Source organism: Paroedura picta, chromosome 8 (genome assembly GCF_049243985.1).
Source record: "Paroedura picta isolate Pp20150507F chromosome 8, Ppicta_v3.0, whole genome shotgun sequence".
In the NCBI taxonomy this organism is placed as follows: Eukaryota; Metazoa; Chordata; class Lepidosauria; order Squamata; family Gekkonidae; genus Paroedura; species Paroedura picta.
In genome coordinates, this window is record NC_135376.1 from 16310413 (window position 1) to 16382501 (window position 72089).

The 72089-nt window shown below is 44.0% G+C and overlaps 1 long non-coding RNA gene across 2 annotated transcripts; it reads right to left on the reverse strand.

Moving 5' to 3' along the window:
- Positions 1 to 37104: 37104 nt before the first annotated feature.
- LOC143842579 (uncharacterized) lies at positions 37105 to 60553 on the reverse strand. 2 transcript variants are annotated; one of them, XR_013233192.1, is made up of 5 exons: positions 60194 to 60553; positions 47147 to 47261; positions 46147 to 46184; positions 40459 to 40580; positions 37105 to 38620 (listed from the first exon to the last, which is right to left on the reverse strand). It is a non-coding gene; the product is annotated as an uncharacterized LOC143842579 (long non-coding RNA). The 2 variants fall into 2 exon arrangements; XR_013233191.1 differs by lacking the exon at positions 60194 to 60553 and adding an exon at positions 54070 to 54175.
- Positions 60554 to 72089: the final 11536 nt, after the last annotated feature.

Sequence of the window (72089 nt, forward strand, 5' to 3'; positions counted from 1 at the left end):
ACTCTTCAGCCTGTATTCCTAAAAAAACAGTGAGGCTACTTGTCTTTACTCTGACCATTTCCGCATGGAGAGGTAAAACGCAAGTGGCTTCCTGCTTGCAAACACGGGATGGTAAATCTCGCGTTTGCAGCCCTCCTCATGGGAGACCCCTCCCATGTTTTCCCTCTGCCCTGTCATGGCTTTTGCCTCCTGATGAAGCTGCAAGGGAAAGTATGCAACCTTCTCCCCACTGCCTCCTTGGCTTGTCAATCACAGCAAGCCACCAATCACAACACGACGGGACAACACTGCAGAGACTACCACTTCTTTCCCGCTCCATACAGGCTTGTCCTTGGTTGCTCACTGGTTGTTCACCAATGGGATGCACAGTTTAGGGTTGTAAATCCAGTTTTGGCAGTTCCCTTAATCGTGATTTAAAAATGGCCAAAACTCCTTGGCAGCCTTGGCATGCAGGCTACGCCATGTGGAGGGGTATCTAAAAGCCACCAACTTTAGAAGGCTGTCCAGGGCAGATTAAAGCTGTAGTATGGCATGTAGTTACTAGGGAATGATTTCCCATTGAACAAAGTGGAACTTAATTTAAAGAAAGGGATGCATTAATTTTCACATTTTTGTCTTTCTCTCTATTTGTTTATATCTTTGCTGTTGGCTTGTCTTCTCTTTATATGCTTCTTGTTTTGTAAAATTCTGTTGCATGGTTTTGATACAATTTTTTTTACAGTATTTATACAAATAATGTCTGTTGTTTATACAGGTAATACGCAGATATTTTATACTGCTGACTGACTGTCATATCATGTCCTCTATCAGAACAATGTGACTTAAAGAAGTAGAAATACAGTCCCAAATGAATAAATTATGGATTCAATTCATGCAATAGATAAATTCCACCAAAATGGGGGGTTTTTGAGGGCAGAACAGCAGAAACAACCAATTTATTGTTCTAAGGCGCAGGGAAGGCATAAGGGCATAAAGTTGTGATGAGACAGAATAGATTTATCTTTTGTTAATGTTCCCCTTTCATACAAAAAGCTCTTCCATTCAAGCGGAAAACTTTCATAGTAGAGAGCATCCAGGATCCATGTAGTACACTTCTTTTTTATTACTTGCAGTGAGTGCTAACATGAAGCTTTTAAATATAACACCTTCTGTCCGTAATCTGATCAGTACAATTCCATGTACCACTTCCGGAGTCTTCCACCACATTCTCTTGCACAGGCGGCTGAGACCTAAGGCTTTTGTTGTTGCTGGTCTTGTTCTCTATTTAGATTATAGTGAGGTTGTGCTTTTTTTTCATTGGCCCTCAGGTCACAGCTGACTTATGGCGACCCTCACAAGGTTTTCAAGGCAAGGGACAGTCATAGGTGATTTTCTGTTACCTACCACAGTGTTGCAACCCTGGTCTTCCTTGGTGGTCTCTCATCCAAATACTAACCAAGGATGACCCTGAGAACTGATGAAATCAGGCTAGTTTGAGCCATCTTGGTCAGGACAGGTTATGATATATTGTATGTACCTATTTTCTTTGGTGCTGCTGATTATTGATGACATTTTTGATGCACTGTTGTCCTAATAAAATTATTTATAGGAGGAACACCAAAAGCAGTAATGGGTTTAAACTTCAAGTACAACAATATAGGCTAGATATGAGGAAAAAAATTTCACAGTCAGAGTAGTTCAGCAGTGGAATAGGCTGCCTAAGGAGGTGGTGAGCTCCCCCTCACTGGCAGTCTTCAAGCAAAGGTTGGATACACACTTTTCTTGGATGCTTTAGGATGCTTTGGGCTGATCCTGCGTTGAGCAGGGGGTTGGACTAGATGGCCTGTATGGCCCCTTCCAACTCTATGGTTCTATGATTCTATGATTTTGTTATGAATACAGCAATCTCATTGCAAATGTCTTTTGAACACTGCCTGTTGAACCTTTCCCCTACAACTTAACCCAATGGATGCTGGGGTTTACTGTGGATGGCTGAGGTAGGGTATTGTGCCTTCAATGGAAAATAGTGCACTTATCCTATTAAAAGCAAATGGACTTCTGTGGATTTGGATGGGCTTCTTAAGCTAGTGCATTCATCCGACATACACTCTGTCCAGATGGCAATGATCACCACACTATCATTCATCTGGAGGTCACATTAGAGGTCAGTATAGATAGTTATGATGAATCAATCTTGTAGCGGTCTTTCTGCCATCCGATCTTTGGTCACTCCTGCTCTTCCCTGCGCATCCCTGTTCTCTCCAATAGATCTGCCAATAGCAATTATGCGGGAATGGCTTGTTATTTTCTGACCTTTCAAAAGGCCATATCACTTGAATTATTTGTTTCTGCTGTGTATGCTCAGATGTTGTTTTGCAGGGGTAAGAACGTAGACCTATTCTTGGTTTGGCAATTCATTTTTCCCCCCTCTCCCTAAATCAAGGCTCATCAGGAAAATATTGACATTTTCACTTCAGCGAGGATTATTAAATGTTACTCGAAGAGGCCATTCCATAACTTACTCATTCTAAAAGCTGTAGACTAAACCTCAGTCCATGTGTTTATGAAAAGAACCCCACAACATCACTCAGGTAAAGAATATTTATTCCACTGCATAATACTGATGAGGTTATTTAAAAAAATAACAAATTACAAACTGTGGTGTGGCCTACTGGATGGTGGGTCGATATGGATTCTGGGCAGCCCAGGTACAAATCCTCACTCTACCACTGAAGCTTGCTCAGCAACCTTGGGCCAAGCATATTGTCTCATATTTATATCAGATGTGGGAGCTGGCGCTTAATTGTTTATATGTTCTTAAAGTAAAACAAAAAAAAATCCCCCTCCCCCGTGCAGTTTCTGGCCAAAATTACAGGCAGTATCGAATGGGGGGGGGGGGCTGTATGGTGCTTGGAAACTTTACAGACAATTGCTTGTGGAGGGATTTCAGCCAAAGAAGCATCACTTATTCGTTGCTTTTGCCGGTTTAAGGGGAAAAAAATGGCGATCGCGACGCCAGAAGCTCGTGTGCGAGAGCTTAGGGAGGGACATGCTTGCTACCACTATACTGAGAACGCACATGTCATTTTTGGATGTGTTGCAGGTTGTTCTCAAGAGTCTAGCAGTTTTTTAAGGGGGAAATCGACTTTTGTGGATTCCCCAAAAAGTGCTACAATGAAGCGATTTTTGCAGGAGTGTTGCAGGCGTGTTGCAGATTGTGTACGACATCGTGAATAACAAAAATAAATACCGTCACACAATGGTAACACTTCAGCAACATTAACGCTGTGCGGAATGGCCCTGAATGTTTCCAATGATCCATGCTCATGACACGCCATCTTGCCATGCATCATGCCTACCACCTGGGATGTGATAAACAGGAGCCAGCACACCTATAAATCATGCAGTCCCTGCAATGCAAAATGCAGGTCTGAAATTATTGACAAAAATATAAGTAGATTATTTAAAAGAAACAAAATGGGGGATCTTTGCTTATCCTGATAGATCAGGGACGTCGCATTTGGCCCACTCCTGCATTCAGACAATGACCATGAAACATTCTACGGTTGTAAAGTGTAATAGCTATGATACATAATCCAGTTCTATAGGCTGATTTACAACGCAAAATTGAATAGATAAGGCAAGAATGAGCATTTCCCCTTCAATGCACCATTTCAGGTCATTTCTGACAAAGTGTGAATTCCTCTTCCCTTCCCCTGTACCTCTCAGCCTCTGGAGTAAAAATACTGACATTGATGTCCATATGTTAATCCAATTCTTTGGCTTGTCATGCTCATGTTCTAACTCCATGCAATTTCAAAAGCAGACAAACGCCTCAGAGGGAAAGAATTATATGACAATAACGACAAGCGACACCAACGGTTTGACCCACAAGCGTGCACAAGGCATTTACTACGGGAACCCTAGGGCTAGTTCTCCCCCTCACTCTCTCAGGGACAGGCCCTTTGCAATTCAAAGCCTCTGTAAAGATGTTAAGATGTTACATTTCTTGCTTGCTTGCTTGCTTGTTTGATTGAGAAATGACAGCACAAAGAGACTATTAGAAGCATTCGTTTGAGAAACCTCTCTCTTCTGAATGTTGGGGTGTCAATGGTATTATACGTGGCTTACGTGCTGCGGAAAGGAGTGGGAGTTGACAAACGTTTCCTCTCCCTGGTCTTGTACATATGCATCTTCCAACAAAACAAGGAGCTTACTTGAGACGATTCTTCCCACAGTAAGCATCTCCCTATGGTCTTGAGCATCTTCACAGGGATGGCTTTGGGAGAGGAACAGTAGAAAGCATCAAGAATCTTCCACGTTGAACTCAATCCATTTGTGATTATCTACCAATTTATGACAATCCCAGCAAGGAACTTCTAGGCAAGTGAGGAGCAGAGGTGATTAATCATTGCCTTCTTCTGCAGAGTCAACCTTGGTGGTCTCCCATACAATTACTGACCCTGCTTAGCTTCCAAGATGTGGTGAGATTGGTGCATACAATGCTGCCTTCCTTCCCCTCCATTTGTGATTTTTGAATCGAGTTCATTGTTGCCCATGCATTAATTCACTGGACAAATTTATGATCAAACCAAGACAAGTACCTTTTCATGATGTTTCCCTATGGGATGATTTAATTACTTGATAATACTTAAGGTCACTTACTTCTGGCTTCAGGGCAGTTTTATGAATATCTCTGTAGGGCTGATTCTGCATGGTGGCAGCTGCACCAGGCCGCCGGCAGTGCAGTGCTGTGAAGGTTTATGCTCTGCAGCTTCCTGTGTCCCCACAGAGGACACATTTCAGTGGGACGCCTGGTGTCCCTCTGAAATGTGTCTGCTAGGAAACACAGCAGTGGCAGATAGGTTCTGCCATGTTGTTCTGTATTAAGAAATTCTGTTACATGCAATCCAACCTTCCTGCAAAATAAAATAAAAAATGCCCTGGTATGCCCCGTTCTGCAGCAAAGCGCCACGAAGCCAACTGGGGCATTTTTGCCCCCTCTGGACAACTGTAGGATGGGGCCCCTTGGCTCCTGCAGCAGCCTAAGGTAACACAGATGCTCCCATGTTCCTTTAGCTCGGGGCAAATGAAGGCCTGATCTGCAGCAGGCCTGAGAGGGAGCCTGCCCGGCGGCTGCATCATGTGAAAGCAGGGGTTAGCCCCACTTCCATACAAGCACGCTCTCGGCCTTTTCCGCCATGCAGAATTGGCCTCGGCTGCTAAAAGACGTCCACTGGTTATTTGGCTTGTTTTATTATTGATAGCCCTTCCGTTGTTGTCTGGATGCTTTTATTATATTGTTTTTACTTTGCGAGCCACCTTTGGCAGGTCTCCCAATTTGGTAGCATATATATCTCACATATTGTCCTTTCCATTCCCTATCATAGTAACACATAGGAGCCAAATCTGATCAACTTTAAAGCCTTTGAACAGTGAAGGATCAGCTCAGACAGTAGTGACTAGTTCTGCTCTGCTAACTTGCAATGAGATGCTCCCTGTCACTCATGTATCTGCCCTCGTCTCATTTATCTTTCAGGAAGCTGATGCTGAAAGGTTGGTCAATACTTTTTAGCCCAACCAACATGGCTAATCCTCAGGGTGTCTTCTGTCCCCTTCTGCCTCTGCCTTTTCTGCTCTGCGGAAAAGCCACTGGTACAGTGAACAGGATAGCTTTCAATGGCTGCATTTAGTTGCTTGAAGTTTATTGCGTGGCCTGTGGATCTAGAACATTTTTATTCTGCTCTTTCTCAGAGTTGCTCGGGACACTGTCTATGAGCCTCCTTTCCCCCATTTCATCTTTACAACAACTCTACAAGGCAGGTTATACTGAGTGATAGATCCAAGGTCATGTGGGGGAGTTTTCAAAGAGTTGAACGTGGTTCTCCCCAATTCTAGGCGAAAATGCTAACTGTTAAACTACCCGGGCAATTGGATTGCAGGTATGTGGTTGGGCTTAAGGATGACACACCTTCAATTTTGGCAAACAGGCCAGAGCTTCTATTCAATAACAACAGAAACAACAACAAGGTGTTGTCCCACAAGGAGAACAGGAGCATAACTAATTTACTCAAAGCCATCCAACCTTCAAATTACCTTAGTAGCGGCCTGGGTAGCCTGTCCCAGACCCCTGCTGGGCCATGGGATCCCTTGCTGCAGGGTGTTTCAGCAAAGATGAACCTGAAATGCTTTAGGAGGCATGGACCTCCCTCAGCCCACTCCAGGCCACCTGACTCTGCGAGTGATTTGGGCCTCCCCAGCCAGGTCTGCATCCCACACAGTCACTGCCTCTTCCAGCTTGGTGCAGTGGTTAGGAGTGCAGACTTCTAATCTGGTGAGCTGGGTTGGATTCCGCACTCCCCCACATGCAGCCAGCTGGGTGACCTTGGGCTCGCCACAGCGCTGAGAAAGCTGTTCTGACTGAGCAGTAATCTCAGGGCTCTCTCAGCCTCACCCACCCCACAGGGTGTCTGTTGTGGGGAGAGGAAAGGGAAGGTGAATGTAAGTCTTTCTGAGATTTCTTCGGGTAAGAAAAATGGTCTATAAGAACCAACTCCTCATCTTCTTCTTCCTGAGGCCCCCAAACTGGGAGTATTAACTCTCCTTCCCTGGTTAGGGTCCATTCCTTTGTCCTCCGCCAGCCATGAGAATTTGTATGTTGTTGTTATGTGCGAAGTCGTGTCCGACCCATCGTGACCCCATGGACAATGATCCTCCAGGCCTTCCTGTCCTCTACCATTCCCCGGAGTCCATTTAAGTTTGCACCTACTGCTTCAGTGACTCCATCCAGCCACCTCATTCTCTGTCATCCCCTTCTTCTTTGGCCCTCGATCGCTCCCAGCATTAGGCTCTTCTCCAGGGAGTCCTTCTTTCTCATGAGGTGGCCAAAGTATTTGAGTTTCATCTTCAGGATCTGGCCTTCTAAAGAGAAAGCAGGGCTGATCTCCTCTAGGACTGACCGGTTTGTTCGCCTTGCAGTCCAAGGGACTCGCAAGAGTCTTCTCCAGCACCATTTGTATATAACAGTACAAACCCAGATCCTGAAACACAGAATGAACCCAATGACAGTACAACTCCAAATACCCCTTTCATTACAGGGTGGGAGGGTGGAAAAAAGCCTGCTCTGTTGGCTGGGGAGAAGAGGCCAGCCACTGAGCATGTGATGCCTTATAAAGACGCCAATACCCAATGCTTCTCCCTTCCCTTCTGACAAGGCACTTTTGTGCTGTGCCTGCCCAGCCCGTCCCTGGGCACTCCATTTTAGAGCACCATCCTTCCCGCCCTGCATGCTGCTTCATCAGTGGCAGCCGTGTGAATTCACAGCTGCTCTTTTGTCAGCAATGTATCGTTATGGCAAAACAGAACACACAGGTATCTCATGCTTCCTCTCCTCCAAAATCACAGTTTCCTCATATGAGACTTGTGCAGACCCCCAGTGCAATTACCACAGAGCATTCTTCCATTGGGTGTAAGAATGTTACATTTCAGATGAGAAACCAATGAAAAGTAACAGGAAGCACCGTGTAGATGGTCTCCTCTACCCCAATGTCATGTCTGTAGTTACTCTCAGTCACAGTATTTTTAGAATGGTCGTCCCTGCTGGTATTAATCAAGGTCTCTGTTCACTGAATACAGCAGTGCCTATAATTGTAAAATATGTGCGGAATCTTTTAAGGGAAATTGTATGCCATCCAACAAATCTAGATCTAGAGAACCCCAGTTTGTCTCATCAGTGACTGGTGCTGTCAATCTTAGCTTGGGAAAACAGGAGACATTTCCTTCAGGAACATGCATAATAGGCACAGAGAGCATGATACTGCATAGTTTTCTAGGCACATCAATTACTTGGGCTTGGTAAATCATTTGTGTGCTGACAATTCAAATCCGCAGCCTAGCAAGGATACCTCCGCTTTCTTACTAGCACATGAAATAAACTCTGCCAGACGAAAAAATGGAGCAAGGTTGAAACACTCAAAGCATACATTACTCGAGGAAGCCAAGAAATAACAATGAGTGAACAGCTGCAGAAGAGATGCAAAACAGGGGCCATTGGCCCGGAAGCATTCGTCACAACTGAGGGTGGGAAGATCTTCTCTGCCAACACTTTCCATAAATGTTTCCAGTAGATAGAGCCCTGAAACTAGTGCAAATTGTTGCTGTTTGTGTGTTGACTGGTACATGTATCATGTTGCATCTAGAATAGCTTCAGGGGTTGCCCGATTGTTTCAAGGTTCAATTCAGGGTGCAGGTTGTGCTGTATGAAGCTCATCCTGATGTGTGACCTTCAGAGTTGAAGAACTGCCTTCCCTTGTACAGACCCACAGTCACTCGCTTCTGTCTTCTGGGCAGCTTTTGTGGACACAGCAGATCTGGACCTTCTCATCTGGGCATATTGGCTATGGCTCAGTAATCTGTAATGGCCAGCCTGAACAGATTCAAAAAGCTTCCACTGAATGTGCTTCCAAAGATCACCATGCTCTCTGGGATATCTTTTGCAGTGTTAGTTAGTTTCACTGCTTGTTAAGTATAGTCATGTTTTTTTTTTACTAATCAGTTTTACTGATTTTTTCCATGAATATTTTTTGCATAGATATATTATGTGAGCATTTTGTGGTGCAGAGTGGTAAGGCAGCAGACGTGCTGTCTGAAGCTCTGCCCATGAGGCTGGGAGCCCAGTCCCAGCAGCCAGATCAAGGTTGACTCAGCCTTCCATCCTTCCAAGGTCGGTCAAATGAGTACCCAGCTTGCTGGGAGCGTAAGCGGTAATGACTGGGGAAGGCACTGGCAAACCACCCTGTATTGAGTCTGCCAAGAAAACGCTAGAGGGCGTCACCCCAAGGGTCAGACATGACCTGGTGCTTGCACAGGGGATACCTTTATCTTTACCTATATTATGTGAGGATGTGAATTTGTGGGGACAAGGAAGGTGTCCCAAGTGGCATTTCACACACTTCCAATACTGAGACCAAGTAGGGAAGAAGGACAGGCAATATCCAAGGCTGACCAGTAGGACTACCCCAGCTCATCTCCAGACTACAGAGGTAAATTCACCTGGAGGAACTGGATGCTTTGTAGGGTGGAATCTATGACATTGTACCCCGCTAAAATCCCAGTCCTCTCCAGGTTCCATTCCCAAATCCCCAGGAGTTTCCCAACCTGGATCGGGCAACCCTACCACACCACTCCCACCCACCCAGTGGCCAAGGAGAGACCTGGCAACCTTACCCAACTGCAAACTATGCAGAAGGAGATGCTCCTATGAATACTGTTGTGAATGTTTTGCCCATTCCAAAACGCTCCTTTAATCTTTGTCATCCCTCTGCTCTCTGTAAGGATCCGGTTCATGAGCAAGAGCTTATTTCTGCTTGATATTTTCAGTTTGGGGCCTTTCACACTTTCCTCTCATTTATCTCTGACAAGTGAAGCACTTATGAGTCGAAACCTCTTGCTCCCTTGCAAGAAGGTCTCATTTCCAAATCAAAAGGCTACATTTAACACACCAATGCAATCCATCCCAGAAAGCGAGACTGTTCCCATTCATAAATTGCTAGTAGAAGCCCACAGTCTAAGCCCTTTGTTACTCATTGGTAATTCTCTCCTTTACAGTGAAGGTCACCTTCCCTCCCCACATACACATTCCCCTCCCCCCCCCATGTTGTCTACCGAAGTCCTTGCATTTCCTGGTATTACATTAACCCTGTGTCTTAAAGTAGGGGGCTGGGGGAACCAGTCATATGTCTTGTTGATCCTTTGGTACAAATCAAACCTTCAAATTGTCAAGCTGTCACAGTCATTTTGAAAAACTGAGAGATTGTTATTTTTTTCCTCATGTACCTGTGCAAGTCACTGTGCTTTGTAGTCTTCTGATGCTGATATTTCCAGTGTTACCATATTGACTCAGCAACGCCTGGACAGATCACAAAAATTCATTTTGTGAAATATATTGGCAATCGAAGGAGGCTCTTTCTTTTTTCACTTGAAAAGATTTTTCAATGGGAGTAACTCAATCTTGTAGGATCTGACAGTTTTCCTGCAAAGTATTTTCTGTGTAGAGTTCCAACCTTGCTTTTAAGAAAAAAATCGCTAGTGATCTCATGTTAGTATATGTTTCATGTTTAGTGCTTTTTAAAGGAAAAGGTCAGTGACCCAACGTTGGGGAAACTCCCATTGAACTTCTGAACTGAGTTACACTCTTCTGAGTTATTTTCTTCAATGAGCTTAGAAGACACATAACAAGAGGAAGGTCAGATCAGTAGTTCATCTGGTCCGGTGCCCTGTTGACCAATAGGCTTACCATCTATGAGGACATTTTGGTGGTTGGGCCTGGGAAGGCTGGGGTTTCAGGAGGGGAGGATCCTCTGTGGGGGTATCATGCCAGAGAATCCATGTTCCAAGGGAGTGATTTTCTCAAGCAGAGCTGGTCTCTGCAACCTGGACACCAGATGTAATATGGGGAGATCCCCAGCTACCACCTGGAGACTGAAAACCTTAGCTCATCAATACGTTGTCCTAGAGGTCCAACAAAAGGACACACAGGTCAAAACCATCCTCTGATGTTGACTCCTGGCAACAGAGATTTAATGCTCCTGGATTCCCATTACTTACCATGACTAGTAATCAATGCTAGCCCAATCCTCCCTGAGTGTGTCTAATTCCCTTTTGAAGCCACGTATGCCAGGGGCCATCACTATGTTCACTAGCAGTGAGTTCTTTGAGTAAAGAGTTTCATTTTGGCCATCCTGAATTTATTACCCATCACCTTCATTGGAGGCTCCCATGTTCTTGTACATTCTGTTTAGAATGACTCTGTTAACTGTTTATCAGACTTCTGTGGGCTGGAGTGGTTGTACTAAGAAAACAAAATGTTGCAAGACCATCTGAAACCCTGGGATACAGTTGAATATAAAATGAACCTCCCTCCATTTCCCATAAGCCTGGCCCAATAATAAAGGCCTAAGTCTGGTTCATAGAAAGGAAGCCATGTCATAACTTGGTGGGATATTGAAGATGAGCTCTAAATACATCAGTCGGGTAGGAACAGCTGCCCCCCCCCACCCAGGGCCTGTAAACTGCTGTCATCCCTGCCATTGGCCCAGGAGGCCTGCCTAGCATAAGTCCTGCTAGCCCTGCCCAGGCAAGCCCAATTTCATCAGATGTCAAAAGCTAAAGCAGGACTACCCTGACTAGTATTTGGATGACAGACATTAAAGGATTCGGGTGGTAGTTCCTCCAATGGACACTAGGGATCTGGATGCCAAGGCAAGAACTGGTAAGCCACCTCTGAATGTCCCTTATCTGGTTGCCAGTCTCTTAGCTCACTACACGTGCCATACAATAAATAAATAAATAAATACTGCCAACATGGGCCCCAACAGCTTCCCTGAATCCAGGAAATGAAGGGACAGGAAGGTCAATCCTAGACTCCATTTAAAGAGTGGAAACATTATATAACAGAAATAAAGTTGTGGTCCTTAGATATATGTAAAAATAGGTGTCACCACAAATCTGTCCATTAAACCAGTGGTCCCCAACCCTCAATCCAGAGACCAGTACTGGTCCGTAGATCCATTGGTTCCGGGCCGCAGTTCCTCCTCGTCCTCCTCCCCAGCTGCTGCCTTGGGGGCTGCCTTGCTACTGTGCCACCAGCTCACCTTTGGTGCTCTCTAGCGGCCGCTATGGCTGGGGCTACCCCTCAGCTTGGCACTGCACAGCTGCTGCTGGCAGCGCCCCCCAGAGGGCGGTGGGAAGTCAGGTGGTGGCAGGAAAGCAAGTGGAGCAGGGCTCATATGGTGGTGACAGCCCGCGGCAAAAGACTCCCCCCCAGGCCTCAGTAAAATTGGCAAGCGTTGACCACTGCATTAAACCATAGTCCTTTCTTTTCTTTTGGATCATGTTGGTTTATGCCCATGTATTAAACATGGAAACTTTAGATTTCCAGTTGATTCAATGCACACTGTTGTCACCATTGCAATACTTTGTTTTGAATTCAAGGTAACCATGTACTACTGTGTTCTTGAAATATCCCAGGAAGTATTGTTAGATCATACTGTGTACTAGAGCCTCTTGTGGCGCAGAGTGGTAAGGCAGCAGACATGCAGTCTTAAAGCTCTGCCCATGAGGCTGGGAGTTCAATCCCAGCAGTCGGCTCAAGGTTGACTCAGCCTTCCATCCTTCCGAGGTCGGTAAAATGAGGGCGGTAAACGGTAATGACTGGGGAAGGCACTGGCAAACCACCCCGTATCGAGTCTGCCATGAAAACGCTAGAGGGCGTCACCCCAAGGGTCAGACATGACTCGGTGCTTGCACAGGAGATACCTTTACCTTTTACTGTGTACTATAAAAGGACATGGAATCTCTCTCCAGAAGATCAAAAACAGACACCCTTGTCACATTTTCATGCTTGTTTGGGGACTGGCATTGGTTTTATAATAGGATGACTTTTGATCTCAACCTTTTGGACCAGCTGGGTGAGCAGGAAAAAGGCCAGCAAAAGCTCCCGAAATGACAGCCAAGGATGACTTCAGTGCACCGATTATTGTTGCCAGCCATGACACTGTCATCCAGTGCAGAATTGCTCCAAGCTCACTGAGATCAGTAGGACAAACAAATTTAAGTCCAATGGCACCTTTAAGACCAACAGATTTTTATTCAAGTTGCGAGCTTTCGTGTGCAGGCTCACATCCTCAGACGATGGAACATGGATCATAAGAGTAAAGATATAAGGAGAAAGTGTACATGTACATAAAAGCTCATGCCTTGAATAAATCTTTGTTGGCCTTAAAGTATTGGACTCAATACTTGAGTCCAAAGCATTGGACTCAAGTATTGTTGTGCTACTTCAGACCAACACGGCTACCCACTTGAATGAGATCAGTAGGTTTAGACTGGAGTAATACTGCATAAGGAAGCACTGCAGGCTGTATATGTGATCAGATGACTGTTATGAGTTCAGAATCTGTCTCCTGGTAAAATCAGAATGCATACACTCCTGTCAGAAATGGAGAAAGGGGTGATATTTCCCATATTTGCTATTTATTCTGGGGTGCCTCGTCTCTTAGCACTTTTTACAAAATAGCGGTCCTTTTGGTTTAGGTTGAAGCTGCTTGAATAACATTCTGTGCTATTCGCTTTTGCGACATTGTGTTTCCTAGCAACCTCATATTGGGTAGCTTAAAACAAAAAATAAGGGCATAATGGAGGCAATCTAAATTTGGATCTAGTACTCTACAGTTCTTTCTGTCTTTATTTGTTCTCCTGAAACAGTCCTTATTCTTATCATGACAAAATATTGAAAGGCCATTAATTTAGGCATTGTAATCCAGGAATATGGGGTTATCAAGCGCTAAGAGGCCTGAAGCCCTACCCACAAAACTTTACTTGTCTTGGAGGAAGTCATCTAACATCCTCAGATATTTGGTCCTAAGAAAGAACGTTTTAGATTGGGATTGAGCAGGATTCTCTTACAGTTCTTTGCTTAGCAGACTGCTTAAGGCACATAACACATCAGAAATCTATCTGCTTGTGTGTGCTAGTAAAAAAAATCAAATAACAAACGGATCCTCGTTATCTTTGCAAACTGATATGAGTCTTCACTTGTACGGAACTCTGTTTTAGAGTTGAAATAGCATTGTATTCAAGTCCAAGTAACTAGGATAGATAGAGATGCAGGAAACATGTCCTGCCTTCATAGTGCCAAGATGGGAAAAGTCTGGCAGAATGTGGAAAGTGTTACGGCGAAAGGAAGGAAGTTTCCCTAAGAGTAGTAACCTACATATCCAAGGGATAGCAGCAGAGCAGTAAAAGGGAGGCTAGCAGTGTCCAGGCTTCTCTCTCTCTCTCTGACTCTCTTATAGTGATGGAGTGGACTTTAAGGACATGGTTAGAGCCTTCTAATTGATCATTCCGTTACTGGAAATTGTCTTTAGCTCCATAGCTCAATCCTTTAAAGATGGAGGTCCTGTGGCTAGGTAGGAAGGGCCCTTGCGAGGAAGCGCGCCTGCCTACCCTGGATGGCGTGCAGCTCTCCACGGCTCATTCCGCCAGGAACCTAGGCGTGATTCTGGACGCCTCCCTCACAATGGAGGCCCAGATCACAAAGGTAGCGCGGCTGGCATTTTACCATCTCCGCCAAGCCAAACTACTAGCGCCCTACCTGGCCCCGGAACACCTAGCCACAGTGATCCATGCGACGGTCACCTCTAGACTAGACTTTTGTAACTCGCTCTACGCAGGCCTGCCCTTAGCCCTGACCCGGAAACTACAACTAGTTCAAAATGCAGCAGCCAGGATCCTCACGGCAACACCGTGGAGGTCCCATATCCGGCCTATTCTCCATCAGCTGCAATGGCTACCACTTGAATTCCGGATCAGACTAAAGGTTCTGGTAATTACCTTCAAGGCCATACGCGGTCAGGGCCCAGTGTACCTGAGGGACCGCCTCCCCGCCTATGCCCCCAAAAGAGCTCTACGCTCTTCTGCCTCCAATCAGCTAAGGATCCCTGGCCCTAAAGAAGTCCGTCTGGTCTCGACCAGGGCCAGAGCATTCTCTGTTCTGGCCCCTACCTGGTGGAATGAACTCCCAGAAGAGATCAGGGCCCTGACGGAGCATAAACAGTTCCGCAGGGCCTGCAAGAAGGAACTCCTCCATCAGGCATTTGGCCGAGACCAGACGTAATCTACAGCGACCAAGGGCCCCTGCTCCCCCCCACCCCCCCTCAGAATTCAATCAATAAACCACCCCCCTCAGAATCCCATCAACAAGCCCTGGACCTGTTTGTATCACAACTGTTTACTGTTATACTGTGTTGTGTTTGGTTGCAATTGTTGGTTATTGATGTATATGTTTTACAGACTGTTTTATGTAAGGTTCTTTGTTATAATGTAAACCGCCCTGAGCCTCTGGGGAGGGCGGTATAGAAATATGATTAATAATAATAAAATAATAATAATAGTGAAGACCATAGTGAAGATCTCTCTTTCTGTATTAAGAAATGCTGTTTGTTAGATATAACCTTTCACCTACCATGGAACATAGTTTGTAGAAGATAGACGTGCCTTCCAGATATGCTAAGAAATTATGTTTTGATTAAGATTCTAGGTCACTATGACTTTACCTCCTTGATAGAACACTCTCTGATATAAGCATAATGCAGTCAGGAGTTTAGGAGTGTTTAGAGAATATGTTTTGTTTATTATAAGCTTGAAGTGATACGTGCTGACCCAGGTACCCCCCCCCCCACCATGTCAAGGGCTCCAGGGCTGGCCTGGAAACCTAGGGGGTGGTCCTGGAGGTTACACTGAAAGACAAGCATTATTGCATTGGTTCAGGCCTGTAAGCCAGCCTTATGAGGTAGACATGATGCAGACATATAAAATGTTGTGTAACCCTTTACTCTTTGAGGAAGTTTCCGATGAACAAGAGCTCCCTGTGACTTTTTCACTTTTATTCCCTTTTAAAAGAATATATTCTCTTTCATTTCTCTTTGTAGTTTTTTTTGTTATCCATCTATGCATCCTTTTGTAACTTCAGCCTTTCCAGGGATTTTTGATGTGACACTCCCGGGGTGGTGATCTAGGAAGAGAGTAAGGATATTTAGGAAGACCTTGTTTGCCTCTGAACATCAGCAGAATGGAATTTGGAAATTTTATAGAACCCCCATTCCCACCCTCCTCTCTTGGAATTTCTCTATCATTCAAAATGAAATCAGTTTGAAGGAGATTCCAAATTCCCCCAAAGAAGTTGTTTGTTAGATTTCATGGGGAAACTGGGAAAGAATTAACGGGGGTGAGGATTAAGAATGCTAATTGTCCTAACTGCATAACTTCACTCTCTTCTTTAGAAGCAGTTTTTTTTTGTACCCTGCTTTTTATTACCCGAAGAAGTCCTATCACCTTTTCTTCCTCTCCCCACAACAACCTGTGAGGTAAGTAAGGCTGAGAGAGCTCTGAGAGAACTGTGACTGGCCCAAGGTCACCCAGCTGGCTGCATGTGAAGGAGGAGTGGGGAATCAAACCTGGTTGTCCAGATTAGAGGCCATCACTCTTAACCTCTATACCAGGGGTGGTCAAACTGCAGCCCTCCAGATGTCCATGGACTACAATTCCCAGGAGCCCCTGCCAGCAACTGCTGGCAGGGGCTCCTGGGAATTGTAGTCCATGGACATCTGGAGGGCCGCAGTTTGACTACCCCTACTCTATACCAAGCTGGCTCTCAGGGAAGATAGAGAAAGCCAACCTAGACCAGACCTGTAAGCATATGGGGGTATATACATCTTCTATCATTTGGTACCATCCGAGTGTGACAGACAGGATACATCCACCCATTCCTCCACCATGCAAAACCTGCAGATGATTGAGACGGTGTGAAACCAGTGATGGATTGCAATGCAAAAGACGGGGGGGGGGGGATGAAAAAGGTCTTCTGATTGAGCACGTTCCTGTAGACAACTCTAACATTCTCATCTCTGTCTTGCCTAGCTTCTCGGATGGGTGAAAGAAAATCATTTAAAGATGTTGCCTTGGGATATAAATCATGTTCTTTGCTTTCCCCTTTCTCCCCCTCCCCCTTAAATTACTCCGGGGAAACAATCTTTACAAGTATTGTTTGGGAAGCAAGGCTTTCTTTCTCTCTCTTCTGCTTTTCCCTGGCTCATTTCTTCCCGGCCTCCCTCTCCACTTGTCAAGAGATCACATCACGACACAGTAATCTGTTTCTCCCGTTTTTCTCCACTTTGGCTCGGACTTCTTGCGCTCGGAGCTGTTTGACTTTGACAGCTCACATTTGGTGCATTTTAATAAGCTGCAGTCAGTAAAACATCTGTCCAAATTATCTCCTGGATATGCGGGAGTTGCATAAAGGTTTGCATGGTGTCAGAAACGATTAAAAGGAGTTAGCTGGCTACTTTGCACAGATCTGCAATTCAGCCTTTGATTAGCCCAGGCTTCATGCAAAGAAAGAGGTACATTTCAAGATGAGATACGTTGGGGCTGATCAGCTATGGTGAATGGATCTTGTTGTTTTTTTCCCCCTTGATGTAAGCAAATTCATTTTAATAAGTGACGCATGTCAACCAATATCTATCACCCCCATTTGCTTTCACATAAGATACAACAAACACCGACCCTGACTCTCTCCCCACCATTTCAGTAACCAATATTTGGGGTTGTGTGCAAGCATAAAATATGAGCCTCTTGTGGCACAGAGTGGTAAGGCAGCCGACATGCATAGCCTTGAAGGTGGCAGAGATTTGGAGAAATGAGGATATGAGAGGAGCACCATTGGCGATTGATATTGCTCCTGTGAAGACCTGAAAGTAAATCACACCTCTCTAGGAATCACTATAGAGTTTCCAGGGATTCCTAGAGAGGACTGATGCCGCTTCTGGTCTCCTTCTAGAACTGATTTCACACCATCAACAGCATTTTAAAAAAAAGTTCTCCCTTCCCACCACTCACAGAAACGCCAGGTGTAGGTTATTGGGAGAAGGTGGCCCACTGTCAAAGGAGACCTGGTAGCTCCACCAAGAAGTCAGTGGAAGTGGCAGCAAGGCCAAGTAGTAGCAGGGATGGGTGCAAGCCTCATTTTGAGTTGGGCCTGGATCCTTTCACAACCGGACTGGACAATCAAATGAGGATTTTAAAATGTCTGTTGCTCATGAGGCAGCGGGAGTCATCCATTGGGAAACAGCCATTTTGTTTCTTGGCCTTCTTTTCTGATATTTAGATCCAATTCAGCAGCATACAAAACCAAGTGAATAGCGTAGTTCTGTATGGATGCCCACTGTTTCCAATCAACTTGTATTCTCATGATTCAATGATGTACTTAATCTTTCAGTAATAACTTTCTCCCCGAAAGGCTTGTTGCTTCCATGAACAAATACTTATTACAAAAGACCTGGGGTTGCCGTAGAAAATGGGGACCTACTATTAAATTTCTGCCTTACGTAACATATGGTTTGAAAGTATATTTGCTATACCCACCCTGGCAGGAGCGCAACTTACTATCGTGCCCCAGGCCAGGAATTTGGGGGTGACCATCGATATCTCCCTGACTATGGAGGCTCAGGTCAAGAGAGTAGCGGGTCAGGCGTTTTTCTATCTTTGCCAGGCCCAACTACTAGCGCCCTACCTGTCCCCTGACCACTTGGCTACAGTGATCCATGCGACAGACACCTCCAGAATAGATTTCTGTAACTCGCTCTACGCCGGCCTACCCTTGTCTCTGATCTGGAAACTCCACCTAGTGCAAAACGCAGCTGCTCAGGTCCTCACTGGTACACCTTGGAGGGCCCATATCCAGCCTGTGCTGAGGCAGCTGCATTGGTTGCCAATTGCTGCCCGGATCAGGTTCAAGGTTCTGGTTTTGACTTTTAAGGCTATACGCGGGTTGGGACCCACATACCTGAGGGACCGCCTACCGCCCTATATCCCCCACAGGGCTTTACGCTCAGTGGGGGAGAATATCCTGATCGTTCCTGGCCCTAGAGAAGCGCGCCTGGCCTCGACCAGGGCCAGGGCCTTTTCGGTCCTGGCCCCTACCTGGTGGAATGAGCTCTCGGGTGAGCTGCGGGTCCTGCAGGATTTACCAATCAGGGATAGACTGCTTTGCAACATCAACAATGGAGGTATGGAACAGGAGGTTAATCCAGCTAAACGCAGAACATCTGTATTTATACTAGGGGCTTTCAAAGATGGTTCTTCAAATATCACAACTTATATCCGCTTTTGGCTAACACGGGGAAAAGGTAGGTTCACCCCAGATCAATCTGGATCTGGGATGTTGCAGAGGGACAATTTAAAGTGCCCAAAATCAAAATGGAAATCAAATACAATGCAGAGGGGACGGGTTTATTCGGACTGGGAGGGTATAAAAAGCAAAGTGGAGACTCGACCGTGATCAATAGTTGGGAATCCCGTGACATATAAATGAAACAGATAAATGGCCACTCCATCGTAACTCATTCTACTATACTGTTCATTTCCAAACTTCTTCACATCATTGGCTCCTGCCATGAAGAGTAAAGAAACAAGAGTAATGATGCTTGTTAAAGCACAGAATCCAAGAACTGATGTTCAGGCAGAGGTGTGCCAGCAGCCGTTTGCTGCTCCAAACACACTTGAGACATAAACTGGCCAGAATTTTCAGCAATGGTTCATTTGACAGATGTAGGACCACAATAACAATGCAAAGAAACTGACACCTACTTTGTGAATGGACACTTATCCGGCCCTTCCATTATATCAATATTTATGTATTTATTATATTTATAGACTGCCCCCTTTTTGCAGACATTACAATTGTGATTAAAATTCAGTAAAATAGTAAAAAACAATACATATCCCATAATGTTCCATTGTCCCATTTCTCAGCCATATGTTCAGCAGTGGGATGGGAAGGAGGGAGGCGCATATGGTTTTATTTATTTGTTCTAGCAATCATAGCCATGGTGGAAGAGTGCCATGTTACAGGCCCTGTAAGATGTAAATAGTTCCATTGGGGCCTGGATCTCTGCTGGCAACTGATTCTATTAGGCTGAAGCCAAGGCTGAAAAGGCCCTGGCTTTGGTTGAGGTCAACCATACTTCTTTGAGGGTAGGGACCACCAACATGTTGGTATCGGACGATTGTAGTGTTCTGCTGGAGGCATACTGAGAAAGGCAGTCCCTCAGATAGCTAATTCTCAACATAGAAGAAGAAGAAGAAGAAGAAGAAGAAGAAGAAGAAGAAGAAGAAGAAGAAGAAGAAGAAGAAGAAGAAGAAGAAGAGTTGGTTCTTATATGCCACTTTTCTCTACCCAAATGAGTCTCAAAGCGGCTTACAGTCACCTTCCCTTTCCTTTACCCACAACAGACACCCTGTGAGGTAGGTGAGGCTGAGAGAGCCCTGATATCACTGCCCGGTCAGAACAGTTTTATCAATGCCGTGGCGAGCCCAAGGTCACCCAGCTGGCTGCACGTGGGGGAGCACAGAATCAAATCCGGCTCGCCAGATTAGAAGTCCGCACTCCTAAACACTAAACCAAATTGCCCCATCTATAAATACTTGAAATCGGAGACTGAGTCCATGAACAGACAAGACAAATCATTCTAAAAATCTGTGAAAGACCCTGATTTGCAGAAAAAATCTGAAATGAAACGTGTGCAATGGGAGATTCAACTCCCACTACGAATAATAGTATTAGTACCTAGGTAAGGTAACAGATTTATTTGTATAAAATCTATTACAAAATACAAAATAGCAACAATATAAACAACAAATGTGTTGTATGACAAAGTAAAAACACTTTAAAATAGAAGAGTTAACAATATAAAACAATAAAACATTAAAAGCAGTATTTTTTAAAAAAAGCATTTAGCAGTCGGCCATATTTGGCGTTTCAATTATTACTGTACCATTATCAGAATGAAGATCTGCACCTGCCTTATTAGTTTCCACTCTGCACCCTGCTCAGCTTCTCACAGAGAACGTCCCTCTTTCTTTCCCTTTTGCTGATTGCCAACAGCAAATGAGAAATATAATTTCGAGGAGGCACGCAAGAGCATTTTGACTGCACATTTTATATTTTCAGACCAGATGGTATTTTTTTAACCCTTTTTGCCGTAGAAGATGGATATGTTAATTTGCATTGCAACCACAATGTCCCCCCAGATTCATCACTCCTCTTTTGCCTGACTAATTCCCCTCAACAGAACAATGTTAAGAGAAGCAGAACTGGTCCTATGAAGGGAGCATAATACTGGCTGTCATTGCTAGCAGTGAATCCATTTTGTACCACCTTGGTCATGCCAGTGTGTGCACAGGGTGTTGTATTGAATGACTTGAAAACTCCAAGTTGGGAAATTCTTGGAGATTTGGGGATTGACCCTTTGATAGGGCAGAGTTTGGGGAGAAGAAGGACCTCAGCAGGGTATAGTACTATAGAATCTGCCCTCTGGAGTAGCCATTTTCTCCAGGGGAATTTATCCCTTTTGACTGGAGATCAGTTATAATTGTAGAAGGTCTCAAGCCCTACTACCTGGAGCTGGCAACCCTATCTACCAGGAACCCACACACTGCCATGAAGGTAATCTCAGAAAATGGAATACCCACAAATCTCTGTTCACAACTAGCACTCTTAATCAGAAAGAATCTGAGCTTCCTTTCCTCAGTGTTTTGTCCCAGGGTTCATATGAACTCCACAGTTGGCTTCATGCAGTCTCCTGGAGGTGTCCCTCAGGCTCTTCTTGAGGAGGTATGGGCATTTTTCATATCTTTTCATTTCTGCATATATTCGTTGTGAGTCTGTTCATTCTACCACATTCGTTGCTTGATGTTTTTATGCCATTTATATGCAAAACTCAGACATTGGTTTTAGCACCAATTTTACATCTGGATTTCATAATGTTGGTTGAAAAGTTGGGGTGCCTGACCCACCTTGTGGGCTCATTGGAGTGAGATGCGGAACTATATCCTGGACCAGCAGGGCCTTCTGGCATAGCTAAGTGGTCAGGAAGGCCTCTTGCTCTCCCCCTGCCTGCCCAGTCAGGGATGATCTTGCATTACTGGAGAAGGGGAATGTGTACCTCGCTACAAACCTTACAAAGGAGGTTTCCCTTCAGGTCTACCCTGTCCTTATTTAAGGGGGCTGACCTTGTCAATCTTCTTGCAGTTTTTCTTGCCTACCCCCTCATCTCTTTTTACATCATGTGTGTGATCCATCAGATGTTGCCCATGTTTTCCTTATTTCTTGGTTCTGTAGGTTTGCAACTTTTCTCTGGGAAAACTGTGTGGTTTCAACACAGCACTGTGTTAGTCCCCCCTGCAAACCTCATGCTTCATTGAGGTTGTAGAAAGATCTTATTTCTGTTCATTCTTGGCTTCAATGTCCGGATTTAAGCAGCGAAAGCAGGGTCCACATTATGAATTGATATGCTGATGTATTAAAAAGTTAATTAATAAGGGGGGAAATAAAATTCTTTGTAACTAGTTCTATTAATGTAATGATATATTTTTTTTATCAGAGCTAAACTTGTCAAGGTAAAGACTATCTTTTCTGCATTGTCCAGTTTGTTGGATAACGCGGATATTACCATGATTAGAGGTAACAATTCTTTGTTAATTATTTCTTTTGGGAGAAAAAAAGACAAAGGTGGATATAAAAATAGATAATACAGAGACAGATAATGCATGGGTGCGTAAATGGATATATAGAACTAAAGAGCTGAATCCAGAGGAAATTGGCAATTTCTGTGAATCTCTCCTTCTTGCTGAAAACCTTTTCCCCCTCCCGGTCATTCCTGAATCAATTTCTCCCAGGAGTAGCCTTTTGTGGTGATTGGGCAGCTGTGAAAAAAGAAGGTAGCAAAATTCCATTTTACTATGGAAAATATAGTTTGGATCCAACCCGGAGGAGTTGAAATCTATAAAACTTGCACATGCACCATACTTAGTAGAAATACGAAATGGGACAATGGGAAATTCTGATGTATCTATTGTGAACAGTCAAATGTAGGGAGAAAGGTTCAGCAACTGACAGAAGAATTGAGAAATTTTCTTAGACTGGTCAGTTAAGAAGCCTCACAGGGTAAGAACTCCTCAGAGTTACCATGAGAAAACATCTCTAGGGTTGGGGAAAGAAGGTATCGGAGTCTACCAGGACACACATTATCGTCTTTCCCTTGGTCCTTCCATCATTCACTTCTTACAAGCCAGAAATTGGATCAGGGTTATGGAGAACTTGACTTTGATTCAGATTTGCCCCTGGGTGACCAGAAGGGCACTTCAGTAACATGAGACATTTCAACTACCTATTGCCTTCAACACTTTGTAAGCCATATTGAATAAAATGGAAGCTGCTGCAAAGTAGACTTGTTTAGGCTTTCTTCCTAAAGAAAAACTAGCAACAACCTAAGGATGTGTCTCCCTTTTTTCCTAGTTTTCTCAAAATGTCTCAGAAGCTCTGCCTCAGCAGGAGCCTCAGATTCTGCTTCATGTTTCGTTTTTGTATTATATTTTGTTGCAGACTTTGTTGGAAGTACATGAGTCTAGTTCCGGCTTTCATTTAAAAATGTCCTGTTCTCCTTCTTTCTCTACTTCTCTGCTTTCTTCAGGAAGTTTCACCCTGATGAACGATGTAGCATAAGTGTCTTCAAGCTCTTGGATCAAATGTGCTTAACGCAGTTGAGACTTTGAGCTGTCGACTGTCATGCACCATTATGAGACTTCAGAGCGTGAGTCTCTTATCTGGAAGATGTTACCTCCCAACAGGGCTGATATTTGCCTTTGGTGTCAGCCTTCAGGCATATGATCTTTGATCATGGATCAAGTCCTTTGTGGTACTGTAAAGCAGGTAACAACAAAGCATTCATTTCTCATTGAGTGACTGGCTTTTCACTCCTGTACTTGTGATATATGCATTGAACTTCCGTGAAGATACTTCAGGCATTTCTTAAGCCTGAAGATTGTCCTCAGGATGTAGACTTCCTGAATTTAGCAAAAAAATAAAAGGTCTGCAAGTTTATTGACATTGTTTTGACCGAAAGAGTAATATTTTTATGGACTAATACTCAACACCAGGCTTTCGTGAAACCCTGGGGTTTCTTGACGGCCTTGGAGGGGTTTGCCGAATGAATGGTAGTTACATTTGAAGTTTTTATAAAATTTGTTAAATATTTATTGGGTGATATTATCATATATGATGGGCCTGGAGTGGGGAGGGGTGGGAAGGCGAGGGGTGCCGGGTAGGACAATGGACAAAATGATCACCCCACTTCTGAGGTTACTCAAAACCTGAAGAGTGTTTCAGGGGTTTCTCAAATGTAAAGAAGTTGAGACACGCTGCTACACAAACAGACACACACACACACACACACACACACACAATATATATAATACATAGAGTTTCTGGGTGTGTGTCACAGTGTTGTCCCAGATGTTGGCACTTCTGGGTTGCACCAGAAGTGACATTGGTCTACTCCAATGAAGATCACTGGTCCCTTGTTTGCCAGCCTGCTTCCACCCACTGACTAACGTTGGCAGGCATGAGAAAGAATGACCAGCAGTCTGCGTGCCATTAAGGTAAAGGTATCCCCTGTGCAAGCACCAAGTCATGTCTGACCCTAGGGGTGACGCCCTCTAGTGTTTTCATGGCAGACTCAATACGGGGTGGTTTGCCAGTGCCTTCCCCAGTCATTACCGTTGACCCCCCAGCAAGATGGGTACTCATTTTACCGACCTCGGAAGGATGGAAGGCTGGGTCAACCTTGAGCCGGCTGCCGGGATCGAACTCCCAGCCTCATGGGCAGAGCTTTCAGACTGCATGTCTGCTGCCTTACCACTCTACGCCACAAGAGGCTCTTTGCGTGCTATTAGTGGACATCTAATAAGCCTAGGAGAAGCAAGCGGTACAGGCTGGGTTGTGTGGAAAATTTGAGGAAAGATTTTCAGATGGGAAGAGTTTGTGTTGGAAAGTGGACTTCTCTGAAGAGATGCTTGGGCAACTTGTTGGATTACTGATCTGGCAAATCTTAGGCAATGCTAAAGTGTCTGATTCTGTTTGTGGCCATAGGCACACTGATTCATTGCTGAGTCCTTGATCGTTGTTTGGGGCAAGGGTTCTCCATTGGACATCTGTTGCATTAGTAATGACAAGAGAGATTGGGGAAATTCACAGAGCGTGGTACAGGTGATGGTCACATGTACACACACACTGTCATTTCCCCACCATCACAAATACTCAGTTGTTCAAGAGCGGATGGCAGCAGAAGGGAACAGGAAGGTTCCCTGCTACAGGCAAGCAATCAACAGATATAGAATGCTTTGCAAAATATTCATTTTGATTTCTGGGCTCATTTCAGAACAAGGCTCCATTGCATTTCTGATGGAGTCTTATCAGCAAGGGTTTTTGAGGATTCTCCTGGCTGTGAGGAACCTGGAAAATAAAACCATCCACAAATACATTTAGAAGAAGAAGAGTTGGTTCTTATATGCCGCTTGTCCCTGCCCGAAGGAGGCTCAAAGCAGCTTACAGTCGCCTTCCCATTCCTCTCCCCACAACAGACACCCTGTGAGGTGGGTGAGAATGAGAGAGCCCTGATATCACTGCTCGGTCAGAACAGTTTTATGAGTGCTGTGGTGAGCCCAAGGTCACCCAGCTGGCTACATGTGGGGGAGCGCAGAATCGAACCTGGCGTGCCAGATTAGAAGTCCGCACTCCTAACCACTACACCAAACTGGCTCTCGTTTATGTTATTGTTTTTGTGCATGCAGACAAACACTTATACCCCAAATTAAATTTTGTTGGTATTAAAGGTCCCCTTGGACCTTGGATTCAAGTTTTCTTCTGTTGCTTCCGTCCAACTCGGCTAGTCTACATGTGCTTGGATTCCTGGTGTCCCTCTCAAAACAGGGCACAACAATGCTACAGGAAGAATGTCAACAAGGTTAAGGGAACTCTCTGGATTAGAGAACCAGATTTGACTGCCTGCTCTTCCACATGATGCCTGCTGGATGACTTTGGGCCACTCAAATTTCACTCAAAGTTCTCTTAGCTCCTCCTCCTTCACAAGGCAACTGTTTTGCGGAGAAGAAAGGAAGGCAATCATAAGCCACTTTGAGATTCCTTAGGATTGAGAAAAGTGAGTTATAAAGCCCATATCTTCTTCTTTTGCTTCCGTATTCAGCATCCTTGTATGCAATGAGGCTGTGAAATCAGAGAACCACTGAGATGCTTGCCAATCTCCCTTTTAGGCATTCATTTGTGATGCAATTGTCCAAATGAGCCTCATGTTTCTACATACCGCTGGATGCCCAAGCACTCAAAGGGCTGTGTGAGTCATGGATAGACCATTAGATGCAAACAGTCAGCAAAATTCCTCTTGAAACGTGTCCTTCATTCAATTTGGCCAAGAGAGGGGGGGAGCCAGCATGAACATGAAGTGGTGCAGTAATGTGCTTTTCAGTGTCGGATGCACTGATGAATCGCGGGGAGAGTGTTATTTTGTAAAATGAAATTTCAATCTCACTTTTCATCCAAAAAGCTCAGGGGAGCCTATGTTGATGCAGTTGATCCTCACCCAATGCACCCTCTTTGAGGTTGGTTAACCTGAATGACCTGGCCCAATACAGGCTGTAAACTATTGGGGCTAAACAGGGATCCAAACTAATAGTTCTTGGTCCAGATCCAGCACTTTAATAGTCAGAAACTGTTTGAAATGTGATATATTTCTCCCTCTCCAGAGATTTTAAAGCAGTGGATAGATGGCCATCTGACAGAAATGCTGATTCTGTGAACTTAGAAGAAGAGTTGGTTATTATACGCCAGACTGTGCTACCTGAAGGAGTCTCAAAGTAGCGGAAACTGAAGAAGAGTTGTTTTTTATATCCTGCTTTTCACTACCTGAAGGGCTCTCAGAGACCCAATTATGCACCGCAGCAGCCATGCCAGGCAGTGGGGAGGGGCAGTATAAAAATCTAATAAATAAATAAAACCACCTTCCCTTCCTCTCCCCACAACAAAACACCCTGTGAAGTATGTGGGGGCTGAGAGAGCTCTAAGAGAACTGCTCTGCCATTGCAGCTCTATCAGGATTGTGACTAGCCAAAGTCACCCAGCTGGCTACATTTGGAGGAGTGGGGAATCAAACCTGGCTCACTGGATTAGAGGCTGCTGTCTGTCACTTAGGCAGATCATGAGAGGGAGGGCAAGAAGGGATCAGCCAGTGGTTGGCTGGTGGGGCTTTTTCTTTCTGAGAGCCAGCTTGGTAGACTCAATACGGGGTAGTGGTTAGGAGCGTGGACTTCTAATCTGGCATGCCAGGTTCGATTCTGCACTTCCCCACATGCAGCCAGCTGGGTGACCTTGGATTCTCCACAGCACTGATCAGACTGTTCTGACAGAGCAGTGATATCAGGGCTCTCTCAGCCTCACCCACCCCACAGGGTGTCTGTTGTGGGGAGAGGAAAGGGAAGGCGACTGTAAGCCGCTTTGAGCCTCCTTCGGGTAGAGAAAAGCGGCATATAATTTATTTATTTATCATACTTATATACCGCCCTCCCCGGAGGACCAACTCTTCTTCTTCTTCTTCTTCTTATCTGCACAGGATAACGATGATTGCCAATTTGGGTACAGGAAGGAATTTGGAAGTCAGAAAGAAAGTATCCTGGAGGTTTCCTTACTTCCTCTAGCCATAGTGTTAGGGTCACTGGGGGAGTGTGTGTGTGTGTGTGTGTGGGGGTGATAGTTGTGAATTTCCTGCTTTGTGCCCTGCAGGGGGTAGACTAGCTTATTCTGGTGGTCCCTTCCAGCTGTATGTCTCCTAAAAATTGTGTAATCAACTATACCAAGGTTTGTTTTTAATTGCTATTTTAAAATTCAATTTCTTATTTATTCTGTCAGAAAGGAACATGGGGGAAAGGAAGTTCCTTTTAAAAAATGATTTTACTAATTGGTATGACTAAATGATGAAGAATAATATGTAATTTGTATCTCATTAATGTTCCCTTCTCCCTGCCTTGGAAACAGGATAGACATAGGCGGTGATAAATTATCTGTAACAAGGAGGAGCACTGCACTCGCCAGAGGGTCCCTAATCACCATGGATTACTTTGTGATGCGCTGTATATCCTTTATTAAGATGAACTTATTTGTTTTAATATGAGTTAAATTTAATCTCAGAGAGAATCAATTGCAATTTAGCGCCCGCTTTAAATGCTCAAAAATGCAAAGCCTTTACAATAGATTTGTAGACATAGTCGCTCCCGCAATCTCAAAATGAAAAATCAGACAATTATGGAGTTGGAAATTATGGTCTGTTGATAGATTAAGTAGCTGAACTGTAAATTATTAACGCTTTCTCTTCTATCCATGTAGGTTTCCTCCAAGTCCACTAGGCATGGGTGTTTAAGGGCAGAACCCCGCTGGGCAAAGGCTTGTGGCAATGAAGATCCACTCGCTTTTTCTTACTTGTACATTGGACAGGGCCAGGTGATGCTATCAATCCCATCCTTTTACACCACTCGGTATGTAGGTTCAGATGATAACACCCAAGACAAAGAGATTAAGGACTGCCTAAAGAGGTGGTGAGCTCCCCTTCACTGGCAGTCTTCAAGCAGTGGCTGGACAGATACTTATCCTGGATAATTTAGGCTAATCCTGCATTGAGTAGGGGGTTGGACTAGATGGCCTGAATGGCCCCTCCCAACTCTATGATTCTATGACTACCCTCTCCAAGACTCTCCAGACAGCTCAAAGCATCTCCTCACATCCAAAGGGTGCTTGCCAGTGGAAATTAGTTGGAGGACTTCAACCATACTAATGTGTAGAGTTGTTAGTCTTCTGGATTCTCCACCCCTACCCCTTAGTGCTGGTGGGAGAATATGGTTTTGGGGTTGACGGTGTAATGTTACTTCCAGGGAAAACATTGAAGCAATGTCAACCCTCTCTTCGTGTTGCCAGAAAATCTAAAAAGGTGTGGCATCATCTCAGGGTTTTTCTGAAAGTGACATCATGCTATCCCCCCATCTCTCCACCACAACAGGAGGCTAGGCCAAGATCAGCACCACACCTACCAATTTGTTGTTGCTGCTGTTGTTGTTCTTATTGTATTTATATTAGTTTCCCGTCCTCTCTCCAAAGACTCCGGGCAGATTACACATAGAATAGAATTACATATATACAAGACAAATACAAAAATAAGAATATGAATTGAATTAAATAAAGTTTTCAAACCACTGAAAGCAAAAGAATTAATGGCCAAATTTGCCCAGCTTTTTCATAAGGGAAAGGGGGAGAGAGTATACAAAATAACAATAGGATTTAGTTGAGTGGGTTCGGATAGAAAGGCCAGTGGATTTAGATGTTATTTCAGGCCTCAACCATAGGCCTGGTGGAACAACTATGTCTTGCAAGCCCTATGGAACTGTTTTAGGTCTCGCAGGGCTCACTTGGCAGTGTTCCACCAGAATATTCCACCAGATGGTGAGGGGTTTAGAGACCAAGATATATGAGGAAAGTTTGGGGGAGCTTAGTCTGTTTAGCCTGGAGAGGAGATGACTGAAAGGGGATCAGATAACCATCTTCAAGTATTTAAAAGGGTGCCATATAGAGGATGGAGCAGAGTTGTTCTCACTTGCCCCAGCGGAATGGACCAGAACCAATGGGATGAAATTAATTCAAAAGAATTTCCGTCTAAACATCCAGAAGAAGTCCTTGAAAGTTAGAGCAGTTTCTCAGTGGAACAGGCTTCCTCGGGAGGTGGTGGGTTCTCCATAATTGGAAATGTTTAAACAGAGGCTGGATAGCCATCTGATGCAGAGGCTGATTATGTGAAGGTGGCAGGTTACAGTGGATAAGCAATAGGGTTGTGAGTGTCCTGCATAGTGCAGGGGGTTGGACTAGATGACCCATGATGTGCCTTCCAACTCTATGATACTATGAAGCTGCCTTGAGTTGAGAAAGAATGAAAGATAGGCAGGCAGGCAGGCAGACAGAATCATAGAGTTGGAAGGGACCACACAGGCCATCTAGTCCAACCTCCTACTCAACGCAAGATCTGCCCAAAGCATCCTATGGACGGACGGACGGACGGACGGACGGACGGACGGACAGACAGACAGACAGACAGACAGACAGACAGACAGATAGATGGTGCAGGGTGTTGAACCCAGAGTAGGTTCCTTCTGACTCTGTTTTTCTATGATTCTAGGCCAAGATCAGCCCCTAACTCTGGTTGAGACCAATTTAATCTCCTTGGGGCCAGGAGCCCTGAGCAGATTTTATTTCTAGTTCTTAATGATCTTTGCATGACATGTTTGGAAAGGATCCCACATCTTATGCTGCAGAATTAACTAGCTTAGGGAGAATGGAATCAGGAGGGGAAAAAAACATGGCCCTCCTCTCCTGTACAAATGAAATAGTTGTTTCTTGAAAGGAGCTGCTGCTTTACCAGAGGAATGGCACCACAGGATCCAGTCCTCAGTGGTTAAGTACCATAGGCCAGAGTGTAATACGTAGCTTTATCTTCAGTGCATAGATTTTGGTGTTTAGCATGCTGTCTTAAGACTGTCTTCAGAGCCAGCTGCATGCATTTATGGAATCCATGATGTCAGGGCTATAATGGCATTGACTTTTACATCTTAATAATCAAAGGAAGAATGCCTTTGAAATGAAGTGACATCTCCAATTCTCCAGAGCCAGGAATCTTTTGAAGATCTTAACTAGCAATGTGTACTTTATGGGAGGCTTAAATACTGAGGCTGCCAGGGGGGAGAAGAAAATGTGTTTTGGTGATCCTTTTAGCATAGTTAGCCATGGATGTGACTCAGATTGTCGGGAAGCCTTAGAATAATCTCCAAAAGAATTCAGGGCAAGAGAATTTCAGATTAAAATCAGATAACTGGGACCGTCGAGGCTATCTACACAGAATCAGCTGCTTGTGATGTGTTTAAAGTAAAGATTTCTTGACTTACTATAATTCCTCCTGTGTTTTATTGTATGGAGTCAAGAAGTGACTTTAATTGCCATGCCAACAAATGCTCGTGTAATTGTTAAAAGGGCGATGCTTTCAGAGTATTACCTGCAGAAAAGAACTGGTATGCTTGAATAGGCAGATGTTTAAATTGAACCCATGTTCAACCCCCTCCTTAGTTAGAGTGACAATGTTACACTAGGGTTGGCAGGTAGAACTGGATCTGTTAAACTTAAATTCACATCGAGCAGAAATTCTTTTAAAATGACTTTTCAAAAAGCCGTGGCAGCTGCTAAGGCTGAAGTTGGAAGTAGACATCCACAGCTGGCATTCAGAAAGTCCCAGTTTCAACCCCTGATGTTCTTTGATAAAGGATTTCCAGTGGTGAAACAGACCCTTCTCTGCTAGAGAGTGGCTGTTGGTCAGTGTGGACAACAATGACCTGGAATGACCAATTTTCTGACTTCCCTTAAGGCAGCTTCATCATTTCTCCGCAAATTGCCCTCTGCTGATGCTGCTTTGAAGAAAGGAAGCAGCATTTGGAGGTTCAATCCACAAAATGGCAAAGGGACAAACTGTTCTGTCTTCTTGTTTCTACTTTTATAGCTGAAAGCTGAAAGAAGAAGAAGAAAAATACAGCTACAAGGCATTTCCCCCTTCTTTGACTTTGCCGCAGCCATTCTGATAAACAGCTGCCTTCCCTTGGATTGTATAATCAGGTCTGACTAGAGAGAGGGTGGTCTCAGCATTAAGAGGCCATCTTTGGATTTCTGGACCACAGGTAATAGAATATTAAAAATCCAAAGAAAGCTGAACTCTCTAACTTAGTTCATCTTCTTCCTGAGGCTTCATGATGAAGAGGGCAGGAGGAGGAGAGGAGGGGAGGCAAGGTTTTTCATTGTGCGTCAGATATGGTAATCAACAAAATCTCAGTGGAGCTACTCTTTGATTATGAGATTCTCTAAGCCGATGATCATATGTTTTGGGACTCAAGAACATTTTGGATGCGAGAGAGAGAAAGAGAAGGAGGGAGAGATTGAAGACTTCCAGAGAGTTAAGCCTAGAGGACAAGGGGAGATCTGGGAAGACAAGCAGAATTCTTCTCCAGACAGAGCAAGAACACTACAGGAGGATTTCATGAAGCAGAAGACCAAAGATCAGGAGGAATTAACACACATCTGCCCTTTCCCTCCCTTTGAAACAACAAGTGTTTGGAGCACCTGTTATCTAAAAGTTCCAATTTATTTTGAGGGACCTGCCTTTTCAAAACATTCCCGTGGTGCCACCCTCTTTAATTCCAAATAGCTTTTCATTAACAGGTTGAGGGGGCATAAAACTTTACTCTGACTGTTTTTTCTCAAGAAATAGATGACAGGGAATCACGCTGTTTAATTTGTTCCCAAGCTTGGGGGGAACTTAAAAAAATAGCATGTGAAGAAGAAGACTAGTTTGAACCTTAATGTTCTATTTGCAGTTGATTTCATTGAAACTAGAGAAATTTCTCAAGAAGGCTTCATAAATTCTCGTCACTCTAATTTTCTAAATTCTAAAAAAATTCCCTTTTCAATAAGAACCAACTCTTCTTCTTCTTCTTCTTCTTCTTCTTCTTCTTCTTCTTCTTCTTCTTCTTCTTCTTCTTCTTCTTCTTCTTCTTCTTCTTCTTCTTCGTCTTCTTCTTCTTCTTCTTCTTCTTCGTCTTCTTCGTCTTCTTCGTCTTCTTCGTCTTCGTCTTCTTCTTCGTCTTCTTCGTCTTCTTCGTCTTCTTCGTCTTCTTCGTCTTCTTCGTCTTCTTCGTCTTCTTCGTCTTCTTCGTCTTCTTCCTCATCATCATGGTCAATCAAAGGTCAATCCTTAATTTAACCCAGTACAGCATTTCATTCTGCACTGGGAACTTCGCTGTCCCACCTCCCGTGTAGGAGCACAAATCCTGGGTGGACAAGATGCACCAGACCAAATGTTCCCCTATGTGCTTGGATCCTAGGGAAGCTTTCCAAAGATGGAAGATATTTCTGTCCATGCTTGGTAACATTCTGCCCTCCTGTTGCAGCCCCAAATGTTCCCCAAACACTGGAAGTCTGGAGGCAGGAGGAGGGGAAACCGTGGAAATTGCCCCCCTCCCTTCTATCATTGGAAATTGTCTGTGGGATTCAATCCAAGTCATGTTCCATTAGCATCCACCTTCTCGCTTCAGACTATTCACCCCACTACTTTTAAAGGGTTAAGTTAAACAACTCACCTGCAGTTTCACTCTTAGACTCCTATGAATGTTTTAAGCAACTATTCAGTACAGATACCGAGTCATCGTTTCACAGGCAATCTTGAATGATATGGCAACATTTTTTTTCCTGGTAGGTTAAGGTCGAAATATTAATCTGTGTTTATTCTTCAGAAGGTAGAGCCGTTTCTAAGACTCATTAAGGGTACTGAAAGGTCCTATTTTTATAAGCCAGCGATTTTCTCACAATTATGCCCGGCAATAGAAAATTCGTGTTCTTTGTCATGCATCCTTTATAACAGATATCAGATCAGTTTTATGACCTTGGTGATCTCTTTCCCTTTGAAAACAGTACAGCTCCACAAAATATGCTCACATTTTCAATTTGTGACTCTGAGCACTATTTCTTTCCTAATGTATTGAAGTTGATGGATTTCAGCGGTTTGGAAAAATCAGACTATCGAACTGGTGCCCAGAACTTCATTTGTTCCTTAGCATGAGTTGGGGGGCTAGCAGAAATACATTTAAAGTTTGGGGGCCATAAGGAAGAGACCACAACTTACAGACAGCATAACTTCCAGGTTATCACCAAGTATTTATTTATTATATTTATAGTCTGCCCTCCCCTTGCAGCTCAGTTGATGCTCTAGGAATTCCCCCCATCCTTCTATGGAAAAGATCACAGAGATTGGTGAAATTCCTGGAAAACCATGAATGGAACAACAGAAAATGACATCATTGTGTCTATGATGTCATCCTCAGCTTTCTCCCACCACTCAGGGATGAAACTAGGTGGGCAGAAGACTTCCATGGCAGGCAACCTGCGAGCCTATCAGTTATGGCAATGTGTCAGTGCACAATGCAAAACTTGAAAAGATTTCTTTGTTTATCTTACCATCATTCTTTCCTTCCATGCCTAAGTATTGGATTTAAGCCACAAAAAAAATGTAAATGAGAGACCTTTCCCATTATGCTCCTGCCTCTTCAGTTCTTTCTTTGAAAGCTACAGCCTGAGTCATGAGCACAGCTTGGGGATTTCTAGCTCATTATACCCACCCGCTAATAGAATTCACCGATCAAAGTCAACTTGGCCAAGGCACAAAATATAACACACCCAACAACAGAATCCTGTTCTTGGCAAAAGGTAATTCAATCCAAATAAAACAATGTCTTGCAAATTAGATAGAGTTGGAATTGTAATCAAATAAGCACTACTTGCTTCATTTTTATAATTGTACTTCTCCATTTTTTACTTATTTTTAATTTTTTATTATTACATCTCATGGGACCCTCAGGCTGAAGTGGTGTTAGAGGGGGGGGGGGAAGTTCCTTGCTAAAGTTCAGTAGATGGGATGAGAGGCTTTTCTGTTTGAGAAATAATCATAAATGGGATGCCTTTTTAGGGTTCCTTTGATTGCACTCCAAGCTGTGAAACCTGTCCTTATGACAACGGATTGTTAGCCACAGCAATGACTAATATTATCATACTGTGTATAATGCTACCTTTGAAAACAAACCTTAAAAGCTAAATAAGCAATGGCTATTTCCCCCCCTGGAACCTTAGTTACATTTGCAGTTGTGATGATATTAGCTTCTGCCCCCAGCAAATTAGACACACAATGAGAAAGGGCAAGAAGTTGATTTCCAGGGTATAAAATAGCTTGCAAACAATTAATTAGCTTAGCAGGAAACAAGCTTTCAGATCAGAGAAGAGCTCTTGAAATTAGTAGCTTGGATATCCAGTTTGTATGAAGGGGCAAATATAAGGGTGTCTCATGAAATGCTGTAAAAGTGAAATTTTGGAGATTGTGAGGTGGGTCAGGCTTTAAGAATCCAAATACTAGAAGAAGAAGGAGGAGGAGGAGGAGGAGAAGGTTCTTATGCTGCTTTTCTCTACCCAAAGGAGTCTCAAAGCGGCTTACAATCGCCTTCCCTTTCTTCTCCCCACAACAGACACCCTCAGAGGTGGGTGAGGCTGTGAGAGCCCTGATATCACTGCTCAGTCAGAACAGCTTTATCAGCATCATGGCGAGCCCAAGGTCACCCAGCTGGCTGCATGTGGGGGAGAGCAGAATCAAATCCGGCTCGCCAGATTAGAAGTCCACACTCCTAACCACTACACCAAACTGGCTCACTTGGAAGTGAAGTGGCTTAGGAACTTGGGAGAAATGGGCTTTGTCATTGAGCAGTAAGAAACAACATTAACTAATTTCCCCAAGAGAACTGTAACACGCGTGCCAAGGCTAAAGTCAACGTATACCACAAATATAGTCTGAACAACAGTGAATCTGGAGCACATGTGGGCAGAAACATGAGTGGCTTTGGACTTTGTGAGTGCATCTAAAGTTGCACTCTTACCTCTCTTGTCTGCATTGTTCTGTTCACTGGGGCACGAAGGTGCCATATACAGAGTTCACACGATTGGTCTGTCGCTGGTATATTTTCCCAGGTTGCAGTTAAGATTGCCAAGTCCTCCTTGGCCACTGGAGGGGAGTGGGCGGTCTTGGGACTTTTGGACTAGTCATGGTCCTGGGTTCGTCCAAAAATTTAGAACTTCAGAGTAACAGAGAGTTTTGAAAGCATGCAGTTGCTAGTTACCCTAGTGGATGAGGCACAGATCCAGAATCACAGCACTTTGAGGTTTAAATGAGAATAATCTTTAGTAGAAAGATTATTTACAAAAAAATATATCATATTTATCTGCTTCAGCCTCCTTACTGAAGTTGAGTACAAAAGTTTAAAGAGTTGTTGCAAAAGAAATGCAATGCAAGCATCTTGTGGCTAGGCTGCAGTCAGACTACATGCCACACATCAGCAGATGCAGAGAGCCTAAAGCTTAATGGCTGCTCCTTGTTTCAACAAGGGCATACCCTCTAAGGCTACCTTAAACAAAGGATTCTCTCAGAGTATATGCTTGGGCTTTTGTATTTTACTATGAATTTTAATTTGTTGTAATCTGCCCCAAGCCTGTTCACAGAGCGAGGTGGTCTATACATTTTAATAACAATATTTTTTTCTTTACATGAACTGATCTCAGTTGCTTGGAGATAAGTTGTAATCCCAGAAGATCTACACCCACCATCTAAAACAGTCTGTCTCATTTTTTTTACCATTGAGAACCCCCTGAAAAATCCTTCAGGTAGCCCCAGAATTGGTGTGGTATACATGCACACAATCTCCAGGCCTATCATTGGCCATTGGGGAAGGGGGTCGACATGACCATATATATGACTATATATGACATATATAGTCATAAAGGTAAAGGTATCCCCTGTGCAAGCACCGAGTCATGTCTGACCCTTGGGGTGACGCCCTCCAGCGTTTTCATGGCAGACTCAATACGGAGTGGTTTGCCAGTGCCTTCCCCAGTCATTACCGTTTACCCCCCAGCAAGCTGGGTACTCATTTCACCAACCTCGGAAGGATGGAAGGCTGAGCCAACCTTGAACTCCCAGCCTCATGGGCAGAGCTTTCAGACTGCATGTCTGCTGCCTTACCACTCTGCGCCACAAGAGGCTCTTTCCTATATAGTCATATCTCCCAATAAATGTTTAACACCTTTAAAGTAATATATACAAAAATTAATTAACTCCCACCCATTTGGGAAACCCTTCCAGGGTTTCATGAACCCTGGTTGAGAAGGCCAAGCCTAGAGGTTGCCAAGACTATTGATCACCCAGATTTAGTTCTAGGACAGTGCACTCCAAAACAGCATCACGCCATTACCCTTCTAGTCCCATTGACTTCAACAGGAATAAGGCTGCAACTTTGTTTAATCCATTCAAGTCAATGAGCTTCAAAAGGAGGAATTCTGCTGAGGATTCCACAATTAATGGCAGAGGCCTAGTTTGCTAAGAGCAACAGAGGGAAATTGAGATAAAGAATTATTTACAGGTGCGATAAAATTAATGGGGCTATTTTTTTTTTTAACATGGAGGGTACCAGGTTTAATTTTTTGTCTGTTGCAAACACTTCTAACCATCATCCCTCTTCCTCCCTTCCCTATGGGACTGTTCTTTACCAGGGCAGCTCTTTTCTGCAAGTTGTTGACTCCACAATATGTTTTCCTTCCTTTCTGCACTTTCCTTTGCAAACAGATTGAGGGAGTAGTACAGTTCTGTAATGGCGTGATAAATCAGTCAATTTACACTTGGCAGAATAAAATTAGCATTGTCGTTACTTCATAATGGCCTGTAGCTTTGGCTTTGGAATTGATTTCAGGCTAAAGTTGATATATTACAATTGTGTTAATATTGAACTTTAAATAGGATGACGAATCACAAATCAATACCATTATAAAAAGACGCTGAGAAAAAACACTCCTTTATTTTTAATTGCATTAATTTCTCCCTCCCCCCCCAACCACCACCTGGGTTCTCTTTTCTTTTGCAAGGTTTTAATAAATAATATTACAGATATATCATGGACAGCCAAGCTTTTGAAAGGGCGTCATTTTTCATTTAGGGTCACAAAGAGATGGTGCGACATTAAGTGTGAAGGTTTCTCTTCTCCAAAGGATGGATCTATTTATTCATAAACAATTGTCCCCAGTAAAAAGCTGTCCTAGCTCCTTGGCACTAGGGGGTATCTCCTTTGTGTGAGTATTCAGTTCCTAGGGTGGAATAAAGGAAAATGATCCTATCTCTGAGAAACTGGCTGCCTTCATTGCAACTTCAGCCTCACATCAGCATCAATGCAGGGTTTAGGTCATCCAAGTGGTTATTGGCTTGTGTTTTTCAACTTCAGCCGGACCTCAAGACTTGTCTGTCTTGGCTAGAAACATTCAGGGTCCTCAGTATGGTCTTTAGTCCATCGATGCTCCCTTTGCCACCTTGAATGCTTGTGAGAGCTTCGACCCTCGGATTCTTATACCCCAACAATCTTGTAAGTCTTTAAAGTATTACTGGACCTGTATCTAGTTCTTGCATTGCAGGTTATCATGGCTACCTTCTGGAACAGGTGTTGGGAGCATGCAGTGTACATTCCTAGCATATCCCAAGACATGGATGAGAGGCTCATGATGCTGAAACTTCTTTGATGAAATTAAGTAAATTCTAGTCTTTGCTGCTGCTTTCATAGGAAGGCAGAATATTAACATGATCACCAACACCCTCCCAATACTCCTTGCTGAGTCTTGACTATATTTGTAATGCTTTAGTTATGTTTAACCTGCTTTCCTCACTAGTGATAAAGGATCCAAAATGACTTACAAAGAAATACATGCAATTAAGAGTATGATTGGTACATGCAAATCTTTGGCACGTGAATGTTGCTTTCAATTTGACTGCATGAAAACCCTCAGTTTATGGCAAACAACTAGCGTGAAGCATTCTGGGAGCTAACATGCTTTTCAAAATATCTCAGACCACACTGGAGGTTCTACAGTAGCTGCTTAAAGGCCTGTTGGTCATGATGAGTATTATCTTCATCCGCAAACGAGGATTTCCCATCCCACTGAATATTGAAATACGTGGGTCCATGGGCATATATCTTTTCACGCTACCACAATAATAAAGAAAGGAGTATTTGGTCTTCTCCGTCATAAAGAAATGTATGTAGGTTCTATATTTATCAGTATGATAAAATAATCAAAACTACAATAAATTACAGAAGATTACACTCAGGACTGATTTTGGAACCACTGGACTGATTCGTTTAGGGCCATGGCTAATGAGCCATTGGCTAGGCCAAGACTCCTTTAACTCTTGCCCTTTGGGTCACACAAGTTCTCATGTTTTTGGTGTTACAGAATCTGGAATTACCTGCAAACAGGAAGGGAAATATTCTGCCTAGATCATATCAACTGTCAGAGATGTTTCTCCTTCCTTTGCTCACAAAGTCTTTGATGATGTACAGGAAGAAAAAAAAGAAGCTCAGACAAGCATTATTCAGTTTAGCTGGTAGACAGATTCCTGGGACCCTTGTTCCTTGGCCTATTCATTGGCACTAGGAGGTACCTCCTTTCTGTGAGTATTCACAGCTCCTAGGGTTGAATAAAGTAAACAAAAAAAAAAGATGTAAAAGCAACAGGATGGGACAATAAGTTTTATTTTGATGGCAAGGGAACCATGCTACCAGGCAAACCCAGTCTCTGAGGGAAAACACAACTTATTTTGGAGGGAAAATTTACCTCAGGGTGGGGAAGGGTGTAGAGGAGTATCCATCATAGTGAGAAACCACCTCCTAGAATTTCATTGTTCCACTACCACTGCCGGGACCTTCTACACTGTGTACATATACTAAGATGTTCCTAATTTAGTCCAGAATCCTCTGAAGGGGTTTCATGGCCATTGGCTTCTGGTATCAGTAGACAACATCAATCAGAATGGATACTGAAGCAATTAATGAGAGAATTCTCTGATGTGGCTAGCTCTTCATAATGATGTGCTTTGCAAGAGAAGTGGAGGGTTGTTTTCATGCTCCTAGGTCACCTGTGAGGTTTGATAGGCAGAAAACCTACAATCTCCCTGGCATTTTACTACATTTATTCATATTCAATTTATTACAATATTCATATCCTGCCTTTCCTCATAGCTGAAGTAGGGATACTTATCCCAACAATGACTCAGTACCTAATGCCAAGTACATTTTCATAAAAGCATATTCATTTCCTGAAAGATTTTTTTTTGTTACATCCATAACTATCCAAATTATCATGGCATGCACTGTTGTTAAAAGACATCAAGGAAAAATAACACCACCAACATGTCATGTTGCTCTTTGAGGAGAGTTGATCATATACAATGTGAAATGGATGCATGCTGTGGTCTAAAACTTGCTTAAAACATCATTGTATTCTCTACTAGACAGGGGTTGTCTTAGTAATCCTGGGGCCCTGAGCAAAAGCCCAGCCTTGGACCCCAAAAATCATTGCCTCTACCATTAGCACCCCACCAGTCGCCCCTCCACCAGGCCTTGCAAGGGGAAGCCTTCATCCTGTCCAAGGAGGAGTTGTTCTCCCAAGCCCCAAACTGAGTAGGTGTGAGTGGTTACTGCTGTGGTTTGCAGCTCATTTAAAAGAGCATTGGGCTCTCCACTGGACAGAAGTGATCTTAGGAATTCTAGAACCCTGGGCAAAAGTCCATGATGGGACCCTTGAGTCATTGCTGTCACCAATCCACAAGTCACAGGCACACCCCAACCAGGCAAAGCCAACCTGACTCTTCCAGTCTGGAGTCAGGAGTATTCAGAAGGATTCTCTCCAATTGCCCACTGTAGCTCATGAATCTGTGCATCTATTTGCCACATCCCCCGCCACACACACACACACACACCCGCCCGCTCCACTAAGCACACTGACAATGCTCTCAAACCCGCTGCGTATCTGGGATGCTCTTTCTCCAACGTGTATTTACATCAGAATTAGGATGTTCGAGGCAACCCCGGTCTCGTACGCCCCAAAGGATAACAGCAGCAGGAGTCTCTAATCCCCACTCTGATTTGCTCTGAACATTACCGAATCCCCTCTTTGATCTGTAAAGTGCCTTTTCAGTCTCTGCTAAGCAACATGCTAAGATGAAGCAATGCCCTGGCAGTGCTCCGGGAGCCCGGCGAGTCCCTTTATAGCACCAATTTCAATTAAGCACTGCAAGGCCCAGCATGACTAGAGCGGTCCCAGGATGGGTGAGGCAGCACTTTCGGAGGAGCTGATGAGCCTAATAGTTCTTCCAACAAAATCACAGCAGCTCTTCTGCCTAAAGTCCAGCAAGGACTTTGTCTGCGCACGATGCCATGGCAGAGAAATTGTCATTGTCGCTAAGCAATCCTTTTGTAGCCTAGTGTTCGGCTGCAGCGGGAGTTTTTATCTTCCGAAACACTTACCAGCACTAGGGATGTCGGTCCTTGTCCTCTCCCTGTACTTAGCCACAGGTTTGAGTCATTGCTTCTCTTTGTTCTGCAGAAGGGTGTCTTATTGATGATGTTTCAAAGGATTCTTTCCCTGGCTTTTTAAAGGAAGAATCAAACAAAATCTTCCATTACATTTAAATATTCAGGGGGGCTTTGGCATAACACCGAACCTGCAGGCAAAGTGGGTTTTCTGTTTTGGAGAGCTGAAAAGATGCCTATGATTTAATTGTATTCTTCGGTACAGAAACATGGAGAACGACAACAAGATCAGAATGTTAGACAACAGTACATTTCTGGGAAAGGAAGAGATTCGCTCAGACTGCCCTCTCTGCCCAGGGTCCAGCAACAGCTACGGATCGGCACAATGCCTGTGTTTGGATGTTGGAGCTGGCTGTTGGAACTGGCCTTCTGCATTTGCCTGTCAGCTGTGCTGCATAAGGCCATGGGCCAGCTGCAAACAGATTCACGGTCTGCCACTCAGCTGGGCAGGTGGAATGACAAAATGGACGCTGTCACGAGAAAGCCTGGCCTGATCCTATCAGATCTCAGAAGTTAAGAAGTAGTTTTTTATATCCCACATTCACTACCTGAAGGAGTCTCAAATAGTGGGTTACAATCACCTCCCCATGGCAGACACTCTGTGAGGTAGTTAAGGATGAGAGAGCTCTGAGAGAAGCCACTCGGTAAAAACAGCTCTGACTGTACTGTGATGAGCCTAACCCTAACCCCTTGTTCTGATTGAGGCCAAGTGCACCTTGTCCATACAAGTCCCCTGAATCCCAGCATAGCCTCGTGTTGAAGGGAAATATCTTTTGTTTTTCACCAGCTAAAAAGCATGCTGGATCTGACCTTATAGACTGCACAATAATGTGGCTACTGGGAGACATCATTCTTCTGAGTTACGGGACTGGGACTGGATGCTTTACTCATAAGGTGCCTTACTACTGGAGCTTGACTTTCTGCCCACTGCTAGCAATGTTTTTTTCTCTCTCTTTTACTTCGAGAAATCCTACCATTCAGCATCAAAGGGATTAAGCGCTTGATACATATAAAAGCTTTTTACCAGCACATTTTAGGAAATTTAGTCTGAGCCATCAAGTCATTTTGGTTTCACAAAGCCTCCAGAATGCAACTTTTTAATTACACTACTTTCCTTCTAAGCCTTCTCAGGTAGCAAAACAGTATTTGAATACTGGGTTGTCTTCAGCAGATATTAGCATGTCAGCCCCTGCGATCTAATCTAATCTAATCTAATCTAATCTAATCTAATCTAATCTAATCTAATCTAATCTAATCTAATCTAATCTAATCTAATCTAATCTAATCTAATCTAATCTAATCTAATCTAATGACTCCAGGTAAATCCTGGAGACCTGACATCTGGTCTGAGATTTGGGAACAGGCCATGTACCTTTCCATTTTACAACTGATAGACCACCTCTCTACCAATACCTCCCAAAGTACACTCTATCCTTCAAACACCAACCGGCTGGTGGTCCCTGGTCCCAGGGAGGTATGTCTGGCCTCAACCAAGAACAGGACACTTTCTGAGATCCAGCTTGGTGTAGTGGTTAGGAGTGCGGACTTCTAATATGGCGAGCCGGGTTCAGTTCTGCACTCCGCCACATACAGCCAGCTGGGAAGGTGAATATAAGCCACCTTGAGACTCCTTTGGGTAGAGAAAAGTGGCATATAAAAACCAACTGTTCTTCTTCCGTCTTGGCCCCTACCTGGTGGAATGAGCTCCCGGAGCACATCAGAGCCCCGTCTTCTTCTGCCACATCTTCTCGCATTTCCCCCTTCTCACATGCTGTGCAAAGAAGCAAATGAGAGAGCGACATGCTCTTTCACTCGCCGCTCCACGGCCTGTCAATCAATGGGGCCAACCAATCAGAGGTTTATTGGTCTAGCCCTTTTTATTTACTTTAAACTTACACATAGCAATGTGTATTCAGCCCTATGTAAATGAATTGTCATGGTAGTTAAAGCCACCCCCCCCCAAAAAAAAACACAGCCGGCCAGTGGAGGTCATGGTGAGGGAGCCACATCTCTCCCCCCATCATTTAAAATGGCACTACGTCTCTCTTTAGTTGTTTTCAACTAAGTGCATCCTTCCCTTCCTCTTTGGTTCTCAGACCCCCATCCCTTCTTCTGCCCCCCCCCCACTCTCCACTACTCAGACATTCCATGCCATTCCATAGGGACCCCAGACTCCTTCTCTCTGACCCTCAGTACCTCTTAAACTGGGTGCTACTTGCACACCTCCCAGCATCCAAGGCCCCATCTCTCCCTTCCCATCACCTCTTAAGCCAGGCGCTCTGCAGATGGTGTGTATCAAAAGGGTGCTTTTTGTAAGCTCACCATCAAGGAGGAAAGAAGAATACAAATACCTCATAAGTATTTTTTTTTAAACGTGATCACAGAGCAGTAGTTATTAGATTTGTTGTCACCTCCTACAAATCCCATTCTCATTTATGAATACATGATAATAAATTCTGGCCCAGCAGTTTTCCTCTGGATTCCACAACAGTTCACCAATTTCTATACACAGCCAGCATGTTGTGATTGAAAGACCTTGTTCTTTCAATTAGGTAAAATGGTGCTATATCCGTATAGACGTCCAATGGTGCTAAACAGTTCCCAAGATTTGTAGTCGGCATCAATGACAAATGAAGTATGTATTACATGGCTACGATTCATTTCTCCAAAGGTTTCTAGTGCGTGTCAAGTTTGGTGTAGTGGTTAGGAGTGCGGACTTCTAATCTGGCATGCCAGGTTCAATTCTGCACTCTCCCACATGCAGCCAGCTGGATGACCTTGGGCTCACCACAGCACTGAAAAAACTGTTCTGACCGAGCAGTGATATCAGGGCTCTCTCAGCCACACCCACCTCGCAGGGTGTCTGTTGTGGGGAGAGGAAAGGGAAGGCGACTGTAAGCCGCTTTGAGCCTCCTTTGGGTAGAGAAATGCAGCATATAAGAACCAACTTTTCTTCTTCTTTAAGCAACAGGCCACTGTGGCCCCACCTCTTCATAAAGCCAGTGGTCCCCAAGAGCTTATGAAACGTCTCCCTACATCATCCCCCTTTCTCTTATCCCAAACTGTTCTTCTTTGAAGGAGAAAGAAGCTGAGGCAAGAAGGTGGGAGAAACAGAGACACTTGGCGCTGGTTATAAAGAACAGCCCAAAGTATATTTATGGTTATAATTTTACACACTTCACTTGGTGCTCCGCCACCATGTGGCTGATCACGGCATAAATCACACTTTAATTTTAACCTTTGCAGTTCATCAATAGGCTCAAAATCAAAAAATAATTCCTGCCGTGACACTATTGGTTTACAGGTAAGTGGAACAAGAATGGCAGAGGCTTAGTAATGTATTAGTTGCCTTGTCAGCTGAAGCAGGGAGATTCATGCCTCTCTCCCTATGTTTCTATCACACACCGTGGGCTATAAATAAGGCCAAGAGCTAATCAGGCACTGGAAAGATCTACGATGCCACTCAGAATCCGCGCTGCATACCATGTCCCGCTTTCGGAATGTCTCCTTTGAAAACCACTCCTCCAGCAGAACCCGAGAGGGATTTGGATTTCGTCTCGAATTTTGCATATGGCTATATATTGCTTGTGTTCATTCCAGCATACTTCCCGAGTCTTGGGTTATTAATTTAAGGATTGCTTCGCAAGGTTCTGGAGTTCTCCTAAGTGATGCGCTGTGATGATTAGACGATAAATACAGTGCAAGAAACAATCGTGAAATCCCTTTGTATCTCACACATACTGTGTAGATCATTTCTGGCATTCTACTGACATCGAATCACAGCTGAAAAACTTGTCAATGCAATTCTTATTTATCAGAGCAATCTGAATTGGATTTCCGCTGAAGTGGATCTTTAGGATTCTGCTGTCAGCTCTTCACAGAAGTAATTAATTATTACTTATAACTACCTATATAAGTGCATATGAATAATGTTCAAGGCACTAAATATTTCTTCTTGTTTTCCTCCCCCTGAAACCTGCCCTATTCTAGATTGACTGGCAAGGTGCAGAAAAGCAAATTATGGAAGAAAACAGAGTTGTGTTGCCCCAAACTGAATATTTATTAAGTTTAAATATCTGTGGAGAAAATATTCTACTCCACCAAAATTACAAGGAGGGATCATGGCACAGTGGGAGAGCATCAGCTTGGCATTCAGGAGGTCCCAGATGTAATCCCTAGCATTTTCAGCTAAAAGGATCAGACAGATTCAGGTTTGTAGCCATGTTAGTCTGAAGCAGAAGGAAGTTATCATCTGGGCATGGAATTGGGGTCACTGTGGGAGGGCACGTAGTTGTGAATTTCCCGCACTCTGCAGGAGATCAGACTAGATGATCCTGGAGGTCCCTTCCAACTCTATGATTCAATGAGTGTGGTGGAACCTTCAGGACCAACAAATTATTATTCAAATAATAAGTTTCTATGTGCGATCACACTTCTTTGGATACAACGAAACAAAATTTCCTCAACTATTACATATAGGGTGTGCTGGGGGTGGTGGTGATCAATCCCCCCCCCCGCCCTCTCTCTACCTGTATGCTTGAGGAAATTTTGTTTAATTGTATCGGAAGAAGTGTGCATGCATACAAATGCCTTGAATAAAACTTTGAAGGATCAGGCAGTAAGTGACATGAAAGACCTCTGCCTAAGACTCCAGATAGTGGCTTATTGTCTGACTTGATGGACCATTGGTCTGATTTAGTAAAAGGCAGCTGCCTAAGATCCCAGATAGCCACTGCCCATCTGAGTAAACAATGTTGCTGACCTTGAAGAAGAGTTGAGTTTTATACCTGACTGTACTCTGTGGTATACAGCCTCAAAGTGGCTTACAATTGCATTCCCTCCTTCTTTCCACAGCAGGCACCTGGTGAGGTAGATGGGACTGAGAGTACTCTGAAAGAACTATGACTGGTCCAAGGTAAGCTTCATGTGGAGGAGGGAGGAATCAAGCCCGGTTTTCCAGATTAGTGTCCACCACTCTTTAGTCACTGCACCATGCTAGCTGTCTTGCTGGACCATTGGTCTGATTCAATATAAGGCTATGTCTGAATTTCAACCTAAGATTCTTTTTTTAATGAAGGATATTTGGCCCAGTTCTATTTTTTTTAAATATTGCCATGACACATGGTAGTGGATCTCTAAAAGGGAACAAAAGAACCATTTCACAAGATGTGATAAAGACTGTGTCTCTTTCTTGTGTCCAAATCAGCAGATGCACATAGGAAAAAAAGATCTGAACATACTCTGCCCAATTAGATTTTTTGAAGACCTCATTAGAAGCATCGTCTTGTGCAGCGTTGCCTACAAGTGTTTGGATATAGAAACTAAGCTGATTTACTGATCTTATGCTCTGGATATTTTGATCAAGTAATAGGTTTTGTAATAGCAAACACACTTAGATGGTATAATAAAACTGATCCTTAAGTAGCTGGCTTTCTCTCCTGGGGAAATCAGCAAGCTTTTAAATATGCATTATGTAATTTGGAAAGCGAACTGTATTTACAGATTGTCTCAGGAGAATAGAATGTAGCCTTGGAAGCTACCTTATTTTCCCAGGGGAAAATAAGATGCAGTGTTGGATCTTTCCTAGATTTTTCTTTTTTTGTTTATTAGATTCGTACCTACCTAAACAAACGATGGAATGGAGCTTCCGTGAATAAGGACTAAAAAGAAGAAAAGAAAACAACATATTTATAATTATGAATGTTTAAACCAGTTCATCCTAAGCAGAGTTACACCCTTCTCTCCATTGTAGTCAATGGAGAAAGTAACTTGGCTTTGGATGGCCCTACTAAAGTGTTTTCACGGATCACAAACCAGGCTCAGGTTACTTCTATGACTAGTCAACCGGATGCAACTCACCAGGGTTGGCAGCACGTATCATACATCTAGTTCCAAACTTGGCCTCAGAACATGGATCAAACAATCAGTACAATGGGGCCAGTACAAAAGGGGAGATGCTTCCACTCACCTGGGAATTTGGGCATTACAAATAGTGATTTAAAAAAAACCTTCCCAAATCAAGGGCAATTCAAATAAAAAGTGTTCAACTCTTCATGGTACTATGCTGAAAATTTTCAGCAGTAACTCATTCAGAGGGGGCTTTCATCTCAGGTGCTTTCATCTCTCCCGCATAGCTCATGGGGGGAGTGTGGAAAGAATAGCATTTCCAACATGATTTCTGCTGTCCCATCCCCCTTCACCAAGCTGGCGGTTAAGAAGAAGGTTTATCACACTAAGGGCCCCAGGGACCCACAGGGGAGACCAGATGGGACCCACAGGGGAGAGCAAATCTCCCATTTGAATTCAATACATTGAACTGGAAAAAAAAATCAGTACTGTTAGCATTCACTTAGCAGGCCACCGAAAATGGATAATGGGTCACAAGTCCTTACTGCCTGTCCTAAAAGGAAAATAGAACTATCACTACTTGGTAATGGTGGTGGGGAACCAGGGGAAGGCTATAGCTTTCTCAGCCATTTTATTGCCTTCCTGGAAGCACCAATCTCAACCAGTGTTAAACTAGAAAGATCAGGAACATGCATCTAATGGCATTTCTATGTTCAGAGGTAATGTTCTGCGGACTACCAGATTCTTGATACCAACAGCAGAAATATGTTATTACCTTCATGCTTCCCAGAAGCAATTGACTGGGCAGTGTCAGAAACAAAATGTGTGACTATTTGAACGGTTGGTCCAGTCAAAGATTCCTCTGATGGTCTTCTGGAGATGTGACGACCCTGTTAGAATACGTGCGGAGGCAACAAAAACAATGACAGTACATTTAGCAGGTCACAGAGTTCATTCATAAGTTTTCCAGCCACACCAAAAAGAACAGTCTCCATCACCCTATCATCACCTTGTCCACAGTCTGCTTTCGAACATGACAGAAAAATCGATAATTGTATTCCCCGAGAGGAAGAGCTACAAAGAAGAGCAACTGATGGATCTTCCAAAAGCAGTATTTTTCTTTTGGTAGAGAAATGCTAATTTAGAGCTGTTTAATCTTTTTCAGCTGCACTACTTCAGCTAGAGAGCCAGTATACTGCACACAGAATCATAGAGTTGGAAGGGGCCATACAAGCCATCGAGTCCTACTCCCTGCTCAACGCAGAATCAGCCCTAAGCATCCTAAAGAACATGTGACCCTGGCGCTTTGATGGAATGTTTGAGGTATCATTTTAGGTGATTCCTATTGTCTTAGGGCCCTGGTGATGCTGGCTAAGGCTATATATGTGCAGGGCTGGTTAACTATGTAGCACATGTAGCTTCAGGGGCCCTGCATGGTGCCTTCCCCCCAATGGATCAATGTCATAGCCTCTCTCCTTCTCCCCTTTCTCTCTTTAAGGACATTCAGGGATACCCGTTTCCACTTTGGGGAGGTTCTCTGTCCCCATTCTGGATGCTTCTGTCACAATTGTACTCTGATAGGACCCCACAAATCTTTCAACCACTTCTGTATATGTGCATTCCTTGGCTCCGTCCGTTTCTCTTGCAGTTCAGGAATCTAATCTGGTACTCCTGAGTGGAACTATGTGCTTTGCATAACATTAAAAAAAAAAGATTGATCCAACTATCTGGACTCCAGAACAAGGTAAGATTAAAACAATACAGCCTAACAAGATCAAGACAAAGACAGGCCTCCAAGTTAAGGTTTATTTTTACCTTGCATCTTAAAAAAAAAACACAGAGAGAGAGAGAGAGAGAAAGAAAACTGCTGACTCGTCTGGCTGACCTCCAAAGTCTTCATCTATGCATCAGTTGAGCCAAACATTTTACATTGTTTAGCAGCAAGGAGATTACCAGCTCCTCTTTCTTTTAAATTGGTTGCTCAAATAATGTGTGCCGCAAATGAGCACGCCATAAATACTGCTGCCTTCAGATCAATGCATCATTGGGTTGGTTGTGTCCTACAGAGCTTGCAAGACGTGTTGGACATGATTCAGGTGGCAATTTGAGGCCTCTGTTTCCAAAATATGAAAGGAGAGATGTTGATCTGGTAGTGGGGGCGAGGGGGGGGTCAATGTACAGATATTGCTGATCCCGCAAGATGCTGCTGTTTTTGTAATATCTTCCCTCCATTATTCTTCGACCGCTAGTAATTGATTTCTTTAAAGATTACTTTGTTTTGCTATTCCGCTTCCTTACTTATTATTCCTCTTCCACACTTAAAGGATTCTCACATCCCTGTGCGAGGGCCGCTGACTTTTTGACGAGTTTTGGAATACAGTGGTGTTAGAACTGGCCCATTTCTCATTGATATTTGATGGGGTTAAACGTTTCAATATTTCTGTTTTGTCATCTGATGACTTTTCGATGGGCTTTAATCTTTGAACCTTCATCAGGGGCTCATGAACAGTTGTGCCATAACAAATGGGCTGGTCTTCAGGGTTATCCAAGACTCCTTATCGTTTTGTCCGTAAAAAAATAACATGGCTGCCCTGTAACTTTTGCCTGATCAACAATACTTTATTTTTGTGTGTACGTATATATATAACAGGTTAAGAGAATCCTTTCTGCAGTTAGATGCTGACCCTCTTTGGTCCTTGTTTGCCTTCTATTTCCTCTTATATAAGCCCTCTCTTTTTCTCTCACTTACCAAGGCTTGGAGGTGTAGCAAATTAACCTGTTCAGAGTAAATCTGTTCACAATAGGTTCAATGTACCTACATGGATCTGTCAGGTAAGATGTGCCTCTAATTTTGTAATCACATTTCTCTTAGATTCAAGTGGGTAGCCATGTTGGTCTGAAGTACCACAACAGATATAGAGTCCAATAGCACCTTTAAGACCAACAAAGATTTATTCAAGGTGTGAGCTTTCGTGTGCCTGCACGCTTCCTAAGACACACAAAAGCTCACACCTTAAATAAATCTTTGTTGGTCCTGAAAGTGCTATTGGACTCCATTTTTAATTATTTCGCTTGTTAGCGCTGGAGGCAGATTATTATTATTAATTTTTACCCAATAAATCCAACCAGCTTTTTAGCTGGTGAAAAAGGAAGGATGAGTCCCTTTTGAACACCATAAAAAAAGTTAAATTTGATATAATTTGACCTGCATAAATAGTGTCACCAGCTCCAGGTTAGGAAATATCTGGAGATTTGAGGGGCAGATCCTGGGTAAGGCTGGGTTTGGGAGGGGAAGGCATTAGGATATAATGCCATAAAACAGGATATAATGCCATAGAACAAATGCTGGCAGGGGCTCATGGGAATTGTAGTCCATGAACATCTGGAGGACCACAGGTTGACTACCCCTGCCATAGAATATACCCCACAAAGCAGCCATTTACTCCAAGGGAACTCATCTTTGTCATCTGGAAATAACTGCAATAGCTGGAAATCTCCAGGTGCTGCCTGGGGGTTGGCAACACTGCAAAAAATAAAGTCACAAGGACAGGGGCTGAAGTATGAAGGCAAACTGGGCATTACTGACTGAAGACACTTGCTGGATCCAATGGATTATGCAAAATGGATTGGATTCAAGCTGGGTTTTTTATATACTCTGTTGCTTTGCCCATTAATTCACAGCAGTTATGGCTGGTAAGGACATTTATTTATTTATTTATTTATTTATCATACTTATATACCGCCCTCCCCAGAGGCTCACATAAGAACATGTGTGGCAGCCTGCTGGATCAGATCAATGGTTCACCTAGTGCAATATCCTGCTTTTCAGAGAGGACAACCAGTTTCTGTGAAGTCAAGGTATTGTCTACTTAGCCCTTTGACCCTTTGAAAGAAGTCAAGGTATTGTCCTCAAGGTATTGTCCTCCTTTGACCCTGCTGCTGGCTTGTTTTTCAAACTGGCTAGATAAAATGAGTGAGTGAGTATCCATTCATAATCTCTGAAGAAACTGGGCTCCTCTACACTAATCCTTATGCTGCTTATTGACTTGCAGGAGGGCATTTTGGGCTCAAGGAAGACACTCACACATTTTAGTTGGCTTAAACAAGGCCACAGCTTTATTAATACTCCACAGGAGTGTTGGCACAGCATGGGAGAGGGAGCCTGACTTGCAGTCAGAAGACCACAAGAACCCGGACCCAGCAGCGCCCTGGAGTCCTTCTGGATCCCCCGCTGGGAACACAGGCCTCCTTGCTGCTGGGATCCCATCCATAGGAAGAGCCAGTGGCACCCTGGGGCCCACCCGGTTCCCCCACCAGGAACGCGGGTCCCCTTGCCACTGGATTCCCACCATAGGGAAGTGTCCACCTGGGGCGCCAAGAGGAAGCGCACACTTCCCTCGGCCACCGCCCCAGGCCACCCGGCACTGTAAGCCCCGGGGTGCCAAGGAGAGGTGCCCACCTCCTTCTTGGTCCCACCCCGGGCTACCTGGCACTGCGAGCCAAAAGCCTTCCCAGCCGGGTCGGCCCTGCTCGCAGACCTGCCACCTCGTAGGGAGGTCCCAAACCTGGAGAGTCCGATGCGCAGACCGAACTCCCCCCAAACAGGCTCCATCCCATGCCAAAACCGCCAGCTGTGACAAAATGCAATATAAAGACATCAACCAGTGGCCATACAGACATAAGCTTAACAGCCAACAAAACAGGGTGGGTGGGAGGGAAGCTGCTCGGGCGGCAAGCCTGGTGCAAAAGGCAGGGCTCCTCCACGTGGTGCCTTTTAAGGCGCCCTGAGCCCACGCCCAGGCGCCAACCAGGCTAGCACAATCCTCTCATGCAGAGCTGCCCTTCCTCCTGGCTTTGAACCTCCCCACCCCCACGTGTCTTCTTGCCGCCCGCTCCTCCGCTGCATCAATGGCGGCTGCTGATAAGTCTTCGCCGCTTTTTCTTACGATAGTATGGTTGCATGGGCGGGGGGACTTCTCTAAGTGCTTTAACTGAAAACTCTGAATAACACCCCCCATTATTTCTGCAGATACTTTTATCACACAGGTGTTGAGTGACTAGGACAGGTATCTGCAAACGCAGGTGTGCTCTTTCTGTAGGAGGAACCACATCACTTTTGCTTATCGCCCATCTTCTTCACAATGGGATTCGATGTAAATCACTGTTCATCATAAATCGTGTAAATCAAAAGTGTAATATAAAGTGGATCTGAATTGCTGTGGCACATTGTGTGCTCAATTGAATTACCTGGAAATAATCTTATATAGACAACCATTGTAGTCACAGGCACACAGCTTCCGTGGGACAGATAACTGAAAAGGAAAATATGCTTCTTTTGCTTCAGTACTAGAAAGCTAGAGATGTTGCCGGCATCTCTATGGTAGATCCACAAAGCAAACATCCTTGGCTGAGAGATGGCACCTAAACAGTTTTCTTTATTTAATGTAGACTTTCTCAACCAGGGTTTCCCAGCAATAGATGGCCTTGGAAGGATTTCTTGAATGGGTGGGAGTTAATGAATTTTTGTGAAGTTTTAAAAATGTGTTAAACATTTATAAGGTGAAATGACCAAATATGTTAACCCAACCCCTCCTCTCAAAATAGCCAGTGATAGGCCTGGGGGCGGTATAAAGGGGAGGGGCCTTGGGTGGGCATGGACACAGCTATGCTTCCCATATTTTGGATCAAGAAAGACTCTGTTTTCAGTCTCCACTTGGCTGTGAGTGCAGCCTGGGGCCAGTTGCTAAATTCATCGCCTTCATAAGGTTGTGGTAAGCACAAACCATATCAGGATAGGGCCATGGCTCCATTGTGGAGCATCTCCCTTGGATGCCTAAGGTTCCCAGGGTCAGTCCCCAGTCCCCAGGGGGCAACCAAAGTCCCACCAAAAAAGAAGGAAAGAAAAGATGGGGAGGAAGAGCTTAAAGACAGCCACCATTTCCCCATTCAACTTCATAGACAAGTGGAGATTGAAATCAGTGGCTTCCTTGATCCAGGCAAACAAGCTAATCAACTGACCATAATTCTTAATTGCTTAGCCTGCCGTTAAGAAGCAGCAACCATTGTCACTCTGTGTTCTCCTGTACAAGCTGTTCTGTTGAAAAACAATCTACCTATCAGGTGAAATGTGGCAGTTTTAAGTGGACTACTGCCTAAATTTTTAATGCAGTGTTCTATGCTATTAGATATTCAGGTCAATATGAACATTAAAACTGGCTGAGCCATTTCCTCTGAAGCAGTGTGCCTTATAAACAACATGCAAAGAAGAAGAAAAAGAAGAAAAAGAAGAAAAAGAAGAAAAATTGGTTCTTATATGCCGCTTTTCCCTACCTGAAGGAGGCTCGAAGTGGCTTACAGTCGCCTTCCCATTCCTCTCCCCACAACAGACACCCTGTGGGGTGGGTGAGGCTGAGAGAGCCCTGATATCACTGCCCGGTCAGAACAGTTTTATCAGTGCCGTGGTGAGCCCAAGGTCACCCAGCTGGCTGCATGTGGGGGAGCGCAGAATCGAACCCGGCATGCCAGACTAGAAGTCCACATTCGTAACCACTACACCAAACTGGCTCTTATAAGTTTAAAAGACAACCCTTCTCATACTGTGTTACCCATCACAATACCTGGATGAGAGAGGGTCTCTTTTCCCCCTGTGCTTTAAATGAGAAGATAGATCAGAAGCAGAACTAGCAAAAAGAAGCTGTGGAAGCTGTGACGAGCACAGGTGCGAGGGTGCATAGGAGACTATGCAGTGCGGCGTGCATAGGAGACAGGGCATGGGTGCCTTTAAAGGCAACATGTGTGTGTGCCTCGCCCTCTCGTGTCCAGGCAGCCAGCCAACTTCCCTCCCTCCCCATGTTGCGGATTTGGTGATGGGCACAGTTTTCATACAGTTTTGTTTGGTTCGTCATGACACTTCAGGCATGGTAGGAGCCTGTTGGCAGGGAGTCCAGTTTGTGCGCTGGATTCCCTGTTGGTTGAGGGTCTCCTTAATGAGACCGGGAAATATACAAACATGGCCTACCCAGCTGGGAGGTCAGGGGCTTGTAGCCAAGTGAACTAAGGGGTACTCCAAAGTGAGGTGAATGCCTGGTGGGCCCCGATGGGTCACTTCCCTGGTGAGGGATTCCCAGCACAAGAGACCTGCTCTCCTGGCTAGGATGGAGTGGGTCTCAAGGCATCCTGGACCCTCAGGATAAGCAGCCTGATGGATGAGGGGATGTCAGGCTCCTTACTGTGCTAGGCCAACCCCTTTCAGAGAGTGGCATAATAATAAATAGCGGCCATATTAACACCAAAAGAGAGTTGTGTCTTCCTTGGCAGAACTGCTGCCCTGCTAATCAATGAGAAACATTGGAATATCAGTAAAAACATCAGTGCTATTAAAGGAAGTCACTGTGTTGCAGTAATTACAATGTAAGACTAGGACTTGGGAAAATCATTCTTACTCTAGGGCTCCAGTCACTGGATGTTTTAAGCTGATCCTGCCTTGAGCAAGGGGTTGGATTAGATGGCCTGTATGCGCCTCCCAACTCTATAATTCTTTGAAATCGGATAAAAGAGACCTATGCATTTCAGTAGATCGCATGCTTCTGGTGATCTGGCCATATTCCAAAGGAATTGGTGGCTAGCCATATTCCAAAGGAATTTTGCTGTCACTCAGTTATGGTCAAGTGGATCAAAACATTGATTTGGGTCTAATACCTTGTGTGTGTGTGGGGGGGGGAGCAGGCAACACAGATCCATCCGAACCCCACTGGGACTTTCCTCCAGCCTTAAGAGTCTTCCTGGCATCATAACTCATCTGTGAGATCCATAAATCTATTTGAAAATAAATGCACTATTTAAATATGGTTTGATTTTCTTGGCATTCTAATGTGGCATTCTATGTATCCTGCATACAATATTCCCTTAATCTTGTTAAACCTCAGTTTATATAATGACTGGCATTATATTCTGCTGATTTCATAATATTGTCCCAAGGTCCCATCTTCTGCTCAGGTTGTGTTGGAGAAGGCCATCCGCATTCCAGGAACCAAGGCTCATTGCATATATTCTGGAAGCAAATGCCATAGCTCTGTAATGCCATCTTACCTCCTTCATGAGAAAGGTGACAAAGCAGGACATAAAGAACCACAGGCCTATCGGTTTCCTGCCTTAAGTTTATAATGCCCCGCTTCCCTCAGAGTAAATGGTGCAAAGCGAAGATGGCGTTCAGTCAACCAAGAGAACGGCAGGACGTTCAGCCTGTTTCTCCCCAGATAGATCACTTTTATGGGATCAATAAAATACTGTTTCCCAAAGTTTGAAAGAGACATATCATCTTCTTAGTATTCTCTGGAAACGGCTCCTCTGCTTAAACTAGGCAGTGATTTATATGGCCACACAAGATTTCAACTTTCCTCGGAAATGAAGCCATGCTAGTCATAGATTGAAGCAACAAAGTGTACTTTGGATATGCATTTCTGCTGGATAGGTTTGTCAGGGTCCTATAATCATGCCGTGACAAAGATTCTTCATTGTTGGTTTGTCGCCCAAAACCCACAACTGTTTTGTTTTCAGTCCTTTTGGTTTAACAGCCACCAACTCTTATATGAGAATAATATATGGGGAGGGAGAAGAGTTCCTTTTAGTTTTGTGTATTTTCCTGCTCCTGCAGTGTCAATATGGCTTCCTTCTGATTTGGTACTAGGATTACTGGGTCACATGCCAATGTTTGATCAGGTACTAGCCAGCCCAGGATGGAATCTAAATGTCGGGCAGGATTCTAGGCATTCTTAGGGGAATACTACAGACTATATATATAATCGCCAGTTTATAAATCTCCTGGTGCTCTGCATGATAGAAGAATAGCACAAAATATTCTCTTCACCATTCACCTGAACAGGATACCCCATGCCAAGTGTGAATTGAATGCTTCATGCAAAAGGGCCGTTGTCCCGCCACAGTGTGAAATGGTCATGCAAGAGCCATTGGATAGGCTCATATTGGAACAACTGATCTACACACTTTTCTCATTCAGTGCAAGTCTCTTAAATGAGAAATTCCCTCTGGCTTCACGTGTGACATAAAACTTCCCTTTAACCTATCTATGCATACACATACACAAACAAACCTTCAGCATCAGCTGTGATGCTGATCATGAACAAGAAGAGTTGGATCTTATATGCCGCTTTTTCTCTACCCAAAGGAGTCTCAACGTGACTTACAATCCCCTTTCCTTTCCTCTCCCCACAACAGACACCCTGTGAGGTGGGTGAGGCTGAGAAAGCCTGATATTACTGCTCGGTCAGAACAGCTTTATCAGTGGTGTGGTGAGCCCAAGGTTACCCAGCTGGCTGCATATAGAGGAGCAGGGAATCAAACCTGGCTCGCCAGATTAGAAGTTGATGCCCCTAACCACTACACCAAGATGGCTCAACCCCAAATTGGTCAGCCTAAAGGTTCAGATGATTATGGGATTTCCCTCCAACACACACACAAACACACCAGTCCATGAATTGCTGGTTTTGGTGCCTAACCTCATCAAATGCATCATGGTGTCCACCAATCCACCTTGAATTATTAATCTCAAACCCACATTAATTGACATGAACATGCACATGAAGCTTTCTTACACTGGATCAGACCCTTGGTCCATCTAAGTCAGTATTGTTTACTCAGACTAGCAATGGCTCTCCATGGTCTTAGGTGGAGGCATTTCACATTGCCTCCTATCTGACTCCTTTAACCACAGGTGCCAGGGGTTGGACCTGAGGACCTTCTGCATGCCAAGTAGATGGTTTACCACTGAGTTGTGGTGTTCTCCAGTTGTAGGAAAGTTCAAACTAATCCTCTCTGGGAATGGTCTATATTTAATTCTGCTCACAAAAATAACATGAAGTTGCCCCCCAAAAAACACTATCATGATAATGGTCATGTCACTAGTCATCATATATACATAATGTGGACAATTATTTTCCATGAACACATGAAGCTGCCTTAATACTGTATCAGGCCAGAGTTGTCTACTCAGACTGGCTTCAGATCTCCAGGGTCTCAGGCAGAGGTCTTTCACATCACTTACTGTCTGGTGCTATCAACTGGAGATTGAACTTGGGCCCTTCTGCATATGAAGCAGATGGCCTACTGCTAAGCCACTGCTTCTCCATCAGTTTCCTTTATTTCTGGTCCAGCTCTATTGATTGGCAGTGCTGCACATATTTCAGCATAACGTGCTTAAGTTTCCAGCATTTAGAAAGAAATTGCTCATTCCTTCAAGGAACTTCATTTGTTATTGTTTAAAGTATTTTTTCCCCTCTCTGGTACATGTTTCTTTATAATTTTCTTTTAACGAAGAGCTTTCAACAATGCCTTTGAAGATGAATGCAGATAGCAGTGTTATCTGAAAGTCTTTTAATTACCGGGGTCTCAGTTCTTGGAACATTTTGCCACCAGTCTATTTTAATTTGGCGATACCATCGATAATATCCTGTGTGCAGTGGGCACATTTGGAAAAAAAACAGTTTATTACCAGCAACTAAGATATCACACCACTTACTTTATCTGATAGAGAGTGAATCTGGTCACACACACACACACATACAAACACACACACATACAAATTGGTTGCAATTCTCAACATCTTAATGGCTTGGAAGAAAGCTCAAATTATTGATTTCACAAGAAGTAAAAAAGTAAATTAGAGTTCTGTTTATCTAAGGATAAGCACAAACAAACTATGCAATGAAGGTTTAAAGAGCATTTGGATAAATAAAGATTGGAGAACCTAGGGAATCTATTTGTACTTGCAGTTTATTGAAGTGAACCTCACTCTGCATGTGACACACAGTGATTCACACCCTTAGGACTGATAAGGAGGACAGTCAATTTGTGAATTGCCTTGCATTAGCAGGTTGGAGGATCAGATGACCTTCTCTTCCCTTTGAACCTTCTGATCTACAAACTGGAAGATAAGAGTCCTGCTGGATTAAACCAGTGGAGCATCTAGCACTGCATTATATTTCCAACTAATGCAACCAGGAAGGAGCTAGAAAAGATTCTTACATGTAAGCATGTCTTGCAACTTGGTAGCAACTGGGATCAAGCTAATTCACGCCACATTATTCCCGATTACTACATAGGGATGTTAAGGTTGGGGAATAGAGAAAGCTGTCAGGAAGAAAATTGTTTCCTTTGAAATGCGGTGTCGTATCTATGGATACTCCAGACCCCCTCTCTCCAAGACAAATAAGTGGATTCTAGGTCAAATCAAGCCTGAACTCTCCCTAGAAACTAAAATAAGTAAATAGAGGTTATCATACTTTGGTCAGAAGACCAAACTCTCACTGGAGAAGACAATAATGCTAGGATAAATTGAAGGCACTAGGATAAGAGGAAGACCAACCATGAGATGGATTGGCTGAATCAAGAAAGCCCTGCGTTTGCCAGACCGGAGCAAGGCTGATAACATTAGGACATTTTGGAGGACATTAACTCATAGGGTCACCATAGGCCAGGAATGACATGACAGTATTTCACACTCATACACCCACCCACACATAGAGGAATGCTCAGTCTGTGTGAGGAAGAGTAAAATGGGCACACGGATCAGCCAGTCACAGAAAAGAATTACTTTCAGAAAGGCAATTGCAAAGGGGTCTATCAATAAGTGTTTAGAAGCCAGACATGAGTGCATCTCCTCCACCCACCACTTATGAGGTGGTAATGAAGAAAGATGACTTCACGTCTAGACCGAAGCTTTTAACTTTCCCACAGCTCTGGGGGCTAGGATGTCTTTCAAAAAGCAATGAGCCAAATGCTCAAAAAAAAACCTGTCTAGCTAATTACCTTTGAGGATTTCTAAAACTCTCCCATCTTTTCTGATAGAAATACAATTCTTATAAACGGCTCTGTTGTAACACAAACTAGATTACAGTCACCACTGCGGCATTCAATAAAAAAAAACTTGCAGCAAAATTGGAAGACCTTTGATTCATAACCACTTTAATACAATTCCTCCCCCCCCCATATGCCTTGCTTCTAAGACCTTACTATGATGCTTTCTAATTTCCCTAACTAGAAAAAAGAAAGCTATGCTGGATCTTGAACACTGTCACCATAGCTCAGGATGCTTGTGCAAACATCTCCTATGGCTTCCCACAGCTACTCTCTCTGATCCCTGGAATGCCAAGGACAGAGGCTGAGAGAGCATCATGGGGAAAATACAGCTTGGGGCTGCAGATGCCAAGAAGAAATGAACAAAGTTTGACAGAGAAAACTTTCTGCTTACATGAAATTAAGAGTGATGACTTCATACTATTCACACAATTCACTCTCTTCTCTATGTCACGTGGTGTCCATATGACTCTCCCAGGCCCCACCATCAACTTCTCAAGGGCTGAAGCAAGTTGCTTCAGGCATTATCCCTTGAGAACCTCCTGCTCAAAATTCATAGGACCTAACACTGTGGGCTTACACCTATCCTGGCACAAGGCCATCCTTTATCCTTACTTATTAATGCATTCAGGGGGCCTGCCTGTTCTTCTATTGGTTTGCATTATTTATGTTGGTTATCGCACCCTGAGGGCACTGCTGTATTCTGGAGCAATGTAGCTGTCACTTGCATGTCACGTGAATTAGTGTCACTCTGCCTCTGCAAAAACAATACAAGGCTGCCTTCCTCCTGAAGTCCAGCCAAGTTGAATTCACAAAAAGGGCTCGATTGTAGCTCAGGAATTAGATATAGCTTACCAGTTATCCGTGCATATGGCAACATACATGTGGGATTCTATTGCATTTTCTGTACAAAACGCTTTTCATTTTGGAATGGAGCCCCACTTTGCTAGGTCCTAACTTCTAACATTAAAAAACAATGAAAAGCCTTCCATTAAGAATAATGATTGAGAAACAGTATTTTGAATATGCACATCATAGCTAAGGAAGGAGGAATAATGGCTCCATTAGACACTTCTGCTGATCTCTTTACCCCTGCATTCCACTGTATCTCTATGGGGATGCCCTCTTCCCCCCTATGAAAATGAATGTTCTGATTGTATTCTTACTCTGATGCTGAAAAATATTATCCATTCACAAATTCACCCAAAGGGGAGTCACTCTCCCTTTGAATTTCTGACAATTTCAAGGGTCTGCAGATGTGAATTATAAGAAAGTAAATATCTTAAATCAATGCACAGAATTTTAAAAAAATCGCAGAGAGGCAGAGAGAGAGAGAGACGTAGTGGACAAACAGGATGACCTCATATTTCCTATTTTTGTGAGCCTAATACAAAATTAATCAACATCCTGGTCTACTTCTACAATGGTTGAGATAATCATGTTGCTTTCAGGCTTGCCTTTTTGGAATTTATATTGAATTTCCCTGTATTCAATCAATCTAATGCCTGTAAGAAATCCATTAGAAGAGATCAAATGCTACATAACTCCTTTTGATGCCTTCAAAAAAAAAGGGGGGGGGATAACCCCTCCAGATAATCCAGTAAACCTTTCAGAAACACTAGAACTCAGTTCATAGAAACATAGAACACAAAGTGACTTGAAAGATCATCTGAAGTCAAATATGACATTAGAAATCATATGGCTTAAGCAGCCTTTCTCAACTTTTTTTTACCATTGAGAACCCCCTAAAATATTATATAGGCTTCAAGAAACCAGAATACTATGGGAAGTATATATATGTAGATACCCAAATATCCACATGGGCCCCTCCCCTTCCCACACCCTTCAGGACATTTTGGGAGGGGTGCAGGTTAACATGTATGGTCCTATCAACAGATAAATGTTTAATCACTAAACATTATAAAGTTGAAGTTGCATGCAGATAACTCACCCATTATCAGACTAGCTCTCCCTGGAGCTGAGCCGCCAAATGAAAGAGAGTGCTTGGCCATTGATGGACAATCAGTTCAAATTTCATTTTGCCAATGAGAGCCAATCAGTTCAAATTGCACTTTGCTATTAAGGGCCAATCAGTTCAAATTGCAATCTGGCAATGAGGGCCAATCAGGTCAAATTGCTTCCTACCTGATTGGTCCTCCCTGGGGTTGTGCTGCCAATAGGGAATGAACACTCTTCCTATGAGGGCCAATCATAGGGCTTATCTGTCCTCTCCTCCTCCTTCTTCTTGCTGCTTGCTGGGTGGAAGTGGTGCTGGTCTTTCTGAAAGGAGATGCTGCTGGTAAGTTGCTCCATCTGCGCAGCCTCTTCCCATTCTCCTTCTCTCCCAGAAAAGGGAGGGAAACCAGCTGCTTTCTTTGCCTCCTGTGTTGGTCTCAGGTTTCAGCTCTGTGCTGGAAAAACAGACAAGCTGCTAGGCAGGCAGAGAGAATCAGTATTTCAAAAACAGAATGCCAAGGGATAGATGGAATGCAATTAATGTTTTAACTCAGGCCAGTGAGCCAAGGGTTCCTTAAGTTATCCAAGGGCATTAGCTGAAGGAGCAGGTCACAGAATGTGTCCACAACCCAGGTCGCCCAGTCTCAAGTTAATATAGGCTGCCAGCAGCTTCTCAGTCCTCACAGTCTTCTGCAGTCAACAACTATCTTGCCAACATGATGTGGTGCCTTCTAGAATGGTGCTCTCTTCTAGCACATAGCTGGCATTGCTTAATTGGTTCAGGTGAGCCAGGTGGGAATGGAGGCTAGGTAGAGGGATGCAGAGCTCCTGCAACAACTTTGGAATCTAAGCCTTAGTTTATCTGCAACTACACTCCTTCCTGCTGGTCAGAGCTCTCTGCCTGTTAAGGATCTAACTGAGCTAAGCTCTCATCCAGCTGAGGCTTGGGTGAAACTGGGAGTGTCTGGCCAGGCTTTTCCTTTGAGGCATCCTCCCTAAGAGGATCTGGACTCACAAGACCTCCCTATAGGCCTGCAGCTGGCCATCAGAGTGCTCTTTAATTCCCCCTACCCTTCCTCTCCTCAGAGAGGCTGGGGATATCTAGCAGCCTTCCCCATGCAGCCTGGCCCTTGGGCGATGTTGGGAATGGGAGGAAGTCAGTCACCCCAGCCTTACCTGTCCAACCTGTCCTTTGGGAGATGGGAGGGCAGGAAGGAGGCAGCCATCCCCCATGTCTCTTCTTTCCTACCCCAGACAATGGAAGATGTGGAGTGGATGGCAAGGTGGGGACAGTGGTGACCTGTGCAGATACTGTTGTATGGGGGTGGGGTAGGACGGCCAGGGCCCCTCCAAATCAGCTGTTTCCTCCAGGAGAAATGATGCTTTCTTTTCCTCCACCCTTCCTGCCTCCCTCTGTCTTTCTGTCTCCCTTTCTTTTTCTGTTTCTTTTTCTCTTTCATCATATCTTTCTCTTTCATCTTCCTGAATTTTGCCAGCCTCCCACCTGGAGTAGCAGCAGCAACAGCTGCAGAAGATCCAGCCACAGTGAATGGCTCGGCCCTGGAAGGGAGGGGGGAGTAGCACGTACCCCAGTGAGTTGCCCTGGTGTAGAGGTGGGGTGAAGTAGAGCCTGGCCCAGTTAGTTCTCCTGGTGTAGAAGTGGTGTGTGGTGTGAGAAAGTAGAGCCTGGATCAGTGAGTTGCTTTGGTGTAGAAGTTGGAGAAAGGGGGTAGTAGAGTTGCTTCAGTGAGTTGCCGTGTTGTAGTTTTCAGATGGGGTGGGGTAAGGGAAGTAGGGCTCACCCAGTTAGTTGCCTGGGTATAGAGGTTGGGTGGAGTGAGGGAAGCCCCTCCCAAGCAGCCCTTTTCTCCAGGGGAACTCATCTCTGCAGTTTGAAGAGCTGTCATTCTGGGGGATCCCCAGGTCCCCCCAGAGGCTGGCATCCGTGAACCTCTCTGGGACACAGTGCCATAGTCCCCCCTCCCAAGCAGCCCTTTTCTCCAGATCTCTACAGTCTGATGAAACTGCGCTCTTGAGATTAAAGTCTGCTTCTGTTTAATCACCTCCAACAAGATCTCGAGATCTTAAATGCTGCGTGGCACTTAAGCCATGAGACATGCTCCTCCTCCAAGCCCTTACCAGAAATATATAGTGGAAAAAAATACAAAGAGATCCTTCATATAAAGAGAACTTGTAAAGGGATTCTGAATAGGATTGTTTGATTCTGATGGGAAATTTAGCCTTTATTGTAGAAAGATTTTCTAACAGGAGGGAGTCTATTTGGCAAACAAATGCTGGAGCCAACTAATGTGGAATAGATTATAATTATGCGCTTCACGGTGCTGGATTTTTAAAAAGATGAATGATCAGTTTAGTATAGATTCCTCCAATGTCCCAACGTGTACTGAGGTAATCTGGAACTCACGGTGACTGAGGGCCAAGTGAAAACATGTCCAAATTGTTTTATCAGCTTGGTTGACAATTTAGTCATCATCCACTCCAAATCAACATTTGTCCCAGAGGCTGTTCTGAGAAGACAATGGTAACAATGATTAACTTGTTACTTTCTCAGGAAAATGAAGAGTAAGTGCTGCAGACAGGCGACACGTATCCACAGAAATAGCGGAAACTATGCCTTAAAAGCAACCTAAATGTTGATTAAGCTTTCCGGTGAAGTCCCTGCGGCATTTGAAATGATATTAAGGACTGTTGTTTACACCTCTTGCTAAAGTCGAGAGAACAATAAAAGAAATGATGGAAATGGATGTATTTGATTCCATTGATAAATGAAATTAATGTCAGAGCTCCATGTGGCACTCTTAGACATCTTTTATCCTGGCAGTCAATAGGAAAAGGTCTGCTAACTTCCAGCAAGGCTAAGTGCCTTCAGATTTTGTCTTAAGCTGGTCTATTGAACATGGTCATAATTCAATTTCTGCTCAGATTTGACTTCTCTCCGATCATTTCGCCCCAGGCTTGGGCAGTTTCGGGATTTTGATGTTTTGTGGCATGTCACTTGGAATAATCGCTGCAGGGTGATAGTCACACACTGTGCAATTCAGGAATATACAGACCACGTCACATGTCCCAATAATGTTTACTAATAATCCCTTTAAGATGCTTCCCACCGAATCAAGTGTTTCACGAATGCAGGATTCTCCAACCTGAATTTGTTGATTGGTTAATATCCAGGTATTTCTAAACCTGGAGTTGGCAGCCCTACAAAGGTCTTGGGTTTTTCACATCAGCACCTAACCCTGACCCTTTTTAACTAGAGAGACCTCTAAACTGCAGCTGAGACTTTCTGGATACCAAGCAGATGCACAAGCCCTTGGGCATATTTAAAATATCTCTTTGGATTCCACTCCCATTCTAGGTTCTCCAGCAAAGCACTTTTCTTCCTTCCTCATTTTGCTTTTTGCTCTATTCACTACAGCTAGCTGGTGTCAAGAGAGGGGGAGCCTATCAATAATTTGCTTTTAAAAAGCATGTAAAATCATAATGAAGACTAAAATAAGATGCATAACACTTCCCATGCTTTAAAAGGCAAATTTTCAAACTTGTGCGCCTGAAATGGCCTCAGGTATTAAAAGTTTGGCAGTGATTTATGCCTGTTCAGAGTTGCGTTTCCCCCTTCATCAAATAGCATTGTTAATTCTTAGTTTTTTTTCCAAAAAATACTCCCTTTTGATCAGTTTGGGTTTCCGAACAAAAGTTTTCACAAGTATGATCATTTTGTATACATAATACATCTTAAAAAATAAGTAGGGTGAACCGCAAACTGATGGAAACACCACAAACTTCATTAGTTCATTATGCAGAACAGTGAAAATATTTAAATATGAAACAGAATATAAATAAGCAAACCCCCTACATTTTATTCCTCCTGATTCTGATTCTCCTACACTCATTTGGTGTGCCATGTCCACCCTGACACATGCAGGTGGTCCAATTAGGACATTCGATTTAATCACATTGCAATGGATAGCAATTGCGAGTTTAACAAATAAAGTCTTGGGTCTCAACTAATAAGAAACTTTGGGGAAATCATAGAATCATCAAGATGGAAAGGTACTCCAAGATTGTCTAGTCCATGGGTAGTCAAACTGCGGCCCTCCAGATGTCCAGCGAATGCTGGCAGGGGGCTCCTGGGAATTGTAGTCCATGGACATCTGGAGGGCCGCAGTTTGACTACCCATGGTCTAGTCCAACTGCCTTCAGAATGCAGGGAATTCCCAACTACCTGTCCACCCACAGCGACACAATTCCATGTCCAGGTCATGCCCTCCCCCCAAAACCAGAATCCCTAGACAGTCTGGCCTGGAGGAAAATTTGCCTCTGCCACCCCCCACTTAATTGTAATACTGACAATCCAGACCATACCACCATCAGAGCTGAGTCACGGCAACTGCCACCACTTTTAAGCATTAGTATTATGGTTTCAATTACAGTGCTGTTGGTTTTTTTGGTTCACCACATGAACAAAAGCCATGTGGGAGAAAAGCCACAATGGGACTAGAGGAATTAGATTGGGTCTGAGTGAGAAAGGTGTCTGGATCCAACCCCTTTATTCAGCTATGAACACTGGCAGGTGATTGAGGGCAATTCCAATATACCTCATTGAGTTTTTGTGAAAACATAATCATCATGTATGATTATGGAATATCAAAAGGAGAAAATAAGATTCAAGTGTTTGTCCAAAGCAGTGGAACACAGTTTGAATCCAATAGCACCTTTAAGACCAATGGAGTTTTAATCCAGTTATAAGCTTTTTTGTAAACTTTGTGGTTCTTAAAGGTGCCATTGGACTCAAGCTTTGTTCTGCTGCTTCAGACCAACACAGAGATCGAGACTCAGATATCAAGGCAAACATTTTGCTAAGCTGTTCTCTGCAAATTTGATTCTGATGTCTATACCCTAATACCTTGGTGATACCACCATGCCTTCTGTCTTCACTGGGGGCAGTGCAAGAATATTAGATTTAATAAATGCATCTTCCAAATTTGCATCATTCAGGTAATCAATGTGGCAGAGCTCCCTAATGTGCCCTTGGGTGCCATGGGATGTGCCAGCTCCTTTGTTGGGGCCCATCAACTGTTTTTAGACAACGGTTGGGGCCAGACAGGGGTTTTGCCCAGCAGGGCTTCTGAATGGCCATTGGTGGATCTAACTGGCTCTGCAGATTTTTTTTTAATGGCTTCAGCAGCAGTAGCCACTACAGTGCAGCATTGTTCTTTGTGTGACTGAAAGTAAGGTAGAAAATATTTTTAAACATGCTCCTTTTAAAAGTCATCCTCTTTAACAAGCCTTCTGCTTGAAATGCTGAAGAGTTCCTATCAAAATTATGAATGACTTCTCTTCCCTTCCTTTTGTGGTTGGCTCTGCCTCTTAGGTAGCCATTTTGGGGCTGTGCCCATTGGACAGTGTGAATATCTCAAAAATTCCTGTAGCTTGAAAAGGTTTGTAATCTCTGCTGTAAGGTCATCTTGTGCCCCCCCCTCCTTTCTTTAGAAAGACACCAATTGTGATTTTTCTGGTTCTAAGGCAACAGAGCCATTAGCAATAAACACAACAACTTTGGCGGTTTTCATTAAAGAATCGTTCACTTAACCATCTTTGGCAAAACTGCATTTGGGAAGTGGAAATGGGACAACATGGTTTCACGTGTTGAATCGCTTTGTTTTAATGGCTCTGAGAAATAAGGACCTCACAGTTAACAAAGAGAAACGGTTGACATATCACATCCTAACTCCTTAGAGGAATCAATGCCCCAGTTCAAACAAAGATGACTTTGTTTAGACTAAATGACCACTGGACGTAGATTTCAAGGGGAATGGAAGGTCGATTCTTCCTTTAGCAAAAACAGAACTCCGGAGAAGTTCCCAGACTTCATGCAGCGGTTTAAAATGGAAGCAAGAAAAACAATATCACAATTTATTCTTTTCTTAAAATTTATTTACACTCCACTTTTTGTCCCACTGAGGACCTATAGAAGTTTAAACAGTTCTTAAATTCTCTCTTGTGCCTTCCTGACCACCATCCTGAGATGTAAGTTCAGATGAAAGTAACTGGCCCAAGGTCATCCAGTGAGCTTCATGGAAGAGTGAAGATTTGAACTTGGGTCTCCCAGATCCTAGTCCCAAATTTTATTCATGACATCACAGTTATCACTTATTTGGTAGGACCTTTTGCATAATGGCTATCTGGGATCTCAAACACTTATCCATGCTTTTGGAAATAACTAACTCATAGTTGAATAGTCTAGGATAGATGCTGATGTCTAGAACAGATGCTAGTAGTGCTAAGGTTTGTCATTGGGGGGAGGCTTCCTACACAATAATAAATTGGGATTTAAGCTGCCATTTTGGCATTCCCAAAGACCCATTCCATGAAATGGATCCGATGAGTCACATTCTATGTCACAGAGGGGCCCTCTAGCGCCCACTACTGAACTGCCCAGAGTCTCCATTCCCTGTTCTTACCATTCTTCTTCCTCCTCTGTGACTTTATAACCAATGTAAGAGAGTCATCACTCACAATTGGGTTCCAAACCATAATCTTGCAGCTCTTAGTTTTCCCATTGCAACCGGCCACATTTCAGAAGACCCAGTGCAGTTAACGTGCTAACACGGACAGTAGCCTAGAGAGACACATCTGTAAACCGCTCCACAGAGCGGTAAGAATAATTCAGTAGCGGCATTGTGGGAGGAGAAAGGGCAGGCCGAGTCTGTGATAAAAACTTAAAGGGGCTAATCGGGAGCCGGAAAGCGGCTCCCAATTGGCCCCTCTGAGTGTCAGTCCGGGGCCAAGTGGCCAATTGGGAGCCACACTGCGCGCGACTCCCGATTGGCAACTTGGTCCGCCCTGGACTCGGAGGCCAGAGGGCCGGGGGGGAAGAAGCTTCACCACCAGGAAAAGAGCAGGGCTCCTTTCCCAGCACCAATGCTGGGACCTCGGGGGGGGGGGGAGCTTTGACACACTAAAAAGAGCAGGCCCACCACATCAGAGATGCGCCAAAGCTGGGACATTGGGGAGGAGAAGGCTTCAGTGCAGCGAGAAGAGCAGACCCGCCGCGTCAGAGGCGTGGAGGCACTGCTCCTTTCGCCGCATGAAATCTGGGACTTTGGGGGGGGGGGTAAAGGCTTCGGTGCGGCGATAGGAGCAGGGCCTCCTCCTTTCATGGTGCTGAAGCCAGGCCCTCGGTGGGGGGGGGGGCGGCAGGGCCAGTGCAGCAGAGGGGCCCTCTAGCGCCCATTGTATTCCTAAGTACAATGGCCTTTACATCTAGTTCAAATATATTTCTATGAATAAAAGCACCAAAAATTAATTAACTACTATCCAGATGTATGATCTGGCTGAACTCAAATGCTAGACCAATTAGAGGAACAGAAACCCAAAGTCTAGCTGCTTATTAGAGACAAACTTTCATTATAATATTCCTGTGCTAAGCTATTAGTTCTAATCTCCGTTCATGATAATTGCTTATATATGTTGAGAAGTTTTGTTCATTATCACATGAATAGGATAGATGTTTCCCACCTCTGTTCTTATCTGTGCTCTGCTCACATCTAATGATCCACCTTCTGGAAGACCAAGCCACAGTGTGCTGTAGCTGAAACTGGCTACCAGAAGGGGCAAACTTTTAGTCTTTTGAAGCAGCCCCTTTCCACCTTTTTTCAGGTTTTAAGGAACCCCAAAAATGGTGACATGCCCCTTCAGAGAAATGGGGGTGGAAGCAAGGTGCTGGAGCCAGCCTATCTAGCCATTGGCCACTTCCATTGTGGATAAAGATACTAGGCCTATAGAATAGCCAAAGAAGTGGATTCCAGTGACATCTAGTGGTCTAGGAAAGGCTGCATAACCCCTGGGAAGCTTTCGTGTAACCCCAGGTGCCTGGGACCCCTGGTTGGTTATCCCTGTTCTAGAGGGTCATTTTCCTTTTGGTTCTGAAAGAACAGACTGGCATGGCTGCATGTCTTAACCTAGTCATTTAAGTCATCAATACCAGTTCTCACATTGATTCCTGTAGGCACTATTTCACTCACTGCAGCTTGTCCCTTGTTAATCTTTCCAAACAAATTTGTTCCCTCAGTTGTTCATTCTATTTCCACGCATCTCTATTGATTTCCTGCTGTGGTTTTCCCATCATTCGGCCTTTTCTAAACTCTTCTAGACAAAGGACCTGACTCCCTTTGCTTCTAGGGGAAGAGAGAACATTTTGTTGTTTCATAATAAGAACTGAGTAATTAGTCACTTGTCCGGATTTGACTCTGATGGAGGGAGTTTGCTTTTTTAGATACTTATGCCCCAAGAATCTTGCTGGTCAAGCGGCCACTGGGCTTGAATCTAGCTCTTCTAACACAGACCCAGCATGGCTGCCCTCTGAAATTATAATCACATGTCTCACGTATTGATTTCTGGTGAGAGACTAATACGATGAAAGAATGCAAGCATCTTATCGATGAAGAAACAAATAACCCATTTCCTTATGTTCTGATTTGCATTATATACAGAAGAGGGAAATTTGATTGAACCATAGCCACATGGGAGTGATTAGACTGCCAAACTAGATCAGGTCGGGTTCCTATTCCTGCTTGTCATGAAAGGCAGTGGATGACTGTGTGTGTATGTGAGAGTGAGAGAGACTGTTAAATGCCATCAAGGAACCTTTGACCTTTCCCAGTTGCAATGTACGGCTGTGAAAGTTGGACCATAAGGAAGGCCGAGCGTCAAAGAATTGAGGCTTTTGAACTCTGGTGCTGGAGAACACTCTTGCGAGTCCCTTGGACTGCAAGGCGAACAAACCGGTCAGTCCTAGAGGAGATCAGCCCGGACTGCTCCTTAGAAGGCCAGATCCTGAAGATGAAACTCAAATACTTTGGCCACCTCATGAGAAGGAAGGACTCCCTGGAGAAGAGCCTAATGCTGGGAGCGATCGAGGGCAAAAGAAGAAGGGGACGACAGAGAATGAGGTGGCTGGATGGAGTCACTGAAGCAGTCAGTGCAAACTTAAATGGACTCTGGGGAATGGTAGAGGACAGGAAGGCCTGGAGGATCATTGTCCATGTGGTCATGATGGGTCGGACATGACTTTGCACCTATCAACAACAACCCTATAAATTCATGACCTCCAAAATTTAACAGTCTTGCTCATGTCTTGCAGTCTGAAGGCCATGGTTTCCTTTATTGCTGTATTGTTTTTATTGCTTCATCAATTAATGTTGTAAGCCGCTGCAGGTTAGCTGTTCTAGCGGTGGCATAAAAGTTTAATAAATAATTGTACATTTATAGAAGCTTATTTGTTCATCAAGGACAAGTTTCTTTCTGTTAGACTGCCCTGAAAATTTCATAGTGGCACATTGCACAGCAAGGTTTCACAACACTGAAGAGGCCAATTTATTTAATAGTATCTTCAAAAAAGATGGGAGTTTTTCCTAGCTTCAGCTCTCCTTCTGACAACTGTGAGGATATTGTATTTCATTTTATTTATTAAAAACTTATATGCTGCTGCTCCTGGCGAGACAACTCGCAGCGGCTCACAACAATCAGGGTGCTGGGCAAAAATGGGTGTGGAAGGAAAGTTTCATTTTGCACTAGAGCTGACGAGGGCACGAATATAGAAATGCAGCAGATGTAGTTGGTGTTTAATTATTAACACCAAAAATGTTACATTTGGGCCAGAACAGCTGGTTCTTCATAGAGGTTCATCAGTGCCACGACAAAAGGGAATGATCCATGCCACTTAACTACTGAAAGCAGATTTCAGGGAGATGCCACATCCACTGGTGTTTGTCCTCTTGATGCTTGAAGTGGAAAACAGTATGTTTACTGGGGGATCTATTTACTCCTCCCTCCCTTTCTATGAGCTTCTGAAAAAATAAGCAGAGTTCTTTCGTATGCCCTACTTTTCACTACCTGAAGGAGACTCAAAATGGCTTACAATTACCTTCTCTTCTTCTCCTCACAACAGACTTCCTGGAACGTAGAAGAAGAAGAAGAGTTGGTTCTTATATGCCGCTTTTCCCTACCCGAAGGAGGCTCAAAGCGGCTTACAGTCACCTTCCCATTCCTCTCCCCACAACAGACACCCTGTGAGGTAGGTGAGGCTGAGAGAGCCCTGATATCACTGCTTGGTCAGAACAGTTTAATCAGTGCCGTGGCGAGCCCAAGATCACCCAGGGGAGTGCAGAATTGAACCCAGCATGCCAGATTAGAAGTCCGCACTCCTAACCACTACACCAAACTGGCTGTCCTCTCTCTCTGGATGCTAGTACTGGGAGGAACAGGAGACCAAAGTATGAGCTGGGAGGAAATAGAGCTGCTAGGCCTGGCCTGGCTACCTTCCATAGGGAATCAGGCAGCCTGGAACTCATGTTTATTCTCTCCCAGCTGGCTTCATGTGGAGGAGTGCAGAATGGAACCCTGCATGCCAGATTAGAAGTCCGCACTCCTAACCACTACACCAAACTGGCTCTCTTCAGGTGGTGCTGAGAGCTCTCTGGGAACCAGGTGACCGGGCCAAGGTCACCCAGCTAGCTGAACGTGGAAGAGTGGGAAATCAAACCTGTTTTGCCAGATTAGAGGGTATTGCTCTTTAACCACTACATCAAACTGGCTCCCAAGGTTTGACAAGCAAATATGCCATGTTTGGTAACCACAATCACTCAGGAACTGAGCCTTGGATCTCCTTGCCTGACTTCTTGTTGACTTGTGAGAATACTTGCAGACCACAAGCTGTGTAAGTGTGAAAGTTCCCTTAGATGTTGAGCGATTGTGCTAGCGAGTATCCTGGAGGTTTGAGAAATGTCTTCAGCAAAGTGAAACAGTCAATTGTTTCCGAAGTTCCAACTATTCCTGGGAAGGTCCCCCCTGAAGTTACTTGAGCAGCACAAGTAACAGCATCTGTTGTGTTCTGCTGAGGATCCACAAATCCTTAAACTGGCTCTGGTACGATAGGCCCCATGAATCCAGTTTGAATTCCTAATAAGTCGCTGAAATGCTCACTGAAAAATTGGCTCCCTACTTGCAACTGGAAGGGTGAACATGAGCCCAACTGGTGGATTATTTCAGCATTCCTAGTTAATAAAGGTAAAGGTATCCCCTGTGCAAGCACCGGGTCATGTCTGACCCTTGGGGAGATGCCCTCTAGCGTTTTCATGGCAGACTCAATACGGGGTGGTTTGCCAGTGCCTTCCCCAGTCATTACCGTTTACCCCCCAGCAAGCTGGGTACTCATTTTACCGACCTCGGAAGGATGGAAGGCTGAGTCAACCTTGAGCCGGCTGCTGGGATCGAACTCCCAACCTCATGGACAGAGCTTTCAGACAGCATGTCGCTGCCTTACCACTCTGCGCCACAAGAGGCTCTTCTTCCTAGTTAATACATCCCAGTAAACCAACAATAATGATGTAATGGTTAAAGTGTGGAAAAGGAGAATCTCAGCATCATATAAGGAGTTTCACATAAGAACCAGTGACTTAGGGCTATCTGGATTTCCCTTTTATGTGTGTGTCTTTTTAGGAATGCTCAGTAACCTTTAGCCCCAAGCCAATCTGCTCCTTTGCTCACTACAACAATATTTTATTCTATTTCCAAGAGCAATAGCCTAAGACAGTACAGTAGAGTTTCATAACTTTCTATGTCGACCAAAGTGTATATAAAAGCAGTATAAATCAAAGCTACTACTTGCTATCAGCATTTCGGTCCCCCTCTCCTGCTTTCATGAATGCTATCTTCTGGTTCTCTAAATGTTCCAATGCATCAGCACACTATCTGTGGGTGATGAGTCAAGATTTAGTATGAAATGTTCTATGGCCCAATTTTTCATAGTCAAGTGCAAACATACTGCTTCTGGTATTTTATGACCTCTAATAGTAGCTATGGTCAACTTC